The 71,686-nt window shown below is 39.8% G+C and overlaps 4 protein-coding genes across 4 annotated transcripts; all 4 read left to right on the top strand.

Annotated features, from left to right (window-relative positions):
- The first annotated feature begins 3,631 nt into the window (after positions 1-3,631).
- Positions 3,632-20,720, top strand: map1b (microtubule-associated protein 1B). Its single transcript, XM_026298309.1, has 7 exons — positions 3,632-3,900; positions 5,713-5,814; positions 11,006-11,088; positions 11,914-12,054; positions 12,235-17,443; positions 17,548-17,786; positions 18,414-20,720. Exons 1-7 carry the CDS (start codon positions 3,717-3,719, stop codon positions 18,567-18,569), a joined length of 6,114 nt encoding a protein of 2,037 aa, XP_026154094.1. The 5' UTR covers positions 3,632-3,716; the 3' UTR covers positions 18,570-20,720.
- A 2,915-nt stretch (positions 20,721-23,635) lies between these two features.
- On the top strand, positions 23,636-27,137 carry ptcd2 (pentatricopeptide repeat domain 2). Its single transcript, XM_026297571.1, has 10 exons — positions 23,636-23,765; positions 24,527-24,619; positions 24,722-24,851; positions 24,978-25,095; positions 25,186-25,264; positions 25,349-25,440; positions 25,549-25,662; positions 25,760-25,834; positions 25,927-26,040; positions 26,156-27,137. The coding sequence occupies exons 1-10, from the start codon at positions 23,636-23,638 to the stop codon at positions 26,375-26,377; spliced, it is 1,167 nt and encodes a 388-aa protein (XP_026153356.1). The 3' UTR covers positions 26,378-27,137.
- A 626-nt stretch (positions 27,138-27,763) lies between these two features.
- Positions 27,764-33,094, top strand: cacfd1 (calcium channel flower domain containing 1). Its single transcript, XM_026298282.2, has 5 exons — positions 27,764-28,252; positions 29,226-29,298; positions 29,984-30,109; positions 30,329-30,436; positions 30,891-33,094. Exons 1-5 carry the CDS (start codon positions 28,144-28,146, stop codon positions 30,979-30,981), a joined length of 507 nt encoding a protein of 168 aa, XP_026154067.1. The 5' UTR covers positions 27,764-28,143; the 3' UTR covers positions 30,982-33,094.
- A 2,705-nt stretch (positions 33,095-35,799) lies between these two features.
- LOC113125069 (carboxyl-terminal PDZ ligand of neuronal nitric oxide synthase protein) lies at positions 35,800-70,576 on the top strand. Its single transcript, XM_026298348.1, has 11 exons — positions 35,800-36,304; positions 37,355-37,426; positions 53,244-53,336; positions 53,417-53,475; positions 54,674-54,782; positions 55,679-55,820; positions 56,681-56,850; positions 58,750-58,911; positions 59,709-59,913; positions 61,017-61,341; positions 67,950-70,576. Exons 1-11 carry the CDS (start codon positions 36,200-36,202, stop codon positions 68,512-68,514), a joined length of 2,007 nt encoding a protein of 668 aa, XP_026154133.1. The 5' UTR covers positions 35,800-36,199; the 3' UTR covers positions 68,515-70,576.
- The last annotated feature ends 1,110 nt before the right edge of the window (positions 70,577-71,686 follow it).

The raw sequence follows: 71,686 nt of genomic DNA, 5'->3' as shown, positions 1-71,686 counted from the left end.
AGCTTTAAGTCAGTTTCTTAACCTGTACTTTTTCTGTAAGTGGTATGCTGTAAATAATACTCACCATCATGCTACCTGCTCTGTGAGTCTGCACTTAGACACAAATGCTAACGTGAGCATGTGTGGCAGATTCTTTCATCTCTTGACAATTAATTTCTGACTTTATAATGAATGAAAAACTAAATTAAAGTTAAGGAGTCACCAAATTTATTACAACCTATCCTGGGGGGATCATGAATGCCTGAACTTTCATCTAATCCTTCTGATAGTTGTTGAACTATTGTAATTTGAGATGAAGTGTTAGACCGACCAACAGACTTATATACCTACAGCCACGCTGCATGCATGGCTAATGTTTATTCAGTTGGATGACTGATTAGCGTGTCTGATATCTTGGCAGCAATGTTCAATGCCCAGTAGCTGTCCAGAACACATCTAATAGGGTTCAGCTGGTTCTGACAGGCACACACACACACACACACACACACACACACACACACACACACACCATATATGGTTAGCTTGTTTCTATGAGTTGACTCTAGAAAAACAGGTCCAAATGTGTTATAAATAAATAATTCGACTTAAGGACACAACACTAGACAGAAATGCTCTTGGCAGTCACTGAAAGGTAAATCAGTCCTGATTCACTGTGCAATACTCTATACTTTCCTAAATGAGTGTGCAAAAGTCTGTGTGCTCATATGAACTTTGATTGATTGAATGAACTCTGCCTCACTTCCTTTCTGCATCCCCATTTCTGTCTCTCTCAATCAATTATATGTTTAGACACCCACACACTACAGTGACATACTAATGTTGTCAGCTCAGCAGGGGGGCACGCTGGTCCAGAGAAATACCACGGAGAAAGCAGGCAGGGCAGGTCGAGGCAGTTCTGTGCATCTGTGTATTTTTTCCTAGGATAATATTTTATCTTTGTGTTTGCTGCAGCACCTATTGTAGAAAAACAGCTTCATCATTTTCCCCTGTGAAATGTAATATAGTAGAATTGCTGGTCAATTCACAATCGATCTAAGTGCCACCTCATTTCCTTCACTCAATAATACACTATAACTTTTATGACACCTAAACAAATTATTTGTTACAGATATGCTATGTTTGGGGTCATCAGTGATTTCTAGCAAATAAAGTGTGTAACAACTTAATATTGTAATTAATGTCTTAATATTTTATTAACTGTTTGCACATATTATGCACATTATGTGCCAACGCTCCACCGGAGGAGCCAGCAAGATGCAGCCAGTGAAAAGATATTTACCCCAAAATCCCACTCTCTCTTGAGCAGCACCATGGCAATAAGGTCTAATTGTGGCCATGTGCCAAGGGCAGATGGTTGTTTCACGCCAACAAATCATAAAAATAAACCATTTCCTAATAGATGTTATTTTGTTGCTTTGCTGGTATGTGCTGTTACTACATTGGATTTATGGATATTGTGTGCCTGACTTAAATCTTTATAATAAGAATACTAAAATAATAAAAAAAAAAGCTGTTCTGAAAGAGCAATGTTTTGCTGCAATATGATTTGATATGTAATGGACAATAATTCCAAACAATCAGAAACAACAACAACAATAGTGTGGAAGGGGTTGAAAATGTTGTGGTTTAAAACTGTCTTTTCAATCGGTGTTCACTTCATTTTGTAGTAAATAATACAACTGTCTGTCAGTGTATGTGTACATTTTTTTCTCTTCATTGTCTGCTGTCTTTAGGTTTTATTACTGAATACTCCCTCACCCACTGCATTATAATGTGTATCTCGCATCTTTGTTGTTCCTAGAACCGACCTGAGGCATCACAGGATTTGATGTTTTGTAAGACCCATAAGGGTTTAGGGTTTTTGAATTATTAAGATTCTTCCATGTTCAATTTTAAGGTGCCTGCCTATACTTGGACACAGACACAAATGCATATGTGCAAGCATTCTTGTTTGTGTCTGGGAGACTCTTTGTGGCAGCCTGTTGTATTTTTAATGTCCTCCCTCTTCCCAGCTGTGTATAATAAATGCTTGATTTGACCCTATCGTGGCCTTAGGAGAATATGAGAAAGCCCAGCCCAAAGGGCCACAAAAGCCTTGAAATATTCACATCTAGGAGTGGACTCCTACTTCTGATAGTCTTTAAGTCAGTAACACTCCTGCAGTGACCCCATTCAGACATGTAAATCACAGTAATGATTCTTGTCAGTGGGAAATCCAGTGTGAAAGTAAGGGTTTGCATGTTTGTTCGTTTTAATGTATGCAAAGGTTCAACTGCTTGATTCTCCTGGGAAAACTGAGCATATTTTATGTTCATATCTTACGATAGAAGAGCTTATAATTCAGTGCCAACTACATTTAACATCTACACATATGTCACACACACTGTTTCATTTATAATCAAACATGACAGACTGCAAACCTGTGATACCGGTGCTTTTCGTTTTGATATTCAGTTGTAGCTGTCCACCTTCAACCCCCTCTGATGTGATAGATCTTTCATATGAAAACTTGCTTTTTGATGGAAGCTTTCCACAATCAAAGAGGTTTTTTTTTCAACTGAATCTCTTGAAACTCCCTGTTAGTGTGAGAGAACCATCCTGAGATCAAAGATGGGTATCATGATCAGACATCAATCAATAATGGCTGTTACTGAAGCCAAACACTTTATGTACATGAAAAAAAAGAGACAAAAATATGTTTGGACAATGTTTGGGGCCATTTTACTATATTTAAGCCATGTTGTACTATACTAACCTATCTATCTATCTATCTATCTATCTATCTATCTATCTATCTATCTATCTATCTATCTATCTATCTATCTATCTGTCTGTCTATATAAAATATGTGCGCTGTATTTTAAGATCAAGTTAATCAATATATGTATAATAGTCATATGTATCAATTAGTGAAGATGTTTTTAAACTAATATTAATTTAATAAAGCTTTATTCAGGGGCTTATAGGTTCAAGGGATTAGCTCTGACTTTCATGACTCAAAACGTTTTCTCCTTATTAAATATCACATGAAAAAACAAAGACGTATAAAAAGTGTGGTATAGTTTTGATGTATCTAAAATCAATTCAGGAAAGTGTCAAATGTTTTCTATTTTTCTGTTCAGCCTGTTCAGGGCCCACTGCTGAACACCTTGATCAGGTGTATTCAACCAATCAGAAGCTAGAAGACACCAATTTACTTTGGCTCCACTCTAATCTAGATGGTAACTTCTATCTTCTGACTGATTGAACACTCCTAATCCAGGTAATCAGCAGTGAGTGGGTCAGGGAAAGTAGGAAAACAAACAGGGCAGTGGATCTCCAGGACAAGAAATAAATACATTTCAAATCTGTTGCTGTTAGAGTATAACTTACTATATTTATTCTACTCCAACCGAGTAGCAAAAATGATCTTGTACTTTTTACAAGTATATCAATTTGTCCAGTAAAAAAATATAAAAAATCTCCCAATGTCGTTTCATTCGTCGTGGGTGACATCAGATGTGGAGTGAGTGTGCGAAAAAAACACCGGCGCCCTCTTCTCTCCCCGGTTACAGAATATGACACAATGTCTGCTGGTATAAAAGGCTAGGGCCACTCCTATCAAGGCTCCACTTGTATGTCTGGAGACCGCTCCGGTGCTCTGTCGCGAATAAAGGGAGGAGGCTGCTGCTAAGAGGTTGCGCGCGTACTGGAGACGGAGAGAGACAGATGAGAGGATGGCCACCCTGGTAGAATCTGCAGATATGGAGACTTTAGGCGGCCAAAGCAACACGGCAGCATCGCCGACATCCTCCAGCCCTTCGCAGCACTTCAACGACAGCAAATTTTACCTGCTGGTGGTTATCGGGGAGATCATAACGGAGGATCACCTGAAGTGTGCCATTGCGGACATAGAGAAAGGTAAGATGGAGCTTTGTGAGGTGGGTGTAGGCCACCGAGAGCTGAACTTAACATTTGCATAACAACTTGAGTAGATATGTATGTCTTAGAAGCTCCTGTCTAATCTGTTGATGCACCTGTTTGTAACGCCGAACTTTACGCACGACACAATTACGCCAGTTAGGATTTTAACTGAGTAATTAGTGACATCAGAACCTTATTTATTTGGTAAATGTCTTATCTACAGGTGATTTGGTTCATAACAGGGACAACAGCCCCTCCCAGAAACATGACCAAACAGTCACACTCTTATAACCCACTGTTACTGCAGTTGAGCTGCGTATGGTCTGATTGTGTTACATTAATGTCAGTGGGCATCGTGGTTGTCATCCACACACGCAGGCCACGTCCTCTAATAAAGCTGACAGCAGTGATTCAGCATTAAATCCGGGCTATGCGTCAATAATGCAGGGTATCTATTCCTCTGGCTCCAGTGCAGCTGCGTTTTTCTCACGCAGCACCTTGCCAGGCTTTTGTTTGGGGAGAGTGGAGTGTCCCACGCATCGGTTCATAGTGAGGAAGAGACAAGAGAGTTTACAGCAGCTGTCTCTCCTCTGTGTTGTCGTGGAAGAAAGCGGAATAAATGCGCTTTGCGTGTTGAAACTACAAAGACTGGTCGTGTACAATAGCGCTATAGCAGTAAATGAACTCCCTGTCTATCATCTGGGAATATTCCTCCATCATCATCACCCTGCATCCCGCTCTCTCATCCTACACCGGCTGGTGGGCGTGGCTCGGTCCGCACTGCGGTCCCTACGGAAAGCCACAAGGACCCATTTTCAAAGTGAGCAGGGCGTTTTAGAAATGCTCCAGCTGCTGTAGTGGCCTGGCTCCCTGGCATGAATGCACTGAGAGAGAAGAGATTATGGCGCAGTTACGTTATGGATGTAAAATCAAGTTTGTTTCTTTAATATAGGCAGAAGCAAAGCTGAATTTTGTTTGACAAGAAACGTCCTCAGATCAATTGTGACACTTTATTAAATGTTAAAAATGCTTTATAAAGAAAAAATATGAAGTTTTACTTTTTTGTACCACCTGATTTGAAGTCAATCAACTAAGTAGACTTTAATCTGTCATTAAATTTATATCCTAAGGTTATATTTTTATTTTTCTGAGCACTCTTCTCACACCTGTAAATCAAAACTTAAAAGTTTATTCTCTAAAATGTATTTTATATTTTATTCATCAAATCTATTTTTTATTATTTGTATGATATGACATGATTCTTGTTCTTCAGTAGTTTGTTGATTGGATAATGACAAACTAGACTGTTAATCTTTAGAGCCACACCTTTTGGTTCATGTTTAGACTGACAATGACACTTTGAGAGAAATGAACTTATGTCCATCTGACCTATGCAGTTTACCTCACAGAAAAACATTTCCTGTTGTCCCTGCTTCCACTTCATGTTGTCACCTATGTTTACAGACTCTGCTTAGGCCTTCACTATAATTATGGAGAGAGGATGATGCCACCGTGACTCAGCTCAGTGGAGGGTGCACCAGCCCATGGCAAAACAAAAACAGGGCTATAGATATTTCCTATTATAGATTTTTTTTCTAATGCCAAACCAGTAACAAATCCACTCCAAGATTTTCCAATGAACTAGAGACTAAGGATCAGTAAAATACGTGCTAGTGCGACTTTTATTAGATCTCTTGCATATCTGTGCAGTTTCTGTTGTACCTAAGGATTCATTTTCAAGCAGCCAAACTGACATATTATTCTTCCTTTATTTTCTTGTTGAATTTCATATGTTTGTTTATTTTTCAGGGATCCGCTCGTGGGACACCAACCTTATCGACTGCAACCTGGACCAGGAACTCAAGCTATTTGTCTCCAGACATTCAGCCCGTTTTTCTGCAGACGTCAGAGGTAAACTAGGAAAAAAGACATTTTTACTGATAGTTTCACACTCGCAGTCTGGTTAATATGTTTCTAACAGCTTCAGCTGCATTCTAAATAAAACAGGACACACTCGTATATAGTAACAAGAGAAGTATGCAGATCATTTTCTAATGTAAAAAGAGTAATAGGTTACTACATCAATGTAAAAATGCTAGTTCTGCATTCAGAGTCATAATACATAAGGATTAATAGCCAAATGTACCTAGAGTCTGTATTAAATTACTTAAAAAGAGGTGACAGTGAATAATATGCAAAGTAACCAGTGTCAGAAAGATCTAGTTAAAGTGAAAGTATAAAAATGAAATATAACGCAGTACCAAAAGGTACTGACATTACACTATGCTACATGAGTTAATATACTTAATTACATCACGTCACTGCATTTTGCTGCAGCATCACATCCATCAGGTATACTTTCCCTGCAGGACACTAAACAGAGAGGTTTTATTACAGTCTCTGGACACACCCTCCCAGTATTTTGTTCCTGTGTGCATTTGCAAGGTGATGGAGCAGCTTCATAAAGATGGAACTCATCCAGTATGGCAGGACATGTGGTCTGTCAGTGGGCAGTATGGCCTTGATGGTCTGCAGCATCTAAGCCTCTGTTTGGCTCTTCTCCATTTTGGCTATAACCAGTATGTCACTTCACAATAGACTGACCCAAAACTGCTGCTTCAGACAAAGTCAGCTGATTTACTTTAATAATTCCTGCATCAGACTGCATTTATTATTTTTTTATCTGTGATGACATTCAAAGGGACTTAAAGTCCCTACTTCCCTTTATCCCAACTTGTTTTTACCAGTTTCCCATCCTCCATTCTTCTCTCTTGTTCTTCCTCTTGTGTGCTGTTGCCTTGGAACCCAATACTACATGCACAGTTGATTTGGGAGTAATTAGCAGTGAAGAATCCCCATTGGCAAGTGTCTGTCTGTGAAAATAAAGAAAGGAGGGGAAGACAGAGGGTGAGGGGTAGAAAAGGGAACAAGGGAGCGAGGGAGGGGGAAGGTACTGTAGGAAAGAGGAAAACATACAGTAGGCTAGGTGGAAAGAATAGAGTGAAGACTAATGAACGGTCAACAAAATCACAACATACAAATAAAGACGGCAATGCAGGTGTGATCAGTTAAATAATGAAGCAGAAATTCTAAAATCAGTGTTGCATAAGCAGTAAAATGGAATAACATTGTTCTATTTATTCTTCTGCCCGAGGCTTTTTGTCAAGTGTCCTTGAGAAGTGGGGGAATTTTTATGAACTGCTTGATGGAGGGTTCCTAGAAAACTTGATATTGACAGGGCTTTAACATTATCTAAACACATTGAGTTTTTATCCTGTAAATCACAACTTAATTTATCCTTGTATCATTAGACATTTTGGGAAATATACCTTTTTCACCTTCTTGCCAAAAAATAAGAAGCTCAATACAACCATCACATATATCCAGTAAATACAAGACGAGCTGATGCTTATGGCATAAAAAAATATTCATTTAGGTTTTTTTAATATACACAAAACATCAATGAAGTAATCATGTTTTTTCAGGATGAAGCTGGTTCATCAGCAAGCTGTTTTACTGACTCTATCTGAAGTAGAATTTCTATAGTAGTGCAAAAATGGCATTTATACACAGAGGTTAAGGCACAGTGCTTATGCACAAACCAGCAGGTGGTATTGTGGCAGATGAGGATGAACGCAATTATCTCTCGGCTTGATAGATAACTTACAATCGATCACATTGTGAGGAGAAGGGAGGAAAGAAAATAAAGACAGAAGACCCCTAGTGCTTTCCTGATAGATATACACTATGATGCCATTGGTAACGTATAGATTTTCCAGCACTTTGTGCTCAGCACAGACAGCACTAAAGCCTAAAAGGCAGCTGCAGAGTTAAAAGGCTGTCTGCAAATCTATTCAAGACTCTTTCAAGATTGTCGAAGAAAGCATTATGATCAATGAATCATAATAATGAAGTGAACTGTGTTCACTTTCATTAATTAATTTATCGGAGATAAATATTTTCCAGTTCCTATTCTCAGCAGTTTTCACAATTACGAGGTGGTGTGAAGGCATTGTAATATAGTAATTATTGCATTTTTCCAGACTGTTGTCATTAGATTTGACAGGTTCATTGCTAAAGGTGAATATAAAGGAGTTTAAGGCCAAATGTTATTGACTGGAATCAATAATATGACACCGATGACTGACAGTCAGCGAGCAGTGCTATTAGTTCCATGTCCAGACATGTCATATATGCTGGTTTGCTTTTTAATCCAGTTGTGCAGGGACATGGGAACAGTAACACTGAAAACTCTGCCCCATTTTTGCTGCTGAAAGTCATTGAGGTCAGTTTTCCTGTTCTAAGCAGAAAAAGAAATGACAGGAAGGAGGAAGATGCTGACATATACATGGGATGCACCTGAGGAGATCAAATGATAGTCCTTATGTGTAAGGTCTTCTCTGGTGCAAAAGGGAGGAGGCACTGAGTTTCATTGTTCCACTGATCTATTTTTGGTGTGGTGCCATCCACATTGATGTTCCCCTGTCTGGTTCAGTCTGTGGCAGACAGCCCTTACTGGTCTTGCACTTTCTATTCAGCTAGAAAGAGAATGCTCAGTGATGCATGTCACATTACCTTGCCTCCTGCTGAGACAGAGACACACTGGACGTTAAGGATTTTTATATCGATCAAGGTAATTGTCAGGGTCAAGCAAGCTCCAGTGCACAAGCTGTGCTTTTGTGACGAGTTAGCTTAGGCACACAGCAATTTGGCAGGGTAATGGAGGTGTATTGATGGTTGCCTTGTGTTCTCTGGTCTTTAACATGTAAGGACTGCTGCCTTTTCTGTTTCATCAAATAAAAGGCCAGTAAGCAGGGCGTTACCCGCAGAGAGAGAGAGAGAGAGAGAGAGAGAGAGAGAGAAAGCTTTTCTATTAAATTAGCAATTACAGACATGGCCTGTGTATAACAGCATGAGCAGGATGACCAATGGCCTTTGATGACCACTTTAACTTTCACAGACCTTCCTGTAGAAAACTCTTTGTCAGTTCTACTCACTCATGTGAATTAACCTTTATTTCAGTGATATTATTAAATGTGATTGCATAAAAAGATATGAGAGGATCTTGAGATATTTTGGGGACAGTAACACAAAAAGCCCATATAAAAATCAACTGCAATCTCCTTCTACCAAATAAAGCAGAATGAAATGCCCCTTTATGTTGAATTTAGTTGGAAAGTTAAAATTAATGTCACACTGGGAATATTTTTCTCTCCAGACAAATGACTCCATAAAACAAATTGAGTGCAATATCTTAACTGCTAAAGGGTTGTCAGGTACCTGGGAAATAATGAAACCCAGAGTCATTACTTCTACCTTCACTGAACTCCCCAGAATATTGGAGGCTAATAGGTATATATGGTATAGGACCCACTTCACTATTAACGGCAGTGAATGAAAGAGTTTTTGCCATATGGAGTGACAGCCCTTTGGGAGAAAGCAGTGAGGTTAATGGATATGTGCTCCATGATGTGAATCTGCTATATGAAATATGTATGGAGCAGCAGTCAGATAACTACTGCAGTAGCACACTATGGCATTCAATGTGCTTCTGAATTTAAAGCTTACATCCCAACACTGCACTGCCCTGTGAACGTTACAGGAAAGATATTATTTTTCTCATGCTCAGTGTTGTAGTGGTGACATTTCCTTTTCTTTTATCAGAGGAAATTGAGCTACATTAACAAAATAAAACCTTTTGTCAGTTTGCTCTAGAGGAATTAATTGATTCCTGTAGTTAAAAAGAAAAAAGATCTGAAAGAAAGACAGGCTGTGGGGTGAGTGAATGAATTCTGATGTGCTGGGGTGAATAATGATGCTAGGGATGCCTTGTTAATGTCAGCTGAGCCAGAGGATAACCCACCCACTTGCCCAAGACCCCTCCCTGATATATACACATAGTGTGGATCAAATTCATTATCATAATCAATCATCCAGAACCTAGGATGATTGATTATAAGCCTGTGACCACTCACCATTGTGTAACAGCTCAGTCTGATGAGCGACTGAACAATTATTGGGTCTTACAATGAGGCAACTTTTGTATTGGTTATCAATACAACTAGAGAAGTCAAATAGAGGTGAAATGATCAGTTGATTAATCAATAAGTTTATGGTCAGAAAATTCATCTGCAACTATTGATGAATAATTTGAGTCACTTTTCTAAATAAAACTGCCAAAATGATTTCATCTCAGCATAAACATGTACTGGTTTTCCTGGTTTTCTATGATAGAAGATTAAATATCACATTCTGAAATTGTCCAGAAACACAACTCCAAATGAACACTAATGTTGTTCCATGTCTGCTCAATGTGGAAATAAGATTGTTTCATAATTATTCCAGGAGATTTTCTTTGTTCTTGAAGAATAATAATAATGCTTAAAACCAATTATGGAAATCTAATTATGTTGTTAAACTATGCAGCATCAAATCTAAGCATATTATTGCTAAATTATAGTTAAGATAGATTATATCTTATAACAAAAAAATGATGGTGGATGTATTTAATCCTGCCACAGGTTTTAATGCTGAGGAGTGGGTGTGTTATACCTCCATCTTCAAAGATTTCATCCATCTTAGTGATAAAGAGCTTTCCACTGCAGAGACCATTAACATTTACACAGCCATACTGGAAATGTCAGTCTCTGTTTGATGAATTAGTTGATGAATTTCCTGAGCCCTGAGCCTCATAAGACCCAGAGGAGCCGAGATTCATTAGGGCTTGTAATCAGTGTTCCATCTCATTATAATGGAAACAAGTACAAGTAATGAAAACATTAAAGGTGAAAAAACCCATAATAAACAGACAGAAATGAAACATGATGTTTGACAGTCCAAGTTAATTCTTTGACATCTGTAGAAGTCAAGTTGACTGTGCAATACAATGGATCATGTTTTCATAGTCACTTCTTGTTATATGTTTTCAAACACATGTTGATTAAGTTTCTGTAACTTGCTGCAACTGACACTGTCATTCTTTTCTTATTTAACCCACTACCCTTTCAGTGTATCTCAGAAAATAATAATTCCTTTTATGATTTTAATTATATGATTATAAAGCTATTTTTAATTTTCAGCTATTTTCTATTTTGTTTTGCAGGGCAGAGAATTCTTCACCACAAAAGTAACATCCTAGAGACAGTGGTGCTGATCAACCCTTCGGATGAAGCAGTCAGTACCGAGGTAACATGCGTCTAATAAATTACTATATTAAAATGTCTTTCCTATTTTTTTCTTGTAACTTCATATTTCATTTTCTAGCCTTCCTATCAGTCAGGAGGCATAAATCCATTAAAAGACTCACAGACTTACAAAGCAATTACAGGTGGAAAAAGATTAATATTATTTAGCCTTGACTGGTCACCATGTTTGTCAATTAGCCCCCCCACCCCCTTGTAATATCAACTGCTCTTTGTTGCTGCTTAATGAAATAAATTCTAGCAGCAATTAGGAGCTTAAGGGACAAGACTAATGCCTCATTTAACATCAGAATAACAAGCTCAGATGTTTGTTATTGCAGTTAAGCTTTTTATACATTTTAATGGGATGGAAGACACAGATAGAAGTGTAGCTGTCACTGCTCCTTTTCAGTCTTGCCACTACTCTATTTTTATGTCTGCAATTAAAGTTAGTATTAAAATATCTCACAGCACAGCAGGACTGACATGGCCAGTAGTCCAGAACAGCTGATGGTGCCGAAGTAGAATAAGCAAATCAACAGAGAAGAGAAAGAGAGATAGGAGGAGGAAACGTAGCAGCCAGAGAGGAAGTCATCTAGTTAACTAATGGATTTGACTGACATGATATTTTAGATACATTATATTAGATATATTAAATTATTAACCTGACTGCTCCAGCAATAAGCCTTTCTATTCCCTCCTTTAGGCAGTATTATTATTTTATACTACTAGTAGTAGTTTTTCTCTTTATAATACATTTTACACTTTGCCCCTATGCTTCTAGTGGTTAGCATAGACAACAATGTTATTTGCTTCTTTTAATTTTCAGGTTCGTTTGATGATCTCAGACACTGCCAGGCACAAGCTTCTGGTTCTCTCAGGGCAATGCTCTGAAAACACTGGGGAGCTGATTCTTCAGTCTGGATCTTTCTCCTTTTTCAATTTCATTGATATATTCACTGACCAAGAGGTAAGCAAATTTTAGGATGATTTTTGTAAGCACAGAAAAAAATTTGATTATTCTGCTTTATACTCTTTGTGCTCAGTTGTAGTACAATGCTGAAGCCGTGACTGCATAGCATTATTCATTTCATTTTACTTATTCCAGTACATTAAAAATGAAAAGATATTTAATTTTTCTCATGTTCAGATTGGTGAATTGCTCAGCACCGTTCACCCTGCAAACAAAGCCAACCTCACACTCTCTTGCCCTGAACATGGTGATTGGAAAAACTCTAACCTGGACAAACACAACCTGCAGGACTTCATTAACATGAAACTAAACTCCACCTTCATACTCCCTGAAATGGAGGGCCTCTCTGAGTTCACAGAGTATTTATCTGAATCAGTCGAGATCCCATCTCCTTTTGACATGCTAGAACCACCAACATCAGGTGGATTCCTCAAACTCTCCAAACCATGCTGTTACATTTTCCCCGGTGGTCATGGTGACTCAGCTCTCTTTGCTGTAAATGGCTTCAACATGCTCATTAACGGTGGCTCGGACAGGAAGTCATGTTTCTGGAAGCTGGTGAGACATCTGGACCGAGTGGACTCAATCCTTCTGACTCACATTGGTGACGACAACCTGCCAGGCATCAATAGCATGTTGCAGAGAAAAATTGCTGAGATGGAAGAGGAGCAGTCACAAGGTTCAACAGCAAACAGTGATTGGGTGAAGAACATGATTTCTCCAGATATTGGTGTTGTGTTTGTGAATCTTCCTGAAAACCTGGATAACCCTGAGCCGAATTACAGAGTACGGAGAAATATTGAGGAGGCAGCATTCACTCAGCAGTTCCTCACTAAACTAAATTTGAGGACAGAGCCTTTGCAAAGGCCTGTTGGTAACACCATAGAACCAATCATACTTTTTCAGAAAATGGGTGTTGGGAAACTTGAGATGTATGTGCTTAATCCATCAAAAAACAGCAAGGAAATGCAGCACTTTCTGAAGCAGTGGACAGGTAGTGATAAAGACACTACTTCCATTTTGCTGCCAAATGGGAAAGAATCTGAGTATCCTGTCTCTTACTTGACCTCTATCTCTTCACTCATTGTGTGGCATCCTGCAAATCCCTCAGATAAGGTTGTGCGTGTTCTCTTCCCTGGAAATGCCACCCAGCATCACATCTTTGAAGGTTTAGAAAAGCTAAAGCACTTGGACTTCTTGAAGCAGCCAGTTGTCACTCAAAAAGCGATGTCTTCTAATATGCCATCAACACCAACACTAAAGCAAGCCAAGATGAAACACAGAACAGACAGCAAGGAGAGCTTAAAGTCTACCCCAAAGCCATCACCAAGCAAGAGCATCAGGAAAGATTCAAAGGAGGAAGCACCAGAAAAGGTAAAGATGGACGCAGAATCTACTCATGAAAAAACACAAAAGATAGAAAAAAAAGAAAAGGTCCCACTGAAAAAGGCAAAGGCACCTGAGAAAGAATCAAAAGCAAAACCAGAGCAAACAGCCCAAATTGAAACCCCAGAAAAAAAGAAGTCTGAAATGAAACCCAAAGCTGAAAAGGAAAAGGTTAAGAAAGAATCCAAAATGTCTGTGGAAAAGAAAAAGGAGGTTAAAAAAGATGTAGCAAAGAAAGAGGATATGCCAAAACAAGAAAGTAAAAAAGATGAAAAAATAAAAAAAGAAGAGGCAAAGAAAGTTACCAAAAAGGATTTCAGAAGAGACTCTCCTATGAAGGAGAAGAAAGACGAAAAGAAAGAACAAAAGAAAGATGTCAAAAGGCCCTCTAAAGACATAAAAAAGACATCTGCTGCGGGTGAGGAAAAGAATCTCAAACCAAAGCCCCTGAAAAAAGAAGATGCCTCAAAGAAAGATGCAGGAATCACATCAAAGATAAAAGAGAAAGGAAAGTCAAAGGTGACAAAGAAAGTGACAGCAGTGGAGAGTGTCAAACTTGAAGCTAGTTCTGCTGCTGTGACAGAAGACCCAGAAGAAGCACGATCTCTCATGTCCTCACCAGAGGACCTCACTAAAGACTTTGAGGAACTCAGAGCTGAAGAATTTGTGGAGGATGATGCAACTGTGCAACAGCATAAGGAAGAAGAGGCTGTGACAGCCCACCATGAAGAAATAATACAGAGCAAAGAATCACCCGAGGCAGTGGAGTCTGTGGATGAGGGTATAACCACAACAGAAGCTGAAGGGGACAGTGGAGAGACTCCAGATGAGCAAGTTCCTAAAGAAAAACTCAATGAAAGTGCAGGTGAGAAGTTTGAAGATGAAGGCACAGTAATGGAGGAGACATCTGAGGGAGGGGAGTATGATGAGAAGGGAGAGATAGAAGAAATCTATGAACAGCAGAGAGTAGAATCTGATAAAGATAAGCTTACTTCCAGTGAAGATGAACTCCAAGACAGACATGATGAAGTCAAACCAGTAGATAGCACTGAGGACAACAACGATGTCATTAATAAAAATGTAGAAGATAAGCTCATAAGTGAGAAAGAAACAGAGAAACAGAATCTGTTTGTATCAGCCTCACCCAAAGTGTCCTCACCTGTTTCTCCAGCTGCATCTATCCATGATGAAATGCTTCCAGTGGGCTTTGCAAGCTCAATAGCCTCAGATGATGAGAACCGAGATGAGGCTGCTGAGGAGTACACTGTTACCTCTGGCCACACTCAGTCCACCATTGAAATCTCCAGTGTGCCTACTCCCATGGATGAAATGTTGACTCCTAGGGACATTATGAGTGATGAAACCACCAATGATGAGCCTGAATCCCCTCCACAGGATGTTGGCAGGTTTGAGACATCAACATCTGGAGAATATGATAGAAAGAAACTCTCACCACTTCAGGATATTCTAGGGTCAGATCACTCTCACAGTGATGCCACAGAAGGCCAGAACTACAACCACTCTGCTTCCACAATATCTCCACCTTCATCACTAGAAGAAGACAAATTCTGTAAGGAGTTTCCCTCTGTGGAGACAGGTGAAGGGTTTGCCCCAGCTCAAGAGTCACATGAGAAGTATGATGCAGACTCAGCGAGACTCAGCTCATCTTCCACATCACCTCTTGTTCGCTCTCCCTCTGTGGACACCAAAGATAAGTTAGATTCTGTGTCAATGTTTGCTGCCCCATCAGTCTTTGCTGCTCCAATAGAACTATCTACCACACTAGCAGGGGGCACCAGGACAACAGGAGACTCTTCTATCAGTCCAGATGACAAGACACCAGAAGTAACTATCTCTCCTCAGTCCTCTGGACACACACCTTACTATCAGTCACCAGTCGATGAAAAAGCAGGAGCTATACCACCAGTGTCAGAAAAGTCAGAAGGTCCAATAATTGTGGAGGTCACAAGTGATAAAGAGGATTCTTCCAACAGAGTCTCCCCAGAGCCTGATGAGCCAGAACAAGAAAGCTTGTCCCCTGAAGAGAGGGTACTGTCTCCAAAAAGCCCATCTCCAACTCTGCCTGATTCCCCAACAAAGACAGAAAAGCCACACTTTGATATAGATCATAAGAAAATTGGGGAAATCAGTCATTCCATTTTGTCCTCACCACCATTGACTAAGCATGAAATAGACACTAGTTCTTTCAGTGCTTTCAAAGAAGAAAGTAAAATGTCAATTTCAGATGGAACTACATCAGACAAGTCAGGCACCCCTCTGGAGGAAGTGGTGGCAGAAGACACATTTTCACGTTTAGCTTCAGCTTCCACAGCCTCCCTGGCCACCAGCTCCTTGCCAGAGCCTACCACTGACTCTCCTTCCCTTCATGCTGAGGTAGGCTCTCCCCATTCAACAGAAGTAGATGACTCTCTGTCGGTCTCTGTGGTTCAGACCCCAACCACCTTCCATGAGGCTGAAGGATCTCCATCTAAGGAAGACAGCCCCAGGCCCATGTCAATCTCCCCAGATATCTCACCAAAGACTAAAAGCCAGACACAGATGGAGGACACAAAATCCCCAGAGCATTCTACAATGTCAATAGAGTTTGGCCAAGAGTCCCCTGATCACTCCTTAGCCCTGGACTTTAGTAAACAATCCCCGGAGCACCCATCTGTGGGAAGCAGCTCACGTGCTACAGAGAATGGCCCAACTGAGGTTGACTACAGCCCCTCAGATGGAACTGATGTAAGACCATCTGCAGAGCCTGCCTCCACAATGGATAAACCTTTACTTTTTGAAGAGAGTGATTCAGTACGTGCCACTTCTGCAACCCCATCAGATGCATCACAGTCCACACCCTCTGTTACAACACCATGTCAAATGACAGAGATGACTCATGTCCTGACTGAAGAGAAAGATAAGTCTCCCGTCACCCCCAAGGCATCCTCTCTCACTCACTCTCCCCATTCCGATGAACCATTGCCAGTACTGGGAGGTTCCCCAGTTAAAGATGGCGCCAGCCCAACTTCACCATCTGTGGAAAGCATTGCTGATAAATCTGACACACAGCAGAAATACGACAAGTCACCCTCTCCTCCCAAATCTACTTCACCATCTTCTTCCTATACCTTTTTAAATGAAGAGACATTGTCCTCTGTAAAGGAGACAAATCCCTTTAAATGTGAGGATTCTGCATATGAGGCTAAATCCCCTGTGAGCCCCAAAGTTCCTTCCCCATCATATCTACCTCTCTCCTCTGATTCGTTTAATTACAGTTCTGCTTGTGGCTTCAGGGACCCAGACTCCACTAAGAGGAGCCCATCTGCTCCATCTAAGACAGATGTTGACCTCTGTCTAGTCAGTTCATGTGAGTACCGTCACCCTAAGACAGAACTGTCCCCATCTTTTATCAACCCTAACCCTCTAGAATACTTCATCAATGAAGAGAACACCTTGGATGAAGAAAAGCCTCTGGCCAAGTCAGGAGGGGGGCCTCCCCCTCCTGGGGGTAAACTTTCCACCAAGCAATGTGAGGAAACCCCACCCACTTCCATCAGTGAATCTGCCCCCTCCCAGACAGATTCAGATGTTCCACCAGGGACAGAAGAGTGCCCCTCCATTACAGCAGATGCTAACATTGACTCTGAAGATGACTCTGAGACTCTGCCTACTGATAGAACCTTGACATACAGGCATGCTGATCCTCCACCAGTGGGACTCAGGGACTCTGCTCCATCATTAGGCCACCATGATGTCTGCATGGTAGATCCAGAAGCCCTCAAGGCTGAAGAAAACCTCAACAATGCTAATACAGATGGAGGAGAAAAGTCCAAGAAGAAAAAGCTCTCAAAAAAGCCTTCCTCACCAGCCAGGAAGAGTAGCTTGTCAAAGGTTAAAGATTCAAAGACCGCCTCTCCAAAGAAGAGCATTGGAGAGGGGAAAGATGCCAAAAATGCAAGTAATACTTCTGCATCCAGAGGCGTAAAAAGTGCCACATCAGGTGAGTGCAATTTACTTATAATTTGTTACTTTACTACCAAACATAATTCAGATGTATCTTTAAAGAGCTAATCTACAAGAAAGGTATTTTTTTGCCTCTTTCAGCTACAAGCAGTGGAAAAGTATCAGGTGGGGCATCTCTGCCCAACTGTCCTCCCATGTACATGGATTTGGTTTACATCCCCAATCACTGTAATGCTAAAAATGTGGATGCTGAATTCTTTAAGCGGGTGCGCTCTTGTTATTATGTGGTCAGTGGAAATGATCAGACAGCTCAGGAGCCCGGTAGGGCTGTCCTTGATGCCCTGCTGGAAGGAAAGGCCCAGTGGGGAAACAACATGCAGGTAAGTTTGAGAATTATTTATTTTTGTTTTATTTCACAAGAAGACAGTGAAGTAATACCTTTGAGTTTCAGGTTGCACCAGATCTAAGTCCTTTTTTGTTAATGTCCCTTCCCCACTTTCAGGGTGTCAGAAGGATTGAATGTATAAAGATCATATTCAGTAGGTTAATTAGGTTAAGTATGCAATATTTACAGTTTCATTTAGTTTGCCCTTTGGTCCTCTTTTCATCCTTGCATTTAAGTGAAATCCCCTTAATATGCAGAAAGTGGCGCTAATGTGACAGAATGTAGTGTATAGCAGGTGTAAATGAGAACAAATAAATCAGGACAAACCATGTTGCTGTTGATGTTGTTGTTTATGAAACCTTGCTAATAATACCACTAAACTCAGTATGCAAATATATACAATGTCGTATCTGAGATAAATCTTCACTAAAAAGTCATGTTTATTTATTTAAATTTAAGATGCCACTGCCATATTATATCAGTTGACATTATGCGACATAACTGGATCATGAGGCATTAGGGGAAAAGAGGAAGTAACAGAAAGATAATTTTTGGTTGAGATATTTTTAATTGAATTTTCTAAATGCGTGAGCTGAGAAACCTCCTTCCTCTCTAATGTCAGGTCACTTTGATTCCAACCCATGACACTGACGTGATGAGAGAGTGGTACCAGGAAACTCACGACAAGCAGCAGGAGCTGAACATCATGGTCCTGGCCAGCAGCAGCACTGTTGTCATGCAGGATGAGTCTTTCCCAGCTTGTAAGATAGAGATGTAGGCCTGCTCAGCAAGAGATCTGTGGATCAGGAGGCCTAGTGACTGATAATGAGTGGAAGAGAGGAAGGAAATGAATTCATGTAGCGTAAAACCTAAGATGACAATTCAACACTTATATGCTAAAGTAATACATCTTGCATACTAAACTCTGAAAACACAAATATTTGCAATGAGGACAAACCCTACAGATTAGCTTTGAGTGGCTCCATGCAAAGAGCAATGTCTTATTTATAAACTATACACTCTTGACATCCTCAAGTTATTATTATCTGATTTGACATATAAATGCAATTTATATAAATACAAGCATTCAATAATAACCCCCCAAAACAGCCTAGCCAGGTCAAAACATGCTGTTTGAGAGCTTTAAATCAATTTAAAGGCTATTAAGTAACACAACTCCCCTGCAAATAGTACCTTCTGAAACAGTGGCTGTTATCCACACCAAAGGATAAAACTCGTTTTTGTTATTGCCTTAGGGAGTCAAAGTGAATGTAGAACTGGTGAAGAACGGCTGCTACCAGCAGCAGAGTAGACAGGTGACCTTATACACCAGAGGTTGGTCCCAAAATTGACTGTTAAGTGGTTACCAAATCGAATGATGGTAAATATAAATGAACTTGAAGGTATTTTAAACACTGATTAGCATTAATATGACGACTTGACATTCATCGTGGGTGACAAGTGTTTCTCATCTTTATAAGTTGGATCGGTTTTATTTAAAAATATTTTATAATTTTAATTGCTGCTGATGTGAGAATATTAATTTATTATATTTCATTTAAAATATTGTGCTTGATTGTTCAGATAGTCTTTTACACAGTGCAACAGAAAGTTGCTGCAGAATACTCTCCATTGCCTTTGCCACATCTGTAAAATCGTATCATTTTCCACAATGTTGAGGCTTTTTACAGGACGACTTTTATTTCAGGCTGTTTTTATTTAGAGATTTTAAGTTGTTTTAAAAATACAAAATTAGATCTTATTTCTTTCGCCCTTTTTTTATGTAGTCATTGAGCTATGGGGAAGCTAGCCTTTTCCTAATGTAAGCAGGATATTTTCATAAACCTTAAAATGTCTTGTTTTTCTAAAGCACTGTATTATAATTATAAATAACTTTGTGACCAATAGAATGGAATTGCTGGCATACATGCACGAGTAATGACACATTAGGATTTTTTCGCTTTTTTAATGGGTATTTTGCCCAGAATTGCATTAAGAATAACAGGGCTACATAGGCTTAATAAATACTTTTATGATTTTTGCAAGTTGTATCATGACATTGTATACTACAGTAACTCAAGCGGTTGCCCATGGCACTGTATCACTGTAAAACTTGATTTTGGGAGCAGCACAGTGTAGATTTTCCGGTTGATGTGAGCATTTGAGGGAAGCTGAAAACTTCTTGTGACATGAGACTTTCTCCTCTTTATCAAGGATGAAAAAAGAAGCTGCTTCCAGTAGGGGTGTAGCCTTGAGAGGGTTAGCACACAGAGGTGAGAGTGGGTGACTTGTGTGTTTTAGATGAAAACATGTGAAACAAAACTAGACACTTTAAACATAAACATGACACATACCAAACAAGCAGTACAAAGGCCATCGATCAACTTCGGTAGGCCAGCTTTTGGAGAAACGTTGAACAAAGAGCAACCTAATGGTTACAGTCTTTGGTACTATAAGCAAATCAGTCGACACACCATGCTCACCAGATACTTCTAAATGATATCAGGTGTTCATGATACACAACAGAACAGTTTTCTTGCAGGGGAACCTTACGTCAAAACCATGAACATACAGTCAATCAACAACCAGTCTTCAAACTCTGAACTGACATTTCTCTTGAACCGACATTTCTCTGTTCTCTCTCTTCTTTCTCTGCACTCCCTTCTCTTTCTCTATTTATCTCTGCCTTTTCTCCTTATCTTTCTTGTGGGAGATCTTTAATAATATTTGTCTGCAGCTGTGTGGTATACAGTATTTGTCTTGTGATCTTGCATCCTCTCTTCCCTTTTCCCAAACTCATATGTAACCTATAGCAATTAGTTTCCAGTGAAAGTATTCCTTAGTGCTTTCTGATGTTTGTGTGCAATATTTCCTCTGTCCATATTGCAAATCTGATGTAAGAGGAACCACCACTAAAGAACAAACATTCAAAAACAACCACAATAAAATCTGCTGTGAGAACCAATGATTTGTCTTTATTTCAAATCAATCTTTTCAAGAGAATCTTAGTACAAAGAGTATATGACCCATAGCTGATTATTACAAGCAGAATAGCTGGCTAAATTAATCTGCTGTAATGATAAAGTTGAGAGTAGTACCTGCCAAATGAATGTCACAGACACAGGTGATTGGCTGCATGTGACAATGAGGAGGAATGTCGTTTCTTTTGGCTTCCTTGGTGACAAGTGTCCCTCAGAGCTGCACAGAATAGAGAGGATTTATGTTCCCCCAGAGGGGACAGAGACTGGAGGATCAGTTCTCTTCTCAGTCTGAGTGATATTGAAGTCCGCATGAGGCAAAGCTTTTTAAGTATATAACATTTCACTAATCAAATTTGGGAGAAGAGACATTAATTTGTACAGACACATAATTTAGCAAAGGTCCACACACAGATATATAGGCAGGGAATGTACTGAAAAACCTACATTAAGCTGCACTTAAACAAGGTTCTTGATAAATTCTTGGGGTTAATTCGTCCTCTGTATTTCATCCCAGCAGGCAGCTGCAACAATTCAATAAGAATATTCCCATAACACCTAATATGCATATTGTGTGTAATGCCTGGAATAGCACACATGTAAAATGGTAGTCAGTACTAGCTACATGCTGTGACCTTGGTGTAAGGTAGCAGTGCTGAGCCACCACTATTGCTGCAAATGCAATAGAAAAGTAAAGACAAAATATACCAGATGAAAATACTGTATGCTATTCATAACAAATGAAAGGTCCAGAAAACAACATGAACAATATCAGGCCTTGCAAACATGATAAAATAATAGAGTTAATAAGTTAGAGCATATTAAAGTCCTCCAGGGTGTATCACATCAGATACCCCAGGGATACTGACAAAGAAAGGAGAGCATGAACAGTGCAAAGCTGGTAAGAGTACATGTACACTGAACATTTAAAAACCTTGTGGTTGATCACCAGTCCACATGTGTTATGTTTCACTAAGCGTGAAAAACAGTCTCTCTGAGGTGTTTTAGCAAATATGCTGCATACCAGTAAGTAGACAGCTTATATACTTCCTTCTCTGTCCTACTGCATTTTTATGCACAAATTATTCAGATTAGAGAACATTCATACTATTTATTCTAACCATTCATGCAGCCACATGCATTTATCATTTACTTGATAAATGCATGTGGCTGAATAGGATTGGGTGAATAGGATTGTATATAAATGTCATTCAGTCTTGCTATAGATGGAATTTAGCCTAAGACACAGTCTTTCAAGGACAGAGCCCTTATAACTATAGCACACAGCTGTTTTTTTCTTGTATCAAAACAGTTTCAGTAGGGAAATATATTAGTGATGATGGGATACCCCAGGCACTTTCCAAAACCAAAGGGAAGTGCACACAGGGATAAATCAAAGACCATGTAAGAGCTACTGTCTGTTGGCAGGACCTGACTGCTTATCAAGGGAAATCAAAGTGCTAAAATAGACCTCCCTCAAACACTACTATATTTCCCTGTTGATCATTGAATTAATTGTACAAATTCACATGCATGTTGACCACATTAAGATTCTATAATATACAGAAAAAAATGTTCTTCAATTCATGCATAGGTGAAAAGCTAGTAATCCACAGAGACATAAATACCTTTCAGGATACCATAAATTATCCAGGGCCCTGTGTCTGATTGGTTGAATGAGAAATCTCAGCTGGATGGGCTGAGATCTTGTTGCCAAGGCAACAGTGGGGAACCTCCCTGCCCACTTCATCTGGGTTAGGAGTTAATTTAAGAAGCACCTTAATCACTGGGATGCACTTTTTTTTACACCTACACTGTACATAGAATTTACCGTGAGATCTACACACTGTCTGCAGCTGTAACTCACGTTTTATTATTAAAATCTGCATGAAGAAACAAGACAAAGGAATATTTGATTATGAAATTCACTAATGTGCATTTCTGACTATAAACTTTTTATGACAAAGTTAGTTTTGTCAATATTAAAATTATGACACAGTACCAAAAATATTAATGCATTTAAAAAGAGGCAAGATAAAGCCAGAAAGCTTTTTGTTATAGAGTTTCAAGTGTGTGAACCTAACATGACCTTCACAGAGGAAATGCAGCAGCAGTCTTTTTTTTACAGATGTAGTTAAGTCATTGGTTATGTAATTCTGGGTAGGGCAATGGGTACACTAACTAGTGGCAGGGTTTGAGTGAGGAGTGAATATAAAGTACTATAAATTACAACACCCACTAACATGTAGACTAAAGTACTGCCCATACAAACCGGATTATTGGGATATAAGTGTTTCTGCCAATTTAAGGATTCAAAAATCATGCATCCATCCAGCCTCTTCATCCTTCTCCTGAGTGAAATATACTAAGTTTAGTCTGCCTCACTAATTTCATAACAACCAATAATATGGTAATGACAACCAAAATGAGTAAGAACAGTACATTACAGCAGTTAGCAGTGCAACAGCACCACCTGGTGTTAAGAATAAGAACAGCGTTTTATTTCCTGTGGTAAATAAATAAAATCCATCTCATATTTCTGGAAAAGAAAACACAAAACACAAAACGCAATGCAGTTTGTTGACGGAGCAAAAATAAATGACGGTGACATTAATTATGTAAAAGTTACAGGACGCCTGCACACTGTCACCGGCTACTGCCATTTTGGAAGATACCAACAGCCAAAGTTAAATTGCACATTTATAAGATTTTTTTTTAAAAAAAGCTAAATACGCTGTGGTACTTCGATGACAGTACGTAAAGAGTATCAATGTATTATAAAAATGTGGTGGACAAATCCGGGCAGGAAGTGGCGTTGTAAAAATGCACGATATGTCCCAATAGACTCCCCTGTGTTTTCAATGACATGGTCCAGTCAGGGGGCAAGATGGCGCTGCAGCGGTTTGGTAAATGCTGTCGGTTGTTGCTGCAGGAGCCATGTAAAGGAGGGTTTTTAGGTAGTTTACAGCCAGGTTGGATTGAAAGCTGCTTGGGAGGTAAGACAAATAAAAGTCGCCAACATGTGTCCTGTCTGAAACACAGCTGTCCATTAAAACCGCCTGGTTTACAGAGAGCAGCTGCATTAGCGCCGTGTGTGTTCAATAACCCGCATGTGCACTAAGTTGTTGTGCAGTTGCATTTTTATGGTTGTCAAAATAGTATTCCTGTTGGTGTAACACCAAAACCCCGGTTACCTGCGTTTTGACTGGACTTTTGGAAAAAACTGTATGTTGGGCCCTCATCACTGATGCATTTCAAATGTCAAAAAGTCACATGTAGCAGCCGGTTTTCTGACACCTGTGATTATTTGCAGGTTTTACGACTTTTCTGTGATAGTCAGATGAGGATTTGGGCGATTTGAGATCTAGTCAGCCAACAAAAGGCATATTAATAAATTAAACTGGGATTCAGGATTACAGTGGACTTTTTCATTACAATATTTCTATGTTATGTTTATACAGTCAAAGCATTTCTTGACCTATTGATAATTAAAATTGTTGCAGCTTTTCAATATTCATGTGATGATGTTATGATATATGATATTGCTTCAGTCAGGGGGCATTTTTCTGGATAATCTGCACTCTTTCATCAATTTAATGAAAATATCGCTGCACTTTTATTAAGTAGGATTTTTAACAAAACTTGTAGTTGAGTGTTTTTACATGGTTGCATTGCTACTTTAAGATAATTCATGGATGTGAACAATTGTTCCACCACTGCTTATTTAGTTAGATCTTAAAGATTGTCTCCTCTCCAGCTAAGAGGCACCTGTTGTCAGAAGACATTATCAAACTTCAAGACTTTCAGCAAAGGAAGCTTGCTGTGGCTCACCTTGTCAAAGGATCAAACGGTAAAGTAGTTCTTGACACTGGCACTGAGCGTCAGTGAATTGTTTAATGACATGATATATACATGATACATAAAGGCTGATATTTTTCACCTAATTTTATAGGAAATTATTTTGAGCTTTTTAGTCAGAAGCTCCAAAGAAATGAGCTGATACTGAGAGATGAGCTGAAGCTTCTCCTTCACCTGTGCCAGACTGCAGATGACGTAATGATAGCCAGAGATGCCATTTATAGGTACACTAAATCCTTTATTGAAAGTTTGGTATGACACAAACAAATGCAGCTTACAGAACAAAACAAAAATGTCTCCAGTGTATGCTTCAAGCTATCTCATCTGATCCTTTACTTTGTGTTGACAAGGTATCATGCAGAGAACAGAAACCTGCTGTATGGGGAGTTTAAGTTTGGTCCTCTTTTCATGAGACTGTGCTATGAGCTGGGTCTGGAGGAGACAGCTGCTGCTACAATTACAGATAAGGTGAATCATCTTCTGACTAATTACAGTTCCTTAAATTGTGTTAAAGTAGTATAGACTGACTGACATGTTTTCTCTCACTTGTCTGAACAGGATATGAAAGGATTTTTCAACGATGCAACCTCCTTTAACATCACCATAGACATGTTATTCACAAAAGGCTCTTATGAAAGTAAGGGACATGTTAATCTCCTAGTGTTTTATTTTTCCAAAGTTAGTATCACATGTCTAATATTACAGATTTTACCTGTCGCAGATGCTCTGGAGGTACTAAGAACCATGAGACTCCAAGGTGTGGCATTCAACAAAGACACACTAATACTGGCAACTGGAACCTGCTATAAAATGGTAACATTTAAATGAACTGATCCACAATTTTAATAAAATCTCACATTTGTGGGGAGCTCAGGTTTTAGGATTTATTGGTGAATTGATGTCCTGTGTTATGTCGGTCAGAACACAGTGGAGTCTTTCAAGATCTGCACAGCTCTGATAGAAGAGAAACAGGCCAAAGGACATTTCATCCCCAGACATGCTTTCTGCTTTGCAGTGGCATTAGCACTTAGGCAGGTTAGTTATACCTTTTTGTATAACCTCCATTCATGTAGAAAGGTGGTGAGTATTTATTTACCATCAATAACGGTTCTTTATTCTTCTGTTGTTCTAGGGTGACATCAGAAAGGCACAGTCATTGTATTCACAGATTCTGAGCACAGACAGCAGATTATGCCAAAATCTGAAAGTAAGGATGCATAATATACCACAACTATAGCATAAACAATGTGTGTCTGTTGTTCTTCGGTTATGTATATGCTTTTTTTAATTATGGTTTAGGTGATAATATCATTGCTGTCAGGAGAAATAACAGATGCCACTTCCATCCTGTCTGCAGCCATGTTGACTAAAAGCCCTCCTTTTGTAAAAAAGCCTGAATTTTCCCAAGAGGTGGTATGTCAAACACTTTACTCTTTGCTCAGTGATACAGAAACTACTTATATTTTAATATAATATTTTTTTCTTTATTCCTGCATACTTAAATCTGGGCCCTTGTGACCTATTTCAGGTGGATTTGCTGCGTTTGCAGAGTGAGGGCCAGCCACACATGATGAAAGCGGAACAGATAGTGACTCAGCTCGAACGAGCCGGTCAGGTGACTCAGCAGACCCTTGACGACATGCTGTGCCGCACACCCATGAGGAAGATGAAACTAGCCCCAGTATTGGAGGAGAGGAGGACCAGCCGGAGGACTCTAAGGCCACTACAGTCCACACTGCTGTCAGAGTGAGGCAGTGTTACTCCAGTATTAGGGCTGGTCATTTAAAGACTTTGAGTCTGGCTGCAGTTGACTTAGTCACAATTATCTACCTCTCCTTAAACACAAATACAGTTGCCCTGCAGCAGACTGAACCTTGGTCCCTTTTTTTCTTCTGTTGTTTCTGTCAACAATCTGGAAAAGGTCACTCTGTCTTTGCAGCAGGCACTTAAACAGAAAACCACAGAGGAAACACAATCTATGCTATGCATTTCCCTGCAAGGATCTCATATATGAGTGAATTGGGAAGAATATGTTGGATATAAATGTGTGAATAGGTGATGAATAGATATTTCATAATGAAAAAAGACTGTTCTCCGTTTTGTTTTGATGTGAGGGATGCTGGTGAAATCAGATCAAATTCAGCACTAAAATATATACTGGGGAAATATATATCACTTTGTTTTGAAGTTGACAATGATAGATGTTTGATATATTTAGTTTGGATCATCCAACCCAGTGTAGCCACCAGTGTGCTTCTTATGTATTACCATTATATTTGAGTCACAGAGTCAAGCTTTGTTTTTTCCAAAAACATGTAACTGGTAGTCTGGTAGTTAGAAAATTCAGAACGTTGTTTAACAGCATAACATTACAACATGGGAATGAGGCTATTTTCAGAATCATGACTCTTCCAAATGTCTAGAGGGAAAAAATAAGGAATTTAACATTTTTCTGAACTTGCACTACATTTGTTTCTAATTGAAATGGAAATTAAATGTTATTAACATTATTGTGCAACATTAAACAGTATTTTTTTAATCTCTTACACTATTTTACATTTTCATACAAATCAATTTTTTTTTAATTTATTTATTTTGTGTTAGTAGTAGTTTCATTAATTATGTTTAAGTAATAACTTTTAAAATTTTATAAAGTTCATAATTGGTAAAAATAAATAAATTAATAAAACAGCCTTTTGCTCATTACCAACCAATAACATTTTCTGCTGAGATTAGAGAAGTATAAAGCTATTTCTTAATACTTCTTACATTTTTTAACCAACAATATCACGCAGATGTGTATTTCTGATATGCACAATCTGATAACATTACAGTTTGTTTGGGGCTCCAGACTTTGAAGGCTGTTGGATAATCTTCACATGTTATTACTCAGAAAAATAAACACGACCTTTACTGATAATGAATGAAAGGCCTGTAGCACTCCCAGGTCACACCTGACACCTCATCATTTTTATTCATATTAAAATATATGAAGTAAAGAGAAGTGTAGCTGCGCTGATTTCATCTATAGGTGATAAGAGCAATGAATAAATGTAAGAAGATATCCATCACAAACAACATCTCTTGATGCCACACATGTAAACAAACCCTGACGCACATGAACGCCCTCCTCCCACAATGCACCGCGCCCCTGTGGAAAGGCAACGGAGCAGCTAGTTGGACCCAAACAAACTCGGTGGATGTTGTATAGTTATAAACGAGTAGAAAGGGATTTCGTGACAGCGTTTGTTCATGTGTAAACCCGCTAGAGTCCTGAGGGCGGACGCAGCGGTGATATCGGCTCCTTGCGGCGGTGTATTTTAGCATGAGCTAGCCGGTTAGCTGGTAGAGACTGACGGGGGAGGCTGTGTGGAAAACAGCTGCTCCCAACACGAACAAAGGAAAGGGGAGGTAGAAGTTACTGAAGACATTTAAATCATATCTGGTTTTACTGTGTCGCAGTAGGTAAACACCTGTGAGTATTGGCTTTAGCTAGATACCAGCTACCAAATCACAATGAACACTGAGGAGACTGCAGCGTCCACTAAAACCGGCCCGGATGATGATGGCATGACATGGTGGTACCGATGGCTCTGCAAAATAGCTGGGGTTTTAGGAGGAATATGTAAGTAACGCACCTGTCAGACTCTAGTCTGTTGTGTGTGTTAAGGAAATAAACAGTCAGCCTACAGAAACCTGCCATGTTTGTGGAATGAATACAGCTGTGACATTGTGAGGGGAAGTTTGTGTATTGACTTGTCAGCATGCCTGTTATTGTTTATTGTGTCTTTAGCTCTGTGGTATCATGGAGGCAGGAGCTGAGACTAGATAGACGTGGTATCAGTTTGCTTTGAGAAAATCGTTGTTTTTGATTGTTTATACACGTCAGCTCACTTGTTTGGCCAGGCCACACAAAAGCTGTGTCTCAGCCCTTTGTGCCCTCACTGCACCAGCCACTTATTCCATAACAGCTTGTTATTCCTGAATCAACATTATGTTCCCAGCAGGTATTGTCAGCCCCCATTGCCTCCCTTCCCTCCTTCACAGTGACACCAGAGCCACAGTGGCTGGATCACGTTAACCACCAGGAGCACTGCATATTCAATGGGCTCTGTATTATTAAGGAGGCTGGAGGATATGCACCGTGCTTCTTTGTGACACTGTGGGCATGTCTGGCCTGGCTGTTCACAGAGACACCAGACAAACTTACTCTCTTTTTTCACTTTAGCTTTTCAGCCTGCTGTGTTGTTTTGACTTTTTCTATACACAAGCTCATACTTAGCACCTATTTGTGTTAGTGTGGGCTGATAAGTGGATGTTTTCAAACACTATATGTTTTAGCATTTGGACCGGCTGTCCAACAATGTGTCCTGTAAAATAACACAGTTATAAATTCTGATTGATCACCACTGGTACATAAAAATGCTTGTGATATGTTGTGAATTGAATGTGAAAATAAAGATGGTGCTCTTTGGATATTTCTTCACTAATGGAAAAATAGCAGTTGTTTGATCTGGTGATTGGGGAAGCTATCTTTTAACTGTATATATCTGTCTCATACCTGACTCTTTGAAGTGATCAGTGCTTTATGTTTACAGCCTGTGCTGTCGCAGGAGTGTGGAACTGTGTCACTGTGAACCCTTTAAACATTGCTGCTGGAGTGTGGATGGTGTAAGTCTTTAATCTTACTTTAATGTATGCATGCAATAAATAAGCTCATTTACGCTGCTGTGTAACGACATCTGTGTTGCTGGTACACAGGAGCAAACAAGAAACACACTACAAACCAATTTATTTAGATAGAAGAAGAGCTCTATTCTATCATCAGATATTTGTTCATTCATTTAAGCTCAGGTCCATGTTTCTAGTGTTATCATACCCAGCTTGATCATTGACAGTTTGTTTACATTGCACTACAGTATTATCATACATTGATGGCAAGCAGTAGTTTGATTTAGCCATACCTTGTGTTCAAATGATGGAGATGTGGAACAGTTCCTGCCATGAACACAATGTGCACAAGACTGCACTGATTTTCTTGGAATTTTAAGTGTGGTATTTTAGTACATGCCCCAACTAAGCCACCTGTGTTTTGTTGTTCTGCCTGGCGTAAAAGCTGCATCACACGTTTAGACAGAATTCAAAAATACTGATAAATAAAAACTGTAATTGAGACTATTGGCTGCTTGTTTTCTTCACACCAGATTCACTTGAGCCTTTTAGAGCTGAAATGTTTAGCTGCTTTATTAAAAATCCTCCAGACCTCCACTGTTGGAGCCACAGCTGTGTAGTCTTTAGGATGGAAGCGCACCAAATAATCCACTGCTGTGTTTGTGTCCTCTCCTCTTGGTTCAAGGTTGAATGCCTTTGTGCTCTTCTTGTGTGAAGTCCCTTTCTGCTGCCAGTTCATAGAGTTTGCTAATGCAGTAGCAGCCCGTGCAGACAAACTCAAACCCTGGCAGAAAGCCTTCTTCTACTGTGGGTGAGAACAACTATACATTGTACATGATTTATGTCACTGGAGAACTGTGCTTTACTTTATGAAAAATTTTTTTTGAATTTCTGATTATTAACAATACATAAGACAGCGAACACGCTTTAGGGGATGTGGTTCTTTTGATCTACAGTGTGTGCCTGATATGATTTACTGACTTGTTTTTGTATCATGTTGGTTGTGTCTATGCTTGTTGTTGATTTTCAGGATGGCTCTGTTTCCTGTGTTCTTGAGTTTCTCCTTTACAACCTTGTTTGGAAATGCCATTGCCTTTGCTACAGGAGTTCTGTATGGCCTTGCTTCATTAGGCAAAAAGTAAGATGTCTATTTGTTATTGTTAACATTTGATGATGTTATATAATAAATAATACTCATAAAGCACTGAGAAAAACTATTTTATAGAATCTTTCAGTACGTGTTTGAATGAAAGTACAATACAGACAATGCGTAATTACTCCTATCCCTTGATGTCTCATTCTCACTCACTCAAACACTTTTCTAAATGTCATATTAAAACAGACTTGCATATTAAATGCATTTTAATCAAGGTTTTTATTTTGTGCTGGGGAGTCCTAACACTCCTAATCAGCCTCTACATTCATGCAAATTAACTTTTGACAAGGTCAGCTGTGTATTAACCTGGCAGTTAATAATTTCCCCTTCTGCTGTCATACCTGCTTTTTCTTTGTTTCAACTCACCTCTCCCCTGTCATAACTTTTTATTACCCTCCTCCTTTTGCATCTTTTCTTCCTCCTCTTTGTCTCTCAGGGGTGATGCGGTGACTTACGCCAGACTGCAGCATCAGAAACAGGGGGATGAAGAGAGGATGACAGGAACGACAAATGGGGCTCCAGAGTGAGGCATCTGCTTCGCTATCCTCGTCTTCCTCTTCTTTTCAGTTCTCAGTTTTCCCAATGACCTCTGTCCATCCTTCCTTTTCATCCCCCTTCCCTCAGTCCAGTAATATTTCTGTCACTACATAACAATGGTCCTGGTTTATTTATTTACTCTAACTGCTGCATTAAGTCCTGGACTAATAGTATCTAAACAGATTGATGTTGGATTCAGTCCATTATTAGATACCTAGTGTTTAAATAAGAACTCTCACAGACTTTACATATATATAGAGATTGTTTTAATTCTTCTTATAGTTTATATTTCTTAGTTGTTTCCCTTTGTTGTGCATTGCTGCTCTTGGTTGAAAAACATATTTTTGCAGGAAAAGGGTGAGGTACATCTGTAGCCTAATAGCCTTTCGGGAAATCTGAATAGAAATTATTGTGATTGTCAAATGTACATAATTGACTTCAGGTTATTAACTCTGACTTCAGAGTTGTCTGACTTAAAGAGCACAGTGGGTAAAGATAGGTCAAATAATACAGGGGCCATGTGGGTCATTCTGTGCTTGGCAGCACATGCCAGTTATTGATAGCAGCATTTCATAGCTTTGATCTCATTGTTATGGCAAAGTTTGGGGTAGTGGGTTTTGCAGAGCATGGATTGTCTGTTATTAATTTGAATAGCCTGCCCCAAGCAGTAAATGTATGTGAAAGTATGAATGTGTAATATTTTTCACACGCAGAACTATTGTAAAGGCCTTGTTGTTATCGAAACACTGGCCAAGTCCTTGAGTATCTCTAAAGATTCTTTTTTTCCCTGCTGAAAGAAATTTGCTTGATTTTACAAATAATAATAATAATAATAATAATAATCAAACTTAATGGACTGCTTTTGGGTGTTCATCCTAAAACAAATATATATGGCTCTAATAGATCATTGGACTCACTCTGGAAAAGCCCACTCAATGTGTCTGAGAGGTGCATCATGTAAATGACATGTCTGAAGTACAAATGCAAATTGGTTTTGGTGTAATCACACCCAGTGTGCATATACAACTCTGAACTGCAGCCTGAATGCGTCTAGAAACATACAAAGGCATTTTGAATACGGAATGTATCTGGTATACCCAAAGAGAGACTGTTTATTTTTGTGGTGTGTTTTGTTTTATGCTCTCATATATTAATTTGTTTCAGTGAAGCATTCCTTCAATGAAATGTTGGTAGCATGGATAAAAGGGGAGATTTCATTAAAAGCTTTCAATGCATGGGTCAGCTTGTTTACATATGGGCCTTTGTGTACAAGGAGCCTGTGTTTGTGGTTACATACATTATGTAATGAAAAACTGGATTATGTGCTTACTTTAACTCTCCCTTTTAAAATGTTGTAACTTTGTTTTTCATAGCTTAATCTATTACTGAATATCTGCAGTGTTTATTATGAGTCTTAGTGAGTATGTTACCAAAAACCCATGAAATTTTAATGAGAGCAAGTGTTTTGATTCAGGGACTAATTGGTCTGTATCCCACACTATCATCAGAGCCATGGTTTGTCTTTGTCACTCAAATGAGGTAAGCAGTGGTCAGCAGCGGTTTGTGTTTGTGTTGTTTTGTTGCCTTGCCTCTGTTGTCATCTGTGATAAGGATGCTTTGGGACTCATTGTTTACACGTACCCCCTACAGCTGTTCTACCTTGCTGGATGGTCGGTACAGTAACTGGGTGGATTATTCACACTTAACCTCCAGCTCTCAGGTATCATAATTAATGCACAGCATAGTTGATAGTGTGTTCATAGGTCATAAGTGTTTGGCAACTAGCATAAGCATGACTCTTTGACATTACTCTATCATTTGAGCCATTTGAAAAGCATTTAAAATGTGCACAAACAGTGCTCAAAAGTGGTGAAACACTGCATACACACCAGCGATATGCTACAGTTATAAGCTTGTGTGAGGCTGCGTGAAGAAAAAAACACTCAAAAACTCAACTTTGTTTCCACAGCCATTCATTTTTCATTTTATTGCAGTGACGGTTCTGACAGTTGTTGAGTGTGTCTTTTGCTGTAAGGGATATGTGAATAATGTGTGTTGTGATGTGCATCCTAATTTGTTGCAAATTAAACAAACTTGCTACTACCAGAGTCTTGGTTTATTATGTTTTGCATATATGAATGTGCAGATATTACTGTTACATGACACTATGTGTTTTGCTTCACTGAAATGGCACGTATTGTCTACACAGCATAGCCAGTTGATTTCAAGTTTCTACATCACATCATGTAAATTTCACACTGAACAATTTTCTTCCAAAGTCTTTTTTTTGGTTGGTCAGAGACTTAATATAATGTGGCTTTTAAAACCAAAGCACCTGTGATTTGTGTGCTGATCTGTCTTTGTTTGTTGTCCTATGTTTCTTTGAAAACGTGCACATCAGAGTCATCCCTTTCATAGCTTATGAATACCACCTATTAGCATTCAACATAATGTGAAGCTCTGTGTTTGTAATTGTCATTAAGCTACTTCAGAGAAAGGGCTTTTTAGTGGTGTGCTTTCAATATTTTTTGGTCTGCACATATGAAACACTGGATGTGACTTAATAGTACTTGAAACCTTGTCCATGATTACTCTCATCATTTATTTGTATTTTTAGGGAGTACACCACTCGTACTACTGTTTAAATTCACCAGTTTTACTACTACTACTTTTGTCAAAATCCAGAATACAAAATGTGAAGGCTGCAGAGGAACTGTGTTCAATAATAATATGAAATTCCAATGTTTTTATCGTGCATAGGATTACTAATTTAAAAAAACGTCCATATTTCTGACATATCAGCCAGCATACAGGAACACCAAGTGACGCATCTCTAAGCACCTTTCACAATCCTCTTAAAGGTTGAAACTTTTTGGTGTCAAGAATTTTCTTTCATTTTGTTTTTTCACTGATGATCAAAGAACATCTGGAAGAGGATTTCAGGTCATGAGTGCTGAGTAAAAAAAATGAATAAATAAAATGTCAGTCTCATCACAGAAACCGACTGCCCAGGGTTTCGATTTTTCATGTTTTTGATATACTGTGTCACATAGTTTCTTGATTTATTTAGGTCAAAAGATGCATTCCTTTGTTCTGCTGTGAAAAGGATCTTTTACAGCTGTAAACAGTCTGATTTAATTGAGGTTTGCATTCACTGCATCTGGTTTTCATGTCTGAGGTTGTTTCTGTGACCTGTAGATCACAAAACAGTGAAAATCAAATTTTATAGACAAGAAGGCAAATACGAATGATCCTGTGTTCAATACTTAAACATTACAATGAACTTCTCAGAATAGTCATACAGTCTGATATCAAAGCCCATTTAAGGTTTCCATTTTCTGGTGCAAAGATGCAAATTCTTCATGCTTTCAAACCCACTTCCATGTTTTAGCCTAATCTTTATGACTAATGCACACTAGTTGTAACGTCAGTGCAGTTGGCCTTAATGGAAAACTTCAGCACTTTGGGAAAGAATCATAATTACATTCTGGGACTTGACAACTACTTCACACGAAATAGTGCAGCATATAACCCATGGGAGAATGAATTATTCAGTCAGTGATGACCACCTTTCACCATTTAATTAAGCCTGTATTATGTCTGCATTACCCTGCCTTTCTGTTGGCTGGAGGCATTTTTCTCTCACCTGTAAAGCTTTTTATTTTTCCATCTTAACATCTCACCCTTCGAGTGCATATTAGTGGGATTTATTTTTGGCCTTTTGCTCAACTTAATTAATTTGATCTTCAAGGATTAATATGGTGTAAGCAAATCTGCTGCTTCTCAAGTGCAGGGTAGATGAGTATAGACAGACGTCTTTTAATATGCACTATTTATTTTAAAACATGTTTAGAGTGAGCAACCAACAGAGGGCACTATTACATTATTGTCTTCCTCCCATTTAAACTTCAACCTAATATTTAATTTGTCATTACAACTTCACTTTTATGGACTAAAGTTCTCCACAAAGGCGTATTATTGACCAGCCACATCTTGTTTAATGTTTTTCCCATCAGCTGCAATGACATGACAACAACCTGGAGGTTGAGGCTGGACATCACATGAATCAACGCTTCATCATTTCATCGGTTCCACTTTATGACCAGCAAACAGCCATTTATTGTCTAAACAGAGATGGCATGTTGCAGCTGTCCAAATGATCTGTCATGCAGGTTGTAATGGCTGTTTATTGAACTCTTCTTATAGACTCATTGGGAAAACAAGGATGATGAAAACAACCAAATGAGGGCGAAGTAGTGTTTTGATCAGCTTCCTGATTGTGTAAAATGTCTTTCATGTGCTGAGAAATAGCCTGAAGCTGAACAGTACAGCCACTGCATGAGGCAATCAGAAATAACGTAGCCTGGAGAGACAGAAGATCAAAACTAGCTTTTTATTGAGGGAATGGTATAGGACAGGACCAAGAGTGGTACAAAAATACTCAGATACCTGAATCAAATAAAAACAGTAGTGCCAAAAAGTAAAAACAAGAAGCCTAGAGGCCTTGGATTTAAAAAAAAAGTACTTAAAACTAATTATGCTTAAACTAGCAAAGGTACTCATTACGGAGGTAGGTTTAATGTAATATTGGATAACATGGAGTTAATTTAACTGGTTTATCTACTTTGTGTAGTTTCTATTCCTATTTTTAGTGACTTGATCCTAATTGGCATATATGTAAAGTCTTAGGTTCACCTACAGAGGGGAGGACTAACTTGTGTGTTGGCTTTGCGCCCAGCTCCGGGTTGCATCACGCCTGGGAACTTTGCTCCAGTGAGGGACTCGCATTGTGCTTTGTGGAGGGCGGGAGGGAGCCGGGCGCAGCGCTGCCACCGCCACCAGGACCGTATAAAATAATCAGGCAGACTGTGTGAGCAGACAATATCACCTGCGGACAGAAACGCCGCTTCTTTACGCGGGATTGCGCGCTGCGGCTCTGCAAACAGACTGTTCTGCTGCGTTTTTAGGAGAACGATCACTGGAAGGAAATCCTCCCTAGTGGATCGACACAGGAACAGGGGGCGCCCAAATCTGCCTCTTTTGAGGACTGGGGACCTTTGAAGCTCAAAGCAGCAACAATGGACTGCGTTTCCACTGGGAACTCCCACTCGGAGCCCTGCTGCACACGCACATGGGATCGCAGCGTTTCTACCCCTGTCGACATTTGCGCGTTTAGTTGTTAAACTGTTTTCCGTGTCGGGGTCCGTGATGCCTGCCAGGAACAGGTACAACCTGGTGGACGATGTGGCGGACTCGAGGGTGCCGCTCCACAATGAGGAGGCTTATCAACACGGGATTTATTTCCAAGCCAAGGTGAAATAAAAAAGACAGTTCCTGCTTGTTTTGCGCAATCCGTGTTATGGTGCCTTGTTTCGGAGCAGGTGCACTGGAGCTGGGGTCCATCGTGAAGTTTGAACACATGGCAGTGTCCTGAAACACACACGTGTAGTTTCATGGTGCAAATGTAGTAGCGAAGAGATTTTCATTCACAATTGGATGATAAATGTTCGTGATGCTCCAAACTAAACTGAACTGCGTCTATTTCCAGGTTTCCCACATCACTGAACTGTTCTCTCAGAGCAGCTGAACAATAGTTTTAGTGACGCTTCACAACAAGGCTGCAACTTGGTGTCGTTTTTACTGATTGTTGTCTTCATTAAATCTTCTGTTAGAAAACAAAAAGCGTCACATCCTCACATTTTGAAGTTTAAAGCAGCAGATGTTTAGTATTTGTCCCTGAACAATGACTGTGTCAAAATGTTTGTATTTTATTTTGCTGCCAGTGGACTAATAGTTCCAGGTATTCATTCAGGGTTGAACCATAAACAGCACAGTGGTAGAAAGCATTAAAACAATGAGTTACTGGTCCAAAGTTCTGTCACACACTGCTTGTGTTTGCATCTTCCATCTTATTGTGCCTGCATTACGCTGCATGTTCATCCTGTCTGTTTATTCTTATACATATTATCTGGCATTTTCTAAACATTCTCAGTATATGAAGACTAATCACTGAGATGCTGTAAATATTAGCAAACGAATGTGATACTCATTTAAAGCTTCAAGCAATTTACAGTAAACAAAATAATAGTAACAACAAAAACAGCATCCAAGAGCCACTTAATTACATGGACTCAAGTTCAAACAAATAGAAGCCACTGAGAGCTTAATAATGAAGCATAACTCCTTTAAACCAACCTTTATTGAAATCTGGCAACCAGCGCTCCTCGTTTTAGAATAAGTGGCATTTAATGCATGATATCACTGAGTTTGTCACGTGCGTTTATGAAAGGGTAAATGTGCAGCTGTACTGTGCAGGTCAAGATCCCTGACTGGTGTTTTCTTGTGTGTGATGGTTTGCTGCAGTATGTGGGGAGTCTTGACGTGCCGAGGCCCAACAGTCGGATGGAGATCGTGGCAGCCATGAGGAGAATCAGGGTAAGACAAAAACGTATCATGAAGTGTGTTTAACCAGAAGCGCACACACGTGCACGTTCATCTTCCATCCTGTGGTCATTGTTCTCCGATGGAAGACAGAAACTATCTTTACAATACCACACTAATCTCACAAACAATACAAAGACTGTGCTGCTGTCAGATGAAATTTGTATCATGAATGTAGTGACGCATGTAAGGGGCTGGACAGCGGGTCATGACTTCTGATGTGGGGAAAGAGAAGCAGGGATGAATTTTTAGAAGGGGAAAGCAGAGGACGGCTTGTTGAACAGCACATTGGCCCTTCGCTGGCTGTAGATTATTATTGTGCTCTGTTGACCGCATAGTCTATTAGAACTTCACAATCATTGGTTTTCCATTTTTAGCCCTACATTCACTCTTTTCTCATTCATCTTATAGTCACGCTTGCTGCTCCCCCCCCCCCATAATGCTCAGTATCAGAACTGTTGCAATGGGGATCATGTAATCATTTTATTCTCTCATTGTCCCAGCAGGCCTGCTTTTTCCTCCAGAAACTAACATGGAGCTGTACCAGACGGCCTGGGTGGTTCTGTAATCTAAGTGTGACTCACTGAACTAGTTTAGTTCAGACATGACAAGGCTCTTAACTGTGGCTCATTGAATATGGAGGAAATGAAATGTGTGATTTCATTTTAGAGGTACTAAAAAGCCATAATGTGCATTTTATATTCTGAAAAATTCATGAATTTTGAGGCACAATATTCCAACTTTTTAAGATTTTGGGGAATCAGGAATTGTTTTCTGAAGCGTTAGTAGTTCTGTACTGTGGGTCTGTGGGTGACAGTGTCTGTGTTTAAAATCAGAGGATCCTGGCTGAAAGAAAAATTATCTATAGAAGTGTCTGAAGAGCAAAAACAAAGCTATAAGCTGTTTATGATCTGTGAGCTTGTGTGAATGAGCTGAGTGTGCAGATTGCTCCTGTTAGTTCACGTGATTCCCAGACCGACAGATCAATAATGTTGTAAATATGATCATTGTGATGGTCTACTGCAGACTGAGGCAGAATATCAAACAGGAGCATGTATAGGCAGGAAAAAACTGTTTGCTGACATGTGGATGCATACATGTTGGTTGTTGTCTGCCTGTATATTTGATTCCCTGGAAGTCTAGAAATAGCCTTGAATCAATTATGAATGAGTTAGTGTATTAAGGTTGTATTGCTCAGCCTTTTCAACAGAATAACGTTGTTTTTGAATGATTAATGAAAGAAGCAGGATCTCTCATCCAATCTATCAAAGTAGGTTGTCTAGTGGGAAATGAAGACATCTGCCACATATATATGATATATATATATTTAAGAAAGTAGGTTCTTCTGATTGTGATTAACGGACCAATTACCATATAAGCGTGAAACTGACACTAATATAGACTACAGCAATTAACTATTAAACTTCGACCACAGACATTGTGCAGAGCTAAAGGGTTGTACAGTGCAACACATGATATATCACTGCTCTGTGACATGTCACTGGCCCGTTTTCACTCATTTCGCTCTTCTCAGGGTGGTTTCTTCTACTGCAGCTGGAGAAGCTTAAGTATTAACAGTAAAGTGTGGTGGATATTTAAGCAAATGAGCTTGTTTTACCTTGTGTTGTGATATGGTCTCCTTATATTGTACATCTTACTGATGCACCTGATGTTTGTACCACTTCTGGTTTTAAACCGTATTTCTGTGCCAACCACTTCTTTTTTGGGTGAACCCTGCCACATTGTGCCTACACTAGGTGAATGCAAATACGGGCGCAGGCGTGGCTGCCAAGTCAAATGTAATTAGATGAATATTGACTGGCCTTCCTGACTACCCCTCATTGCTTTTCACAAAACCAAAGGCCTTGTCTTTAATTTAAAAGCACAACTCTTTAGGCAAGGGACTGTGCAGAGAGACACCGGAGCTGAGTGTGATTAAAGAGAGTGAGGAATGGCATTTGGAGAAAGACTTGGGAGGAAGTCCTGGAATCAGGAGAGGTTGCGTGGTGGCTGGCAGAGCCATAGTCGTTTCATCTCCCTCAGCTAATCGCTTTAGTCTCAGCTGATGTGAGAAAACGGGAGCAAACATGAGTCGAGAGCGAGAGCAGAGAACAAATCCTGATCATTTCTGGGCATGGAATCTGGCTTTGTCAGAGCAGAGGCACTGTGCTGGTTGAGTCTTCGGTTGTTTTACAAACCCACACACCTGCCATTCCCACAGTGGGAAAATATAAAGACACAATTTTGTATCCTGTGGATCTTTTCAGAGTAGCTTTTTGTTCAACCTTCTCCCATTATGGCTGACTGGCCCTGCTGTTTTAGTTTATAAGAACTTGTTTCATTCAGTTTGACCAGTGGCACAGAAACTATCCCAGCGGTGTGCGAGCGCTTTCATACGTGTGTTTGTATGAATGTGTGTATGCTCCATGGTGGTAAGTCTGCTTTGCTTTTAAACAACCTCAACTTATTAACAAGGCTGAATGACAAAAGCTGGTGTTGTTGCATCCTCATGGGCAGATTTGGTGTAGTCATGCACAGCTTACTGCTTCAGAAAAGGACATGTCTAGATACTAGAAGTTCCTTGGGAAAGAACCACACTGTTTACAGGAGGCAACTGTCTGCACAAAAGGAAACAAGTTAAAGACTATTGTTGCCACCTCACCCATGTCTATGTTTGTGTCAGTCCTTTTTCTTTTACTCCCTCCTTTCCAACCCTGCTCCCTCTACTTGTTTTCTTTCCATCCCCTCACTCTCCTACCAAAATAGACTGTCTCCATTTAGCCCATCTCTATACTCAGCGCTGACAGGAATAGATTTTTTAGGCTGAGGGCAGGCTATGCATGCTTCCCTTTGAATTTTGATCAACTCTAATGGGATTTTAATCCTTCTTCACATGTCCGTCAGGATGCAGCCCCATTCCTCAGACTGCCAAAAGTCTCCCTGCAAATTACATGGCTCCCTTCTTTTTGCATTTGGTCCCATGTCTGTTTGGAACATCTCCTGAGAAGATCTGTCTTTTATGGGAGAAACCTTATATTTTTGGTTCCTGTCAGTTTAATATAGGTCCATTGCGTCTGTGCTGGTCTTGTAAGAGCTCACTGAACAGTCATGGCTCAGTCAGGAGCAGATGCCTGGTCTCTCAAGAGGGATATAGTGGGAAAACAGGCAACCCAGACCTATCAGTGTCCATCCATCCATCCATCCATTTCTATACCCACTTATTCCTTAACCAGGTTCACAGGGATCTGCTGGAGCGTAACCTATCAGTGTGTGCAACAGAATTTTTTACATTGCTTTGTGTCCTTTTGGGCTTGCTGTACTTCAGACTTTCCTCAAACTGCAGAGAATGCTAATGGTATACTTAGCCTACATGATTATAAATAAATACTGGAATACAAATATTGGCGTTCTCCAACTGTAGACTGAGCCAAGGATTCTGTCAACACAAACCCATGAGTTTTTTGCCAAATCATCAGTCATGATTATGGCATCAAATCATGTCTGTTTAATTAGCCATCTTGTTTCTCTTCTTCCTGCTCATGTCTGCACCTGTCACTCATTCATACATCAGGAGTCAGTTGATTTGGCAGCAGCTAATATAAGCAATTTCCACCAGAGAAATATTCTTTCATATTTCTTGTAATTCTTTATGGTCAGGTTTTTAAAGCTAGGTACGACAAATGCTGACTCCTGCTTAAAGGCAGCAACACACAAAAGACACAGATTAGTGATAATATTGTATACACTATGATCATGCATGTGTGTGTGTAGTGCACCACTCTCAGCCTAAAATGTTAGTTTGATTAAACACTGATCAGAACTCAGAATCCAAGTTAACCTACCAAATACCAGGTATCAGGTAGGTGAATTGCTTGTTTGCATAACATTTACACATCCTGCATGTCCCATAAAACCAGGAGGAAAATGAGAACACCTCCTAAGTCCAGCTCAATAGCAAAGTGGGGGGGCAGTTGCTTGGTTGTTGTTCTTCATTCACTCACATATGTGAATGTAGGATATGCTGTATTTAGGGGGGCTTGACACATAATATGGGGCATTGTTTTCACTTTGTATTCATGTAAGCTTAATGGCAGATGACCAAGAGCATAGTAGGTGACCTATATGTGTACTGGATTAGATGTGATCTCAGCTCTGAACGGGTGCAGTTAACATTTTTGTTTTTTTCAATCCCAGAGATAACAGCAGTCCCTTTTTTTTTTAAAGTCATTTTATAAAAGGCCCAGTCCATCATCACTGCATAAAAATATTCTTCTATACACATCTGCTTTGGTCAAACTGGAAACTGAACAGCAAAATTCACCCTAAATCCATTTGCTGCATACACAGTATGTGTTCATGGAAACTTGGTAAATGTGCATGTGGTCATTGTGAAGTCTGTGCACTTGAGTTACAGCTTTACTGTGTTTTTATTTTTTGCTACTGCCTTTTCCACTGGTGTGTATTGTGAGTAAACATATGACAGAACAGCAGGTCTTTTACTCACATGGATGGACAGACAGGTTGTGAGTGGTCTCTGCTTCCACTACATCATGCTGCACACAAACAAATGGGCTTCTGCTTTTATCATCTGGCCTAAGGCTACGCTGTGTCTTTCAGTACTACAATTAGTCAAGTCATATATACTCTGATCTCCTCACACACACCCAAAACAAGCTCCACCCTAAGAAAAGTCATTTCTAAAGCCATGAACTCAATCCTGCTGCAGAGCCTGAAGGCTGATTTTCTTTACAGACATTCCCTGACCACAGCTCTCTGCAGCCTCTGCACACAAAGTTGTGGTAGTTATAACTCTATGGTTTTCTGTATCCTTTGGTTGTATTAGTTGCCTGCTACACATCCTTCAGTTGATAATATGTACAAACACAGCTAAAGACAATAGACCAGGAAGTGGATGTGTGAGCATGGGTGTGTCTGCACCTGCATATGTGCATGTGATTGAACTCGCATCAGGTTGCTTGTGTCCTGTTTGCGTGGATTACTGTATGAGAGTTATGTAGGCCAGAATGTCCTGTATATGTAGGAAAGGTAGACGAGACACCAGGAGCATTTTGCAGCATGATGTAATCCAGTACAACTGCAATACAAACTTCAGCTTCCACAGTGACCACAGTGATGAATCAACACCTGTCTTGACACAGTCCTGCCAATAGATTGCGGCATTTTCCATTTGCTGGTTTACGGTTTGGTTTGGCATTTGGTTTGGCCTGCTGTAGCTGTGCAAGGATGCCATCGATAACATGCAGTTTGTAAATTCCTTTCACCTTGTACTTCTTTCCTGTGTTTGATTAGTAAAATACTTACTTAAGATTTATGAACACTGTGGGCAATGATCACGTTTATAGTTACCATCATTTTCCTCAGAGGGTTCTGTGTGCAGTATGTAGGCTGAAGCAACAAATCAAACTGTCGTGAGAACTGTTAACTTGTCCCTGCTCTGCTTCTTCTTGCCGGTCACTGCATCTGTACTTCACTAAATTAATTCCCTGATCTGTAAATTTACAAATTTGATTCACTCATCCTGATTGTCCCAACAGAATGATTAGATTTGTTCAATTGCATGGTTTGCCTCAGCTCGCCTTTTGATGAATGGTACTGTTGTACCCTCAGTCCCTCTCACTATTATTCTGCAGATCTGAATTAACCACAGATTTCATGCCGCTCCTCATGTCTCCTTGGCAACTAGTTTTGTTGCAGAACATGTCTTTCTCAACTCTTTAGGTTTGGGCTGGCCTCAAAGTTTGGTAGAGATGTAGAAATTAACGGTTTTCCCTAGTTTGCTATTCAGAAATGAAAAAGGCACAAGGTTTGTAGTCATACAAATTCTGCATTTTTCCAGAAACATATTTTTCATATTACTATATAAACATGTGTCTTGTATATAAACAAGTTGCGTGTCTGGGAGAGTTCCTTCTTAAAATCTGCAGGCAGATAAAGACTGCGTATTGTATTATAGTATCGTTTGTTGGATAATGATTGAGGAAAGTGCTGCAGGGTTTTGAGCTTGCTGCCCTACTTCTAAATGTGATTTAGAGTTGTGGGTGTGTGTGTGTGCACACACTCGTCTATCTTCTCTCATCTTGTTCCAGAGTGCTACATAGAGAGCCTCAAGGTCTCACTCCCCGTTCCTGCCGTTCAACCTCTGCACACTCTCCTTTTTGTTTCATTACATTCATCTCTCTTCCTCTCGTCTCAGGTCTGTGTGGGTTTAAACATGCAGGAAGTAGTTAAGGGGTTTAAGAGCTTTAAGCATAACAACAATAAATTTCTACTGGCATCCTGGTGTCAACACCTTCATTAACCAGTTACTACTCATTCATCTTTCATATATGGAGACAACATGGGATATGAGAATAATGCAACATTTAGTGAGTCACTCAGTAACTTTGGCTGTAGGTAATGGTCAGTTAGGACGCATTATTTTAAATAGAAAAACATTTAAAGGACAAGTGTTTGCTAATGTGTTTTTTGTGTGGATGTGTCAAACTATTTCTGTTTCTTGTATTCTTATTTGTGACCTTTCTGGAGTCACCTAAGCTTACAGAACTAAAGATATTCACTAGTATTAATGTATATGCTATATTTATGATGCATTGCTGAATACATTACATTTTCCTGATAAGTAATGATGACATAATGGTGTCTGTTGCAAACTATTTAGTATGCAGAGTGCCTTTATATACTATATTATTGTTTACTCTTATTTTGCATCTGTCTAAGTTTCTAGACACTGTGAAAAATTCTCTTGGAACAAAAAGATCAGTATCTACAGATTACTACACCATACACAGTCAATGCATAGACCCACTCATTAATTGGATTCATTTCCACAGTCTGCTCTACATCTACACTTTGCCATTATTCTTGCTGTTGTCACTAAAAGCTTACTGATGATGCTTTTCTATCACTTGTCAATGCGATTGTGTTCTGTGCTTTAGGGTGACCACCTCCTTGGTATATTCTAATTGGATGAATGATGTGAGTTAACTGCTGCTGCTCGTCCTGAAGACTGTAAACTGTTTCACTGCTGCCATCCAAACAGACACTAACAAGATAACAGATTCTCTGCTGTTCAGATGACAGGGCTAATGTGACTGTCGATCAGATTAACAGCATCTACATCTCACAGAGGACCATGTCCCTGCCTGTTAAAATCTGTCACTTAGACAGCGAAGGTTTTTGACAGATAAAATCCAAATAAAGACTGTTCCATTTATTGATGACAAAGAACAGAGCTTTTAAGCAGTGTGATTTAGTTCAGTATTGTTTATATAACAAACTGTTCTGCAGTGAATGTTTGAGAAACTTTTTTTTGCATTCATTATTATCTTCACTTGCATCAACCCACCAGGGCAGAAAAACTGAATGGATAATGAGGGAGGAGACAGCCTGTAAGCCGTCTAATCATATGCACTGGAGGCATTAGTGTATTTTTGGAATTTCAAACTCTACACTTCTTGTGTGTATGTTCTTTGTGCTTCCTTTAAATAATTTGCTCCCAATAGGATTTCAGTGTAATCTCTGTTTCTGACTGGTTGGGGTTCTGTCTTTCTGTCAGTGTGTGTTTGGGGGTTATAGTAAAACCAGGGCTCCTCAGATCTCTTGCTTGTTGTTTCTGTCTCCCCTTGCTGTCACCTACATCAGGTACATCAAACAAGTACAACAATGTGTTGTGACTTCCCAACATTGTCCTGGCTCTAAAATACCTTCTAAAAATATTACTGCACTGACCTTTCTCATAACCTTTGGTCACAGTTACAGTAGATGAAAGGCAGCAAATCTCGATATCCGTCTGTCGGTCGGTCCACAACTTTGATCCAGATGTAATTATCTCAGCTACTTAATGCATTGCAATTAAATTTTGTACAGATGTTCATTGTCCCTGACAGATGAAACTACTGATTTAGAATATCTCCAGTTTGCCCTTTGATTCTACACAAAGGGCTTTCAGTGATTCTGATTGTTTCATAATCAGCTGTGGGCTATTCAGAGACACCAAATGAAAACATCAAATACACTATGTACACACTAAATTGAATTAAGTAAACGTAGATCAAATCTCATCTGTTTTTTGTGATGGTTGGAATTCTACCATGATTGAATCACTTCTGTGAATTCATATTTACTTTGACAAGCAGAAGGAAGCAGTCAGGAAAAAACAACGCAGACAGCAGTAAGGAGAGTGAAGTTGTCCGTCATCAGTCAGTGCCAGGTGGCAGCACACTTTTACCAGCCTTGTGTTGCTGGTGTAGTGGGCAGCATGAGGAGATTTAAGTTTCTCACGACTGAGTTTTATGAAAGCGTTCACACCCTCTTACGGCCTCTTCCTGGGGGCTTTTTGACACATGTTTGCATGTGAGGGCACAGATGGTCCCCCTGCTTCACACCCCCTGTCTCCCCCATAAAAACCAGGTTAACGTGTGCTTAAGCATTTGGCCTTAAACATGTTATTTTCTCACCAACTTAACTGCTGTTGCTTTTGTATGTTCTTGGTTTGCTTTCATCATATACGTCCTTCACACAAGCTGCAGACCCTCCAGTGTTCCTCTGTTCTGTTCACATTTGTGTTTTCCCTTTGTGATGCTGACATGGAAAGCTCCAGATATGTATGCCAACACATCCAGATTAATCATCCACCCAAACCACTCCTAACCTATTATAGGTTATTATAGGGCTGTAATTTATAATCATTCCATTTCCATTTCATTATTAGGTGTATGGAAAAATGAAACAAATGTCCATTACAGTTACCAGAATGTCAGAACAGAAATATACTGTCATATACAAAAATATATAACAGAAAAATCTCAGGTAGAGACTGGAGTTTTTGACATATAAAACAAATGTCTTATTTGTTTTACATGTCAAAAACTCCAGTCAATAGATCAGTAGATTATTTTAAGTAGCAATGATGCATGTAAGCCTGTAAACTGTCAAAGTGCTGAATCTTCTGGTCCGTTTTCAATAGATCATCATAGTCACTGTATCATAACATGAACACGGAGGCTGACTATGCTTGTACAGTATGTGGATGCAGATCAGTGGTGGTTGCCCCTCCTTCCACTGGCTGCTGAGGGGATTTTAGGGCCTGTGATCTGACAGCATTCGTCCCTATAATCCTATTACTTTACTGCTGCTTTGCCAGACTACTGCACTGGACAAAGCCACACTCAGCTTCTCCACCTCACCGTGGTCCCTGTGTCAACCTCTTGTTGCAGGATGCTCTGTCATCCCAGTTCCCCACCTTATCCCCTAACTTGTCAGCATGTGTGCATGCAGATACACAGTTTGCTTTTAGTTTTGATTGATCAGGGAACTAGTAGAACTAGTGTAGAAAAACTCAGTGCTACAAAAAGACTTATATATATATATGCTTGAATCCTGAAGGGTGTCCAGATAGCTTTGACTGTTGAGCCCTCAAAGTGCTTTAGAAACTGTATGTGACTATTCAAAGGAAAGCAGAGACTGCACATGTAGGCGTACTTCTGCTTTTCCTTCATTTCCACAAAAGCTAGGACATGCCTGCTTGATTCCTCTTTTTAAAAACATGTTGAAGCCCATCTGAGTTGGATGAGATTATAATTCAATGTTACATCACTTTTGATTTGGGTTTTCTTAAGTTATGAAATAATGTAAGTAATAACCTCACATCCTAGAGACAGTGACTGTTTGATATGCTCAGGTTGTTCCTTTGTATTTCTTCCATATTCCATGTGACTAACCCTGAGTAGCCGCCGTCAGTGCCCTGGGACTGGCTGTCCTTTCACTGTGCCTGTCAGCAACTCACTCAGGCGTGGGTCCATTCTCACTGCAAAGGCGCAGACACCCAATGAGTGCCTGCTTGGACCCGCAGCAGAGCTTAGCTGCTTCCGCTGACAAGCCTGTTTCAAGGAGTTTCAAGTGTATAGTTTTTTGTTTGTTTGTTTTTTGTAATGGCTGCCCAGAGTTCCTGGGCTTTGATTCTTTTCTTGGTTTTGTGCAGACGTATTAAAACTGGCCATAACTGAATGATTCTGTCTGACAGCCACTATAAACACAAATGCACTGTAAGTAATGAAAGTCATTTATCTAGAAAAGTCACAGCTGTAGCTCCCAGATGGTGTTGGTGCAGTTTTCGTGCCAGCTGCAGATGTTTATCTGTTTTCCAGAATTTTATCACAAAATCAATAATAAAGAGGCTGGAAAAAGTAAATCACAGTGAAAACACAACACTGCTTTAAATACAACTTCAAAAAAATGTTAATTTCTTTATATAAGCCCCAGTAATTCTATGCAATTAAACTTCAGTCGTGTATGTAATCCTGTTGTCATCAAGAAGCCCCTGTAGAGGCAGCTCTTTAAGAAGTGTTTCCTGTTAGCAAACTCTCTACCAGGGTCAGACCACTGCTGCTCACTAGAGACTGCCAACACCCTGGGTCCCAGCAGTCGAGTCATAATATCTGGACTCAGTGTAAGACACCCACTAAAGCAGAGACACCAGCAAGGCAGATACTTTCTTTTTCTTTTGTATCTTTGTGTTTTTCACACGCACAGTGACACAGCCAGTGTGCATAAACACAAATTCCACTCGGTGTCTGATCTAAGACAAGGTCATCGTCTGTTGCGACTGTTGAGGTAATTACTCCCCCATACACACTTCTGCTGACTAATGCTGAGATGTGCCAGTTCACTCCAGAGGTTTGGGTGTCTCGGCCATCACAGGAGACACTGTGTCCTCTCTGCTTGTCTGCAGGGCTGAGTGGCTTGCCTGGTAATACCACTCACTGGGAGAGAGACAAGTTGAGCAGCTTCATGTCTTTTTAACTAAAGGGACGTTATAAGAAGCAGTTGTTCAATTGCCAAAGCACGTGATTTCCTTCTCAGAAAAATGAGTTCAGATTTCTCATAAAATACATTTGGTAATATCATTAGGGCCCAAGCACTGGAGGTGCGAAGCCATACCGTTTCTGTAAAGATTATCAATATTTGTCTCCCGCTGCCTAACTGGGCCATTTTTGAACTGGTTCCCATGGGTAAAGTTTACCATGCACATCTGTTACCACAGTGAGCAGTCACAAAGCCTAAGCCATGGGTGTGGCCTAGGGACTCCATGGCACCCCCTTATGTCAATAATACTTGTGCTTGGCATGTAGTTTCAGCTACACACATCAAACTTGGTAGATGTGTGGAACTCCCCAGTATGAACATTTTTTGCATGTACGTTGCTATAGCCACACCCAACAGGAAGTGAGGTATTTGGGATTTTGTGTGTTTTCACATACAATGGACTTTAACATAGTTCTCTTGCATCTTCCATGTTTGTGTCAAATTAGGTATACATGATGTCAACATACTGCGGACTGACATAGAGCCACCGTGTGGAAAGGTAGAAATGAGTGCTTCCTGTGTCTAAAGCATGTGAAATTTGGCACAATCATTAGTTCTGTACGTTTGATGGACATCCCATGTTGAGAGTGTAATATATCAGGGCTCGGGCCCGTCATTGCTACTTGCAGCTATATTTTCAAAGTGTTTCCCACTTTTTTGATTTCTGAGAAATCTTCTTTGTGTTAAATGCCAGGCTGCTGCAGCTGTCGTGTTTTTCAGCTCGGTTTAGTTCCCAACAATGATCTCTTTGTATAGTAAATTGGGGGAAAAAGCAGTGAAATTTCTTGGTACTCCCCAAATCCTGGGAATTGTAATGAAGGGGTTGCTAGGTTGCGATCTATAGAGCCTATTGTGGACTGCTGTATGGATTCAGTGGTACTACAGGGAGCATCAATGACCCACAATGCGCCTGCATTCCATTGCTTTTCAGGACTGTTGAAGGGGAATGGGGGTTGTCCATAATTCCTTATTCCTTGATTTGGTTTGCAAAACCTGGATCCTGTTCATTTATTCATTCTAAAAATATACATGAACAGCAGGAGAAAAACAAATTTGTCCTTTTCAAACTTTTCTGTGGAACTGCCTCCAAAGCCAGACTTTCAAGCTCATACCAAATAAACATTAAATCCAGGACAATCTGACCTTCATTTACGGGGTTGTTGACAGCAGCTGGGAATGTTTTGTCAATCTGTACATTTTAGGTTTTGTATGTTTTCACAAAAGGGCAAAAAGAGGAATTAAGGCTTTTTCAATGTGTTATGGTTTTTTTTTTTTTTGATCAAAAAATAAAACTAAGTTGAAATAAATAAATTAAGGAGCTTAATGTAACTGATGTGGAGTCTGTCACCCTCAGCTCTGGATGACTGTCTGTTAATAAAAACAGGTTAATGATGGGCTTTGGTCATAGTTGATTATTTGTGCCACATAAAGAAACTGCTCTGAAACTGTCACAGCAAATTCTTTTGTCCTGGCTTGCTCAATTACTACTAATGAACTATGAATGGCTTATTGTGCTCTCTGCTGTTTTAAATTTATCAGGTATTCCAATAGGCGGCTTTGCCTTCCTCATTTTGTGCACGTAGCAACAGCTATTAGACACTTTGATAAAAGGCTGTGAGGAGGAACGCTGGCTGCAATTTGTTGCACTGTCTGGAAAGACTGATGGGTCTGATGACTTAATGCACGCATCCAGGCTGAGAAAGATTTCAAAGAAACACTCTAACACTGTCTCCATTCGGCTTGAACATTGCTGTAGCACTCTGGAGGCGTAGCTTTAAGGTTTTGACACAAATGTGTCAAATTGTACATCTTAGAACTTAAACCAATGCCTTTTTCATGCCTATTAGTCATACAGTTTTCATTATGTCTCATGTATTATTCCTAAAGTCTGTCTTCCTAAATTTCTTAAACATAGTTCAAAAAGCTTCAAAATCTGAAACGGCTGACTAAAATAAACTAAGCTCTTCTCTGGGATATTCATATGCTCAAAGTTTCCAAACCTGAATTGCTGAGACTTAAGGGAACATGTGCCACAAGCTTTTAATTGTTTGTTCCAGAAAAAAAAAACATAACAATGTAAGTGCATTAAAAGCCTGAATAATTCAAAACAGTTTTTCACTTAACCGTAGAAAATATTAAAATTTCATACTTTGGATGATTTTGCAAAATCCTATTTTGCTTGACCAGAATGTTGGTATAAACTGAGAATTACTGAAGACCTGTATGTGAGTGTTAGTGATCACAGCTGCCTGACTTTGCTGCAGTCAAAAATTGTGTGTCAGACCTTGGGTGTGTATTTGTCACCGCATCCTTCATTGATTCAATTATGTTTGTCTGATAACAATTTATGTCCTTTTGTCATTTTCATACCTCTGTGTCTGCCTACTAAAACATCTCAAAATCGTTGTTCTGCTCAGTCGCCTTCCTTTGAATGGCCTCATCTCAGTTTTTGCCCCAGAGCAAATACTGTGGATCTTGCACAGGGCCCATAAGTATACTGCAGTAGAAATGAACCTGCACCTGATTTTTGGTTTCGCACTTGGACACTTTCCTTTCATCTCACCACTGAGTGTACTATTTCACGTATCAGCATGAATATTTTTTTTATTCCACCTCTTTTAAAGCCTTGCAACATTTCTATGGTGTTTTCCTCCTCTCTCTGTCTCTCTAAACCTGTTCTCTATTTAATCAGTTCTTGCACGACTCAGTTCTGTATAATTAAAGACTGAAACTTTAATCACTATGGATCCAGGACAAGGGGAGCAGGGCATTTCAAGTAAATACGAGCAGAAAATGAGCATGAAAGAAAACATAGAAATGAATGTAACAAAATTCACTTTGTCATGATACTTATTTGCTGTAAGTCTGTGCAGATATTTACAGACAGTGAGGACAAATCAAAGCCAAACTATCTGATAATCATGTCTGGTAGGTTGCTCATAATGTTCAGCTAATTGTTTCACTGCAACATTGCATAGCTGGATTAAAAGGTCAGAGTTTGCAGGAGGTCCTTACATAACTACAGCTGTTAATGCACCTCTTCTCATCCTGTCTCCTCTTCTCAGCTTTCCTCCGCTATTTCCAATCTTCTTACTCTTGTCTTGCCTCCATTTTCATTAAACCCTTAAAATCTTACTTTTTTCTTCCTTCATCAGGATGAAAACCTTCCTCTCTGCTGTCTGTGTATTAGCGTTTAGCAGACTATGGTAAGCAGCCAAATGGACAATTATTTTCTGGGAAACGGCCAGCTCCTCCGGGAGGTGCTTAACATTCTCTGCAAGAGATTTGAAAAACGTCAAATTGTCCAATCTTTTACTGTTCGCCCTAATGCTGAACACTTGATGTGATTAAAAACTGTGGGTCCAGATCTCAGTTTTGGCGAGATTTCATTTACTTTATAGTAAAAACCTTTGAGATTAAATCAAATGTTAAAGCTGCAATAACTGATATTTTATTAATAGCATATCAAGTGGCAATGTGAAAACCACATGACAGCATGAATGGGAACTCTCACACTGATGAGCCTACAGAGAATTATCACTGTAATGAGCAGCACCCTTCGAGGTCGCAGAGTTTTATTGTGTTTCAGCTCACTAGTTATCGGTTTGGCTCACTACTTTACCATTTTGGTTTATCTCATCACTCCTGCTGTTTTCTTAAAACTCACTATACACTATCTGCTCAATATGTAAATTGAATTGGCAGGTAGCTGGTGAATAAAGTAGAGCACTGAGCTGCTAAAGAGCCTGGTATTTTCCTTAGAAGTTGTCAGAGAGCAAAACCAGCTGAAAGAGAGTGAATATTGGGCTTTAACTGTTTAAGCTTCAACCAAAAAGCAGCGCACATTGCTGGCTTGTTTGATCTCATATAGGCCACTGTATGAAACCAACTTTATGTTCAGTGAAACACCTGTAAAGCATTTTGTTTCATGATAGATGGCTATGGCCAGACAGTCACACTGTAAGCCTTGACAGCTGGTTGCTAACAAGACCTGAACCATCCTTCATGTTTAGAAGTGACACTGATTCGAGTCGACAGGCCAGACTTACTAAGTTCCTCAGTAGAGAGCCTGGCCAGCTGACAAGGTACAAGCGTGTTAGTCACTCAGTGCAGTTGCAGCTGTTGTATACCACTCAGCAAACAGAATGGAGACAAACCCGAATCCAGGGCTTTTTAGTTCAGTGTAATTTGGCTGGTGCAGTTTGTTTTATTTTTCTCACACAGAACTACGTGATAATCTCCTGCCGCTTTTAGTTTCTGACAGACTTTATCAGCCATGTGACTGCTTCTCAAGAGCTCTGCTGAATATTTTAATGCCATTACCTGCATAGAATAAAAGTCAGTATACAGACAGATGTTGGTGATTATTACTTTCATCATTGCAGTTTGAATTGTCTTCATCATCCAACTTTCCTGGTGTCCTTTGGTTTTCAGCAGACAGTGAAAGGTGTCTGACAGATCAGTGCTCTTACTGTGAGCTGCCAAGCTATTTAAATTCCTGATATGTTAAAGTGCCCCACAGATCATGTTTTAATGCTGACAGATTGTTCCCACTTATTTCCTTAATTTTGTCAGCATGCCAAATGTGCAGCAGCACATATTGTACACTCAGGCCACACTTACTGCAGTGAAAACGTAGAGTAATGGATGAGAGCGTGTGTGGCTGCATGTCAGAATGTACACTATAGTGTAGAGGTGAAACAATTAGCTGAGCAGCTTTAGGTTCATCTGCAACAATTCTGATTAATCACGTCATTGTCATTTTCCAAGCGTAAATCCTCTAATTTACTGGTTACAGCAGCTTTAGTGTGAGAAGAGTTCTTGTTTTAAACTATGCTGTTGAAGTGCAATAATTGTACTTTATTTTATTTTATGATAATAAAATGTTTTTGCTATTCCATGTATGTCTTTTTATCTTCTTTTCTAGTATGAATTCAAGGCCAAGAACATCAAAAAGAAGAAGGTCAGCATTGCTGTGTCTGTGGACGGAGTTAAGGTGATGCTGAGGAAGAAACAGAAGGTAAGTCACTGATAATACACAAAAAAAATCCAAATGAATGTACCATTTTGTTTAAATAAGATGATCTGTTTCTCACACAGAGGAAAGAGTGGACATGGGATGAGAGCAAGATGCTAATCATGCATGATCCCATATACAGGTTAGTAAGACCTCTATCTCTGACAAATGACTATGGTCATGAAATAAAAAAACAAAATTGAAATTTCATCCCTCTTCCTTTTTTTTTAATGTACCCAGGGGATGAAACTGTCTGATATTCGTGCCAGTCTGTTCTTTGTACTCTGCATGTTCTTGTCTTTAACTGAAGTAATTACGTCTGTCAGGAAAAATTATGTCCTCCGGTCTCTGTGGATGAAAGTCTTGCTTTACAGACCGTGCCAAAGTCCTGCACTGGGTCAAGTGCCCACAAAAATAATGTGTAACTGTCAAAACATATATTAGTTGATAGTTTAGTATGAACTAAATGCAACATGAGATCATGCGTTTTATATTATATATACATCTCACCACCCAATTCATGATCAGCTCAGAACTGAAAATGCTGCTGGGCGACAGTAATGAGTCACTTCAGACATGTGGACCAATGATTACCACAATATCAGTTATCTTTGTGTCACTTTGTATTACATCAATAACAAGTGGGAGCTGACTGCACATCCGAATGGATTATGCAAGATCATCATGTCATCATGTGAGCCCTGTGCTCAACTTTATATAGTATCTAATTTTTTAGCGGGAGCATTATATTCTCAGATTACATCTGGTGTTTTGGGACCATGTGTACAATAAGATAACCTTTTCATGGAAATTGTTGCAGCCACTTAGACTCATTGCATGAACTTGTGTGACTGAGATTTGTGTGCATGTGTGTTTGTAAATTATGTAAACATCTGTGGGAGAATCTTATTTTATTTGGCAAAGCCACACCTCATTAAGGGACCATGTGTGCATCTTATAATTGTCCTTGCTTGTGTGTGTGTGTTGTGTTGTGTTTGTGCAGTGGGGATAAATGGTACACTCTCTACCATGTGACTTTCAGTCATGGTCATAATTTGGTTGCCTGGCTCCCAGTGGAGACATTTTATAGCAGTGGAGCTGCAAATGGAGATGCAGGTCTGACCCTCAGCTCTTTTCGTTTACTGCAGAGTGTGTCAGTGAGGGGTGAGATGAGACAGCATATTTGTACAGCATGAGACACAAGGAGTATAAGTACTATAGTGGTGTAAGATATTATAGTCTAGTCTTTCGATTTGATTTATGCCTGGGTTTTTAAATGCAATTTGTCTCACATTTTAAGGCTTGTGTATTTCAATTCAAATCTTTTCCATATTTTCTAGGATTTTCTATGTTTCTCATGACTCCCAGGACCTAAAGATCTTCAGCTACATTGCCAGGGATGGCTCCAGTAACTCCTTCAGATGTAATGTCTTCAAATCCAAGAAGAAGGTAGAGCAATAATCCACCCATACAGATACAGATGTTCACACTTATCCAAGGTGTTTTTGCAGCTGCTTTATAAACGTGCACAGACTGGAGGGAATATAGAAAAAGAATCAGTTTCTGCAGTGTCTACTTTAAGTAATAAAATAAACATTTGGCAATTACACAGGGAGAAAACAAGAAGACAAGGTAAAAAATGTGACAGTTCCAGCGGCATGACTAAGCTTTTAGCTAATGCAACCATTAGATATGTTGTATTTTGAGTATGACTCTTTCCTTTTATCTGAAAAAATCCAAGCACTTTTTCCTTTAACACCAAATTTGTGGCTGTCATTGCTCTTTGTTGTAAATCCAAAACCCCCAGCTGAAACAATCAGTGTGACCGTGGGGCATACAGTTTTCTCTGTCTAGCTGACTGTGATGGAGGAGATGTTTACATTCTGCCTTCTGCACTCTTATCTTTTATTCAACAATTAATTTCCTGATTTTTGTCAGCTCAGTTAATCAATTTTGGTTTTAAATTTGATTGTAAATTCAATTTCCTGAGGGTTAGTCAGTAACGTTAGCTTTGCACTGCGGATCCATAACCTGCATTGAATACAGAATTGACACATTTGAAGATAAGGATTACAGCAGCATGTTTCAGACTAACCTTTTCTCAGTCTTAGCTGTTTTCATGTGTGTTGCTGCAGCTGTTGCAACTTTCTGTCCTGGCTCAGAGACTTGGTATTGTCAGTCAAAAGACTACAGCAGGTGATCTCACTGTTTAACTAAAGCAGACAGGAGGAGCTGATCAGTGAAATTACCTGCTGTGGTGATGCATGCATTTGGCTTACAATTGATTACATCTGCTCTAAATAATGACCTCTCATCTTCATCTCTCTTCCTCCTTTCCCCATCAGACCCAGGCCATGCGTATTGTGCGGACCGTAGGACAAGCGTTCGAGGTGTGCCATAAGCTCAGTTTGCAGCACGCTCAGCAGGAAGCAGACGGACAGGCGGATGGAGAGAGTGACAAGTCCATGGAGGAGCCCAGCAGTAATGGTGAGGATGACCTTCAAGTGTTTATGCTCATCTGTTGTGCACAGTTTGGCCTGTGCAGAGTAAATTCTAATGCACATTTTTGGTATATGGCAGTTGATTTTCATTACAGCAGAGAATTGTACAAAAAAACAAAAAATATGATTATTATAATATATGAAAATAAAATATTTAAAGTTATCAATAAAGTCCTGGAAATTATACCTTGCACCTGACTCTGTGAGCCAGAGTCTGATTGCATTCTGTTTAGTTTTTCATTAGCCATGTGCAAACACCTGCTACTTGCCTGAGCCTTCAAACTGTGAGGGAATAAACTTCAGCCAACAAATATGCAGATATGCCAAACAGAAAAAATACAGCATAACACAAAGCCAACTATGTTATTGAATAATCCATTGGATGTGTCTTTCACGCAAGTTGAACTAAAAAATTCTTTATTGGTCATTTTGGTTCCATGACAACCATGTTTCTCCTGGCTAAAGCTCGACCTTTTCCTTGTTTAGTTTGATTACATGCCTCTTTGTGACCTTAATGGAACCATCAAACCTATCAGCTCTGATTTATCACAGCGATCCAACAATAGCAACACACATACTGTATGTGAACAAATTTGAGGAACAGTATTGAGCTAATGGGGATCTCAGTTCTCTCTGAGGTCTTGTGGGTGGAAAGTAACGATGAGAAAGTTTCCCATGATTACACCTCCCATGTCATTGGACAACAGAATGGATGACCACCCGTTTACACAAACTTTTACTCTATATTGTAATGTAGTCATATACACTGAAACAGAGACGATATATTAAATTGAACACAAGTAAACCTTGGAGGGGATGTTATGAATCTTGTGTATTCCTCTGTAGGCTGTAAACTGACAGAGGCAGAGCGAGGGGAGGAAGAGGATGGCGGCAAACGTGGAGGAAGACGAGGAGAAGATCCTTCAGCTGGTGCTTCGCTGTGTGAAAAGGCACTTAGTGAAATTCTGCAGAGTCTGGCAGAACTGAACATGGTCAAACCTGGACAGACCATCATAGTAAGATATACACACAGTGAAATGCTGTGGGCAAAAACATTCACAAGGTCTAATCAACCCTACCATATAGAAACTAGCAAGCTATAATAATTTGCTCATTTGCAAGCAATGGAAGGTAGTTAGCCTAGTTTGCTAAAATAATGTTTTCTTTCCATCATACCTACAGTGAAGATTCCCCTTTGTTCCTTGTACCCGCAGTGAAGCAGTAGCCACAGTTTTAGGGAAGCAGACAGAAGCAGTGTGAACCAGGTTATTTGGTTCACACTGCTTCTGTCTTTGTGGCTACAGGACATTGGTTTTACTGTCTTGATACTTTGGCTTTACTGGTGTTTTGATGCTGTTATCTGGACATATTGCTGCCAAATGGCTCATTGCACTAAGAACGTACAGTATAATGCCATTGGACTAAGACAGTACGGTGTAATGCTACTGAAGCTCCTCACCAGAAAATTGACGGCCGTTCTCTGTGACTAACTTGGCAGTAGATAATGATATAGATAAAAATACATTTACGCATTTTAGTTTCACTTTGTTTTACATTTGGCAGGCTTTGAACAGTTATGAACTGACAATTATATTTTGCTATTATTTTGGCAGTGACAGAATGACATGTGTAGAACATGGAGGCTTTAGTCTGTCATGATGTGCTCCTTTGGATTTGTCATCACTGGTTATCATGCTGCTAAAAGAGAGAGAGTGGGACTTGAGTGGGAAACCTGAATAGTCCTGCTGGTTGAGAAAAGGGGACACCTAATCCCAAAAACCCAGCCTGTTCCCTTTGATTTTCAAGAAACGCCATCATAATACCACGAGGGGTTCATGAACATCTGCTCCATGGAGATAAGCAAAGAGCGAGGGAACAAATATGAGAGAGAGGAAAAAAAAAGACTTGGAGGAATGAATAATTAGAGATCAGGATAGCAGAAAGGAAGACTGGCCAAAAGATACAGTGTACGTGAGACGGTGCTTGTGTTGGTGATTGTATGCACAATACGCAAGAGTGTTATTAGTTATAAACAGATAGGACATTTCAAATAATTAGTCATGTAGAGGCACTCAATTTGTCAATTAGCATGTTGTGTCATTGCACTTATACCATTATATATGTTTGTGTGTACACATATATACACATACAAACAGACTGTATGTCAAAACATTTATATCTCCTTCTAACTAAATGATAGGGTCTACTAGACCATACATAAAATGTCTACATGCTTATAAATGTCAATTAATGTCTGTTGGCTAAAGAGGGTCTCTGTCTAACAGATATTTATAATGTCAAGTTAAAGCCTTTGAGTTTTTTCTTATTTAGAAAAGCTAAAGATCTTCTGATAAAGAAGGCACCCTGTATGTGTCAGAAGCTCTCAGTTGGATGTTGAACACTTTACCGTGTGCTACCTCGCCCTCTGGTGGCTAAATGTGGGGGTTACAATACCCCAGTAAGTAAGTAGTTTTGTATGAAAGCAGTAGCACTGTGTGATTATACAGACACGGACTTTATGTTTTCACATATGACTGAGACATTTTCTCATTAAAAAGCTACTTATGGAATATCCTGTGTGTCCAGGAAACATTTATCTTACTATATCCTTGGAGTTAGGAGACAGAGATGCACAGACTTTGAGAAAGAGTGTATGATGCAGTGATGAGCTTGGGGATTATTTTCACTTCTGGTGTAATGGTACAGTGGGACTCCAGGGAGTTAGAGATCAGTGGGACACAGAACTGGTCTCAGGGACTCAGGGGACTGGGAGGTTCCTGTCTTTGTTTTTTTTTGTTTGTTTTTTTTTTTTTTAAATGGTGTCACATAATTATTCCCATCATTTCAACCTATGTTTTTGTAACCATGATCTTTCCTTGAATAAAATGTGTATTTTACTGTGTTTCTACCATCAGGACTTAGATCGAAGGTCTCTCTTCACTGTGACAACCCAAGGCATTACTCCCAGCAGCCCTTGCTCTCCATCTCTCACTCCATTGGCATCACAGCACTACCTGCAGCTTCTTCAGCAGCAGCTACAGCAGCAACAGCAGCACACACAGGTGGCTGTTGCACAGGTAAAAAAAAAAAAAAAACACACCAAGAGTTACAGTATACACAGAGGCAGGTTGTGTAAATACAGAAGAAGGAATAGCTGAAAACGCAACTGGAAACTGTCTTTGAACCCTAGACTGAATTATACAAGTTCATTTTGGCTCCTTATTTAAATTTAAAATTTTAATCATTTTGTAATAAATCAAATTTTCATTTGTCTTCATTCCAAATTGAAATTTTACAGTATATATCTCAAATGCAAATCATGTTTTTGCTGTGGCATTGTCAAGATAGAAGCATTTTTTTCACAGGTGCCTCCTCAGAATGTGTAGTGCCCACACTTGTACTCTGCTTGAGGCTTAAACACACTCAGGGTGCTGTGTTTGAGTAGAGGTGATCTGAATGCAACCTGTATGAGTTCCATGACTGCCATGTTATCTCTATGTGCTATATATCTTATACTGATGCTCCACTAGGTGGCAGCACCTACACAGGCATGGTTGGTTACAAAACCCAACCTGTACTCAAAGAAAACTCTTGTAACAAAATATCTTTCTGGGGTAAGAGATTTATCAAACTCCTCTAAAATAAAAACAATATTTTTTACGCAACTGCAACACAAATGCATCTTTACTTTAGTATTTCATGTATGATTCAGTTGATTGACCTGCTACATCAAAATCAATCCTTTTAGTTAATGATAAACCTAAAAAGCCTTGTCATTATCAGTTTCTGTGTTGGGATTATAGATGTGGATCAGTATTAAAGCAGAAATTTTCACTCACCAGAAAACATGCCTTGCTCTTTGGTCCATCTACAGGTGCAGCTGCTGAAGGATCAGATGGCAGCTGAGACCACTGCCCGTATGGAGGCTCAGGCCCGGGTCCACCAGCTGCTGCTCCAGAACAGGGACTTGTTGCAGCACCTGGCCTTGCTCGTGCAGCAGCTAAAAGAGCTGGAGGCCCGTTCCCCAAAAACAATTCAGCCAGGGAATCCACAGCAGGAGCCTCAAGCTAATGGACACAGTAAGTGACTGGAGGGGAGAAACCGTATAATCCTTTAGACAATCTATCAGGTCAGGTCTCCTCTGTGCTGCATGCAGTCATACCCCTGTTGGCCTGGGGATAATGTGGACTATGACTCCTCACTGCATTTCTGGCTGCAAACATCATCAGTTGTTTGATGGTGCAGAAGAACAGCTGCCAGTGGTTGAAGTGCGCTCTGCAGCTGAGCAGAAGTGCTTTTCACTCTGTGCCCACGGGGCATCCTTAACATGAGCATGTATATCTGTTCTGAGGCATGTTCTTTTTTATGATGAAGATCTTTATCATAGTGTTAAGGCAGATAATGGCTGAATGATCATCAAAGAATGAGTGTTAGTGCTCAAGCACATTTTGGAATTTCATAGGAGCATCCTCCAATTTGCCAGTCTTTATGAACAAGCACCATTTCCTATTTTCAGATAAATGAGGTACTTTTAGATCTGGATCTAGATCCATTTAGATGTAAATGGAACATACTCTAGTTTAATGGTTTACAGTTTTTTTGTGGATAACAAGTCATATGCTATTCGATATTGTAGTTATTAAGGATCTGCAGCTGTGCTAGTGCCAATGACTGCGTGAGGCTGTAGGTACAGTGTTTCACGTGTTCACTATCTTGGTATACACAGAGTTTTGATTTTGTTAACTATTATATTGGTTCTCACAAGCCACGTGGATACACAAGGTTTGTGCCATAGGAAGATTTTTGGAGAAGTTTAACAGCAGCTTAAAAAACCCTCTATCTTGCTAAAATAATAATGAATAACCACAAACACACACACACACACACACACACACACACACAGACTTGGCAGAGTTGTGTGAGTTTGCTTTTCTGTAAGTTTATGTACATAGTAAATGTTTTAAATGTGTGTATGTTAGTTTCATGTTTTTATGAATCATGTTAGCTCTTCTGATAGAAATCTCAGACCTGACTGGCCTAGAGGCAACCACTGGTGCTGTGCAAACTCATCATAATAAGAGTCAGCATTCAGAGAGGTTTTCTAATGATACCAATGCTAACATGCAGTCGTGTAGAGTATTATATTCACTTTTTTGTCTTCTGTGTTATCTGTCTGTTTTAGATGGTCAGTCATCATGCAGCTCAGTTTGTACGTCAGCAAAGTCTTTGTCTCTAAATCTGAAGAATCACTACAGTCAGACACTGGACCAGCTCATCACCTCAGCGTCTGCTTGGCCACTCCAAACCTCAGCCCTCTCTCCTTCACAGTTGGCCTGTGCTGAGTCCTACCTCAACCTGCTCAATGTGGAAAACAGCTCCAGACCAGCTGCATCTGCCAACGGAGACCTGGACCCCTTCAAAAGGGCCAGTGGAGCAGTGGACAACAAGCCGAGCTCCTGCAACGAGACTGTCCCGTTTACACTGAGAAATTCCAACATGGATGAAAAGTAAGAGAGTCATTCTGGAGATTATTACACATAAAAAATGCAAAGAATCAAAATACACAGAATTCAAATCCATATCATGTATTGAGATTAAAACTTGATCTGTCCAATTTGGCGTTTTTGTGTTCAGTTGCATGCAGCAACTCTCCCAACATGTAAAATCTGTTGCAATAGCTGAATATTTCACTAAATGTGGCGACTCCTGAAGGGAGAAGCCAAAAGGAAAACAAGAAGGTGAAATATTCCTTTAATGTGCAAGAACATTTCTAATGTAGCACCAGTCAGTTTGTGTTTGAAGTAACCAGGCTACACACTGACATGCACCACCGGTAGCTTTGAGTGTTATTAGCAAAGAACAGCTCAGCTCAGCAGAAACAGCCTCCAGCTAATGAAATTGTGACTGTAATCAGGGGATTACAGAACACAGTGAGGAGAGGGTCAAGTTCAGACAAATAAAGAGGGGATTGCTTTTGAGTTTGAATGTGGGAACTGGAGAAACATGTTGGAGAGAATGGAAAAACACATAAACTCCATCAGCTTTAAGTCTGTCCCAGTGTTTCTCTTTCAGCTTCTGTGTCCCACTACATTTACTATTTTAAGAAGCCATTATAACTCATTAAGGGAGCAAAGACAGTAAATGGAACCATTTTCTTTGGAATAATTTATGATGAATTTGCTTTTCAGGGATGTTTGAGGCATATTTTATCTTGTGAAGAGCCTTTGCTAATGTACGTTTGAACTCATGTCTGGATGCTCTGGCGTGCAGCACACACGACACACAACGCCTTACCTTGAATGCATATATGGAGACACAGCATGTGATTACTTTTTAATGAGCTTTTAATCTTCTCCAAACCGTTGCAAAGACTATGTAGACATTTACTCCATAAATACTGCAAAGCTCTCATGCTGGACTAAGGCTTCAGTCCTTTTCCTTTTATCGCCCTCCTTCTCTTGCTCATTCTCACACTCAATTAGTCTTTTCCTCTTACTGTTTTCTCTCTCTGAAAACAACCCGCAGACAGATCTGAGGAGAGCAAGTAAAAGTTGATTTTAAAACACACAAGAAGAGAAATAATGACTTGGAATTGACTCAGCGGTGCAGTGTGTATTTGGCATGCTTGTGGAGGTTGTAATTTTATATGTCATCTTTGTTTATAAGTATGTGTGTGTGTATCTGAGTGTTTGCAGCTTAGCCAGACTCACATCCTGTGGTTTCCTGCTGCACAGACTCTCAGCCAATCCTAGATCTAGTCCCTTCACAATTCAAAACTCTACACGGCCACATATGTCCGAATATTTTTTTGACAAAAGCTGGGGAAAAAAAATAAATGAAAGACAAAAGGGAACTTCTACCCTCTTCCAAACAGAGGCATCATGTTACTGTCCATTTCCATGTGAACATTAGTTTCATCTGGGAGTGTGTTGCATGCCAAATCCTCCTTTTCTTCTTTCTTTTTCCTTTCTTCTTCTTTTTTTTGTAATTATGTAAGAGCCAGCATCTCTTTTCTGTCTGCCACTCTTCCTCTTGAACTCTTTTTCTGTTCCACTATGTTTTCTGTTCTCTGTCAGGCTTAATACAGACGCCATATCTGAGAAACCCACCACTAGGCCATTTTATGTTCTGCTTTTAAGGTCACTCCCTCCCTTTCTTTTTGACTATTATTTGTCTGTTCTCCTAAGTGGCATCGTCTTTATGTAAATAGTAATCATAACATTTTATGGTCGTCTTAAACACAAGTGACATATAAAAATAATGGAAACTCTGCCTATTACCGCACAGAAAAAGCACAGATAATCATTTTCCAGCAAGGAAACTTTTATGATAAGAGAATGACTTTGACCTTTCCATGTTTAGAAGTGTGATATAGCGCTTATGTGACTAAGCTAGAACTTTTGATATTGGTGAAGCATAGGGAGAAGAAGAGCAAAATGGCTTTGGAGAAATGGAAACTTCTTGTTATATTTTTGTTTCCCCCACCAAACTCCTTTTGTGTTACCTCTGATGTAATCACTCTTGTACCTGCTGTCCCCCTCTGCACGGCATATTTTATTGCTTCCATTTGCTTTTGTTTTCTGAATTTCCTCCACAAATCAATGTTTACAGCCTGAGTGGTTTTATTTTATGTTCTGCAAACTATGAGACACTTACTCTGCTTCCATTCTCTCTTCCTCCTCCTCCTCCTCCTCCTCCTCTCTTTTTCCTTCAGCCTCACCTGACCTCCCCTATTACATTTTTAGTGTAATTCAGCTTCTTATAACAGGGATTATTGTCCACCATGGACCGTAGCCTCATGTGCTCTCCATCTGGCCCACTGACTCTACTATACTATATGATCACTGTGTATGGTATGTTGGCACTGGGACACTGTGTCTAACCATGTATTGAGTCATGCGTTGCACAACAAACAGGAAAATCAAAGTAGGAGCAAAACAGGATGTAATAGTAGGCTTAAAATACACAATGTGGGCTTAACTCAGAACTGTGTTACTTACAACCTATCGACTCATCAACCTCTTTATGTGACAAATAAAAACAAGACTTGGAGTCCACAGGCATGCTAGCGGCTCTGTGAGGCTGTGCAGTTCTGTTTTGAACTAAATTTGCACACCATTGTGAGCTTTGACGCAAGTCAATCAAAATGAAAACATGTTGCGCAACTCTACTCTGAAACACAATCCAGTGGTGTCCATGGTGACACATCAATTGCATGATGTGTGTAACGAGTGTAGGGAAATAGCACAGAGGAGAAGAGTTTAATTTTGACTGATTAACAATCAGAGCAATAACACCCTGATACTAAGCAGATATAATGTATGGTACATTCAACATGTTATGTTAGCATGCTAACATTTGATAAGTAGCATTTGACGGTCATATGATCGTCATGCTATATGAACACCTAACTTTGTCATGTCATGTTTTCCTTTTGCATAGACTGCACTCCCTTACACTCTTTCTCTTTGGCAGGATTTTATGTTGCAGAAGCACATTTTCAAACCAATCTCATGATCTCCCCTTCCTCTCAATCCTACCCACAGGCATATCGGACCGTAATTTGGTTACAGCGATGCAATGGGACTGTAATGGATGATTTTTCTAGGCGTTTGGGTGGAGCTGGTTCTGTGGGATTTACTCCGCTCCACGCCATTGTTTAAAACAACTGTTTTTATCTCTGAACAGTTTGTGGCAGGATCTATTGTCAGACTCATGTCTGACTCAATATAATATCTGGCAAGCTGAAAAGCTGGCCTGTTAGTCCCTGCATGATAGTTAACAGGGTCTTGGTCAAGTAGGGTTGCTCTCAGCTCCTAGAATAAAATTGCTTGAATTTTCAAGTTTGGCAGACACTTTGTTCATCCGCCTACATGCTTGAAGATTCCACACAGACACATACACGTATTTTCATTTCTTTACAAAAACAAAATGATTTTACAAAAGGCCCAGTGTCCCTTCTGAGTTTGATCTGCAGAGCTCCTACTGGTTGTTGTTGAAACAGAAAGTGTTGCTGTTTTGTCATGCTATTCTTGCCTGCTTTGTTCTGTTGATTGAATGGCGAAATAAATAAGCACACTGTACTTATGAGTCATATGTGCTGCAGACACAGTGGGGGGTTCATTTTATCATCTACAGCACCTTTGTTGCTTTGGTCTGTAAATTTATTTTCATGTGGCATTTAATTAGCTCAAGACTAAACAAGTCTCTGCAGTAAATAGCCCGACACACATCTTGTGTAGTTCTTAGTCATAGATTTTTTTTTTTTTTTTTAAATTGAAATACTGCTTGTTTTTACCTTACATCTCAGATGAGCTCCCAAAGGATAGATGAGATTTAAGATGTTTTCAAATGGCTACATTGCTGTTAGCAATAATTTTCTGTTCACATTACATGTGATACAACATCTTATACTTGAGCTGGCAGTAAACAGCTTTGTGTTCATTTTGTTTCTACATATTGTGAAACCTCAAAGACAAATAGGACCCTGTGATTTTTGGCAGGTGTATTATAAAGGCTGCTGCTGGCAGCCAGTCTCCTAGTTAAGCCAAAAGGATGACTGCCCACTAAGCTCCTAGATTTCAACACTTATCAGTCCTTCTTCCTACCAATATTAGTGTTCGAGCCTCACTTGGCAGACTTTCCTGTAAGCACCAACCAAACCAGAGTTCTTTAATAACCTTGCTTGCAGCTGTGATAGCTGTGATATCAAAAGGTTTCAGGTTCCTGCATGCTTGTAGATAAATGCTAAAACAGATGTTTAGTATTGCTATCAGTCTACTCGTCCAAGTCTCTTTGACTCAGTGTTACAGCAGTGTTTAGACATAGTGGGCTAGAACATGCAAAATTACTGGTGGAAGCTTTTAAATTCTCTAGTCTTTGTCCCTTACATAGGTCCCTGATCCTCTGTAGTCTAACTGTTGCCTCTCTTTGGTACAGGTGCGAGGACCCTCTCCTGCTCATCCTCTTCCTCCTCTAACCATCCCTCATTCTCCTGTCAGTCAGCCCAAACAGACAGCCTCAACCCCCAGAGTAACACCGCCCTGCTGCCCTGCCTTAAACCCACAGCTCATGTGTTCCATCATTCCATCCCCATTCCTGTCCCTCTCATCGTTTGCTGCACCAGCCTGCCTCTCCCTAGGAGCCTGGGGAGCTCTCTGCCACTGCCTAAGCCCCTTCCTCTCCTCCTCCTCCTCTTCCTCTTCTACTCTCTACCCCCTTATCTTCCTTTATGTGAGTATTACTCATGACAACCAGCATGTGGAACAGTGTCTGTTGCACAAGCATGGAACTAGGCATGTGGTAGATGAACAGTGTGGGTGTTAGCTGGCTCCTGTGTGGGTCTCACTAGAGATTTTCTTCTGATGACAACAAAATAACCTCCATTTCCATGTGGCTGTGGTCCTGCAGATTCATAATCATATCAGCATTAATGTTACCATGGAGTCACATGTCTTATGTACAGTAGCACATGTGTGTTTCCTACACTGTTAGCACTTGTTTTGTCTCTCATGGTTTCTGTCACAACAGAAAAAGTGTCCTTTGAACACTTGGCATTTTTTTTCTCAGTGGAGGTTCAGTGTGAAAAGTAAAACTGTCAGAGCAGAGGAAGAAGGGAAGTACAGTATGTCTTGATGTACCTGTCTTGCATTCACCGTGTTTGGTGGCATTTGCAAATCTGTGTCTCACATGCATGTTTGTTTTATTGGGGCTTTCAAAATCTTTCAGTTGGAGAATATAATAAACCCAGCCTTAAGCATACAGCATCAGTGGCCTTATGTCCTCCACTGCTGTTTGACCAGCAGCCACTGGATGAGCATAAGAAAATAAACCTGTTTGAGTTATTGGCTAACAATAACTACCAAAGAGTCTGTCAATAAGTAAATTATTGGAATCGTTTCTTATTCACAATCAGAAAAATAAACCAGAAAGACGAATAAACTAATAAGGATCATGAAATAGTTTCCTGCCGCATTACCACAAAATAATAATCATACTTTAAAAAGTAATCCTAATGACCTGCTCACTGATGTGATAGTTCACGCACAGTATCAGTATAGACTCTGCAGGTTCATTTTCATTTTTTCACATTCATTATACACCAAGATGACATGGACTTATAATTATACTTAAGTAGAAATATGTAATAATAAAAACTGCTAATTATTGTATTTAGTCATAACCCAAAGTATTAGACAAAATCTGATGATGAAAATCACCAAATCAGGATTCATCCTCTTAATAGCTAATAACAAGTGATGATATTGTTGCTGCTGATACTGTGTCATTGGAGTGAGAGGAGTTGAACTTGACTTGTCCCATGCTGTTTGTGCCATTCTACTTGTTGGAATTAGACATAATGGATAATAACCTAAGATGGTTTTCCTGCTTCGTGCTGTTACTATAGTTGTCAACACCGTCCTTGTACAGAAGCAGAGACAGTAAATACATCAGCAAGCCACATAACTTTATTACTGAGAGCAGAATTCAACCACAGACCGGATTTCACAGGAGAATGAAGTTAGCAGCAGTATAATGTGGAGGGGAGGAGTCAGGGAGGAAGCCAGGCTTGTTAGCAGGTGTGTGTCAGGATTCATTTTTCCAAGAAAATGACTGTAACCACTGTGTGTGGTTGTGCACACTGGTGTGTTGCTGCATTACTGTGGTACTATCAGGAAGACTGCAAGGTAGCTATTTTTGGTCTATGTGTGTAGGCGGAGGGGAAAGCCTTACAGTTCTTTTCTCGCTTCCTTACCCTCAGTCCTTTTTTGCTCTCTTTTTTTCCCTGTCCCTCTATTTTCTCAGCAGGGGACCTGTGGGATGTAGATAAGTCCCAGGGCAGATGAAACAACAGGGAGCCTCAGGCAAAAAAGAGTTACTGCCTTGTGGTGTAACGTCTTATATCAGAGTGCTCTCAGGTTAATGGGGTATAATCTGACTGATGGAGAGGAAACTGGCTTCTGGCTTATTCTTGTGCTCATTGCTACAGAGAAAAGAATCTGAATTTAAATTATAATAAATAAGGATGATAAAATGGATTAACTGTGAAATTTGAAACATGTTGTCCAACTTTTTGTCAGACTGGCCTAACCAGACCTTCTCTTCTTACTTGCAGGTTTAAACAGATGATCCCTAAACTTGACCCGCCTCCACCCTCTCTGAACCGTAAGCGGGCCAGCAGGACCTTGTCTCCGGGGTCAGAAGTCACATCTGTCCCCGCGCCTGGAGAGGTCTCCATTAATGATTCCGCCCCCAGCCGCAGCAGTAGCCTCTCATTCCCAGACATCACACCCAGCTCCCTGTCATCTGCTGATTTCCACTGTCTCAGCAATGGTGAGAGCAGCTCCTGTTCGGCCAGTGAAGATTCTGGCGTTCGCTCTGAGACCAAGTCACTGCTGTCACCCCTGCGTGATGACGATGATCTGTTCGGGGACCGTGGGACATTTTTAACAGCATCCAGTGGCTGCGGCATTCCCCTGGAAGAGAGAAATGAAGCCATCCTCGCTTCCTCTGAGTCATATCCTGCTGATGCCCCCACCCTCACCTCACATGCTGACACCTATGAGCACCCGCTGCCCTTCTCCTCTCCAATGAATGATACCCGTCTTCACATCAGTTTTTCTGAGGATGAGCTGCTGGAGAGCAGCCTGGAAGACCCTAATGTCCCACAGCGGAGTTAGGATGATTTGATGGGCCCCTGGAGACTTTTCACTATGTTCTTTAATCAGCTTTTAACGCAATACTCACTGTCAGCCCCCCTGTGTTTGCATGGGGCTCATGTAATTATTCCGGCCACTTGTGACACAATACACATTGCCAGCTCTTGAAAAATAAACTATTGTATAAATTATTAGCCAATAGACAGATTTAGTATTTTTGTAACAAAATTATCTAATTTACTTTTTAGTGACTAGAATGTTAAGCAGAAAACATGTAGCAATCCTTGCACTGTTAAAGTCGCACATAATTTACCATAGAATTTGAAGCCAATGAGGGAACACACTTTATTTTTGCTAGTAGTCAACGTTAAAGCATTATTTTGTATGATGCTTCGCTGTGGTGCAAACTGTTATAGAAATGTAATTTTCTGCAGATTTCAGTGATGGCCCTGAAATTGTGGGCGATGTTGGGAAGAGCCTCGCCTTCTGTAAAGCACCTGACCAGATGATGGATGGAGAGAAAAGAACAAGAAAGTCAGTAGAGGGGAAAGAATAGAGGATAGAAGTGAGCTGATCTAGTTGAGTTTTGGTGTATACACATCCATTTGTGACTGTGTAGTATGTTTTTATATTTATCAGAGCTGAGTGGGTTTGAGTATGTTACGTGCTACTTGTATTTTGATTCTGACTTGTAGGCCTTAAAGCAGTGCTGGAAAAGTTATTGTAAGGGTACATCATTTTATATTCTGCATTGCATTGTTTCTGTATATGTTTAAACTGAAGGAAAGTGATTTTTAGCTTTGAGAAAAAATATAGGAAGGATACAAACCTATAGTGGGGAGTCTCAGACTCAGTGGGATGATATTATTGGGGATTCACAGAGGGTCTTGAACAAACACAGCTGAGTGGAGGGATTTTCTCTTTTCTGACATCCTCTTTGTGAAATCCTAAATGACCAAAAATCTATTTTATTTAGAGCTCTAGGGAATCATTAAGCTAAAAATGTTTGAAACACATGCAATATATATTCTCATGGGCATGTAGTTTAATTTAAATGTTGGGAACGTTGTTTTACTTCACTGATGTGAAGTGTATCAAAAGAGTTGCAGTGATTATCAGCAGGAAAAATTATGACTAAATATTTTGACAATCAGCAAATTATTTGTTATTATTACAGTTTGCTGTTTTTCTCTTAACTGAGAAACTAATCTGCAGATTACATGCTAATGAAAATACTTATATCAGTATAATTTAGCATGTCATTAAATATGTAGCTGTGCTAAAACATGTATGAATGAAGGAGTGGAGTGATGAAGTGATTGAGATAATAATCAGCAGATGACTTGATAATGAAAAAAAATCCCCTTTTTTCCATGCAGGCAGTAACTGGAGGACTGTGATTCTAGTGGTATAACCTATGAGATAGAAGTGGCAATAAGTGGTTTTGAAAGAGAAAGAAGAAACAGCAGAGACATGAGGAGAGAGGTGGTCTAAAGGTGCGAGTGTAAAATGCCCGCAGGCCAAGCTTTGTACACTCAGAGACGAGGCTTTACTCAAACATCACATGTGGCAGGGAGCTATGACAGCAATAAGACACGGAAAATAAAAATAATAAAGAGTAGTTGTTGAAGAACTTCAGCATTTACCTGTGTTTTTTTTCCCCCCCCAGTGTTTTACTGTTATATGCAGCATAATCTTGTTTATGTTGTGTTGCACACAGGATGCAGGGGAAATGATTGTGTATGTAGATGCTGAAAGGAGCCACTGCATGTCATGTGGTTACCTGCAGGCTTCTTCATTTTCTTTTATGTAACTTCCTGTAGCTAAAGTACAGTAAATGTAATTTTAGCCAGTGAAACTCTTCATCACTCACATGTACAGAGGCAGCAGAGGAAATCATAACTAGCAGATCACACTGGATTCAAACCAGTAACAGTGCAGCCATAGTTTAAAAAAACAAAACAGCTGTGCTTGCTTCATCTCTGTTAGGGAACAACTGTCTGCTCAGCTCTTCTATTTACTTTAACTGCATTTATTATGTCTCTTTACATTCACATTTACCATTAAAAATTTGTTTCTCAAACTCCTCCACATAAGCATAATATTTTCAAGGCTCATAGAGACTTTCACTTCCTCTCAGATGTTCTGCTCCCATGGGCACCATCTCTGTTGTCTGAGCTGACCCTGCAGTTTCTGCTGTCACTGCAACACAGGAACAGCTGACCAACAGGCTTAAGGCAGTAAAGAAAATAAAAAGAAGAAATAACATAGAAAGGGATTTGACCACAAGGTGTAAGAGTTATTTCCTCTGCACCGCTCTGATCTCAGAAGTGCAAACACCACCTCTGATCCAGGATAAACAAGAGAAATAAAGTGTGTGGTGGTTTCATTTGTGGCGCAGGAGCCCATTTCTGCATACACCCTCATGCCCTCCTTCAACTTGGAATTCCTAAACTTATTAATCAATACTGCAGGATGTCTCAGCAGCTCAGGATAGTAGAGAGCTTCTCTCTTTTCTCTCAGAGGTGCCCTCCATCTGAGTGCTCGGTCCCCGAATGCATCTGATCTACGATCCATCCTACGTACCTGCAAAGAGCCAGATGTGGGTTGGAGACCCACGGTTAACCTTGGGTCTGTGGTTTTATATCACTGCCTTGAGTAGATGTCATCCTCTCTTATGGGCCCATTAATGCTGCAGAAAAGCCATTAATCTTTGTGTAGTCAGGGGATCAAAGCACTGTGTGTGAGGCTAGTTATCACAGACAGGGATGAGCTCACATAAGTCTGATCAGTGGAAATAAATACTGCCAGGTTTGGCCTTTTAATTTTATTATAAATGTCAAACAAGTCAGTAGATCACTGAGTAATCTTAAATATTTCCCTCCTTATTAACATTAATACATTAAGTGAAAGCATACTTTCTCCAGCTTTCATTACACCATACAACACAAACATGCTATAATATATAACATGTTTTTCCAGGAAGGCTGTGTGGTAGCAGCTGTTATGTTGGAAAACCTATAATTCTACCAAACATGGTCCTTTCCTGATATTTCTTATCTCTCCTCTATCTTTTTTTAGAAGATTATACTGTAGCTGTGCAGCCCCAGACCCCCGGCAAGTAAACAGCAGGATATTGTAAAAGTGTACTGATATTGAATGAATCACTTCTGTCCAGGAGGTCACGACTGCT

Source organism: Mastacembelus armatus, chromosome 12 (assembly GCF_900324485.2).
Source record: "Mastacembelus armatus chromosome 12, fMasArm1.2, whole genome shotgun sequence".
NCBI classification, from domain to species: Eukaryota; Metazoa; Chordata; class Actinopteri; order Synbranchiformes; family Mastacembelidae; genus Mastacembelus; species Mastacembelus armatus.
This window is presented reverse-complemented; position numbering and strand designations above follow the sequence as displayed.

Excerpts from the sequence above, each read along its gene's own strand:
- LOC113125069 (XM_026298348.1), top strand. The coding sequence starts at position 36,200 with ATGCCTGCCAGGAACAGGTACAACCTGGTGGACGATGTGGCGGACTCG. Across the intron at positions 36,305-37,354 it reads GGATTTATTTCCAAGCCAAG|TATGTGGGGAGTCTTGACGT; the intron begins GTGAAATAAAAA and ends GGTTTGCTGCAG. Across the intron at positions 59,914-61,016 it reads GCCTCAAGCTAATGGACACA|ATGGTCAGTCATCATGCAGC; the intron begins GTAAGTGACTGG and ends TGTCTGTTTTAG.
- ptcd2 (XM_026297571.1), top strand. The coding sequence starts at position 23,636 with ATGGTCCAGTCAGGGGGCAAGATGGCGCTGCAGCGGTTTGGTAAATGC. Across the intron at positions 24,620-24,721 it reads CCTTGTCAAAGGATCAAACG|GAAATTATTTTGAGCTTTTT; the intron begins GTAAAGTAGTTC and ends CTAATTTTATAG. Across the intron at positions 25,096-25,185 it reads CTGCTACAATTACAGATAAG|GATATGAAAGGATTTTTCAA; the intron begins GTGAATCATCTT and ends TTGTCTGAACAG.
- map1b (XM_026298309.1), top strand. The coding sequence starts at position 3,717 with ATGGCCACCCTGGTAGAATCTGCAGATATGGAGACTTTAGGCGGCCAA. Across the intron at positions 11,089-11,913 it reads ATGAAGCAGTCAGTACCGAG|GTTCGTTTGATGATCTCAGA; the intron begins GTAACATGCGTC and ends TTTAATTTTCAG. Across the intron at positions 17,787-18,413 it reads AGTGGGGAAACAACATGCAG|GTCACTTTGATTCCAACCCA; the intron begins GTAAGTTTGAGA and ends CTCTAATGTCAG.
- cacfd1 (XM_026298282.2), top strand. The coding sequence starts at position 28,144 with ATGAACACTGAGGAGACTGCAGCGTCCACTAAAACCGGCCCGGATGAT. Across the intron at positions 28,253-29,225 it reads TGGGGTTTTAGGAGGAATAT|CCTGTGCTGTCGCAGGAGTG; the intron begins GTAAGTAACGCA and ends TTATGTTTACAG. Across the intron at positions 30,437-30,890 it reads CTTGCTTCATTAGGCAAAAA|GGGTGATGCGGTGACTTACG; the intron begins GTAAGATGTCTA and ends TTTGTCTCTCAG.